The 72,089-nt window shown below is 43.4% G+C and overlaps 1 long non-coding RNA gene across 2 annotated transcripts; it reads right to left on the bottom strand.

Moving 5' to 3' along the window:
• Positions 1-12,378: 12,378 nt before the first annotated feature.
• On the bottom strand, positions 12,379-55,651 carry LOC134357018 (uncharacterized). Of its 2 annotated transcripts, none has more exons than XR_010020485.1 (4): positions 55,621-55,651; positions 25,307-25,486; positions 22,387-22,554; positions 12,379-18,616 (listed from the first exon to the last, which is right to left on the bottom strand). It is a non-coding gene; the product is annotated as an uncharacterized LOC134357018 (long non-coding RNA). The 2 variants fall into 2 exon arrangements; XR_010020484.1 differs by lacking the exon at positions 55,621-55,651 and adding an exon at positions 46,887-46,939.
• Positions 55,652-72,089: the final 16,438 nt, after the last annotated feature.

Below are 72,089 nucleotides of genomic sequence, written 5' to 3'. Positions count from 1 at the left end.
GTAGAAGATTGAGGGGGGACTTGATAGAGATATTTAAAATTATGAGGGGGATAGATAGAGTTGATGTGGATAGGCTTTTTTCATTGAAAGTGGGGAAGATTCAAACAAGAGGACATGAGTTGCAAGTTAAAGGGCAAAAGTTTAGGGGTATCTTGAGGGCCAACTTCTTTACTCAGAGAGTGGTAGCGGTGTGGAACGAGCTTCCAGCAGAAGTGGTTGAGGCAGGTTCGATTTGTCATTTAAAGTTAAATTGGACAGCTACATGGACAGGAAAGGAATGTAGGGTTATGGGCTGAGTGCAGGTTGGTGCAACTAAGTGTGAGTAAGAGTTTGACATGGTCTAGAAGGGCCGAAATGGCCTGTTTCCATGCTGTAATTGTTATATGGTTACATTCAGGGGATATTTGTGTGGAGTTCTGTATAGGTACGTTCCAATGAGACAGGGAAGTTATGGTAGGGTACAGGAACCATGGTGTACAAAGGCTGTAATAAATCTATCAAGAAGGAAAGCTTACAAAAGGTCCAGGGAGCTAGGTAATGTTACAGATCTAGAAGATTATAAGGCCAATAGAAAGGAGCTTAAGATGGAAATTAGGTGAGCCAGGAGGAGCCATGAGAAGGCCCTGGCAGGCAGGATTAAGGAAAACCCCAAGGCATTCTACAAGTATGTGAAGAGCAAGAGGAAAAGACGTGAAAGAATAGAAACATAGAAACATAGAAACATAGAAAATAGGTGCAAGAGTAGGCCATTCGGACCATCGAGCCTGCACCGCCATTTATTATGATCATGGCTGATCATCCAACTCAGAACCCCGCCCCAGCCTTCCCTCCATACCCACTGACCCCCGTAGCCACAAGGGCCATATCTAACTCCCTCTTAAACATAGCCAATGAACTGGCCTCAACAGTTTGCTGTGGCAGAGAATTCCACAGATTCACCACTCTCTGTGTGAAGAAGTTTTTCCTAATCCCGGTCCTAAAAGGCTTCCCCTCTATCCTCAAACTGTGAACCCTCGTTCTGGACTTCCCCAACATCGGGAACAATCTTCCTGCATCTAGCCTGTCCAATCCCTTTAGGATCTTATACGTTTCAATCAGATCCCCCCTCAATCTTCTAAATTCCAACGAGTACAAGCCCAGTTCATCCAGTCTTTCTTCATATGAAAGTCCTGCCATCCCAGGAATCAATCTGGTGAACCTTCTTTGCACTCCCTCTATGGCAAAGATGTCTTTCCTCAGATTAGGGGACCAAAACTGCACACAATACTCCAGGTGTGGTCTCACCAAGGCCTTGTACAACTGCAGTAGTACCTCCCTGCTCCTGTACTCGAATCCTCTCGCTATAAATGCCAGCATACCATTCGCCTTTTTCACTGCCTGCTGTACCTGCATGCCCACTTTCAATGACTGGTGTATAATGATACCCAGGTCTCGTTGCACCTCCCCTTTTCCTAATCGGCCACCATTCAGATAATAATCTGTTTTCCTATTTTTGCCACCAAAGTGGATAACTTCACATTTATCCACATTAAATTGCATCTGCCATGAGTTTGCCCACTCACCCAACCTATCCAAGTCACCTTGCATCCTCTTAGCATCCTCCTCACTGCTAACACTGCCACCCAGCTTCGTGTCATCCGCAAACTTGGAGATGCTGCATTTAATTCCCTCATCCAAGTCATTAATATATATTGTAAACAACTGGGGTCCCAGCACTGAGCCTTGCGGTACCCCACTAGTCACCGCCTGCCATTCTGAAAAGGTCCCGTTTATTCCCACTCTTTGCTTCCTGTCTGCTAACCAATTCTCCACCCACACCAATACCTTACCCCCAATACCGTGTGCTTTAAGTTTGCACACTAATCTCTTGTGTGGGACCTTGTCAAAAGCCTTTTGAAAATCCAAATATACCACATCCACTGGTTCTCCCCTATCCACTCTACTAGTTACATCCTCAAAAAATTCTATGAGATTCGTCAGACATGATTTTCCTTTCACAAATCCATGCTGACTTTGTCCGATCATTTCACCGCTTTCCAAATGTGCTGTTATCACATCCTTGATAACTGACTCCAGCAGTTTCCCCACCACCGACGTTAGGCTAACCGGTCTATAATTCCCCGGTTTCTCTCTCCCTCCTTTTTTAAAAAGTGGGGTTACATTAGCCACCCTCCAATCCTCAGGAACTAGTCCAGAATCTAACGAGTTTTGAAAAATTATCACTAATGCATCCACTATTTCTTGGGCTACTTCCTTAAGCACTCTGGGATGCAGACCATCTGGCCCTGAGGATTTATCTGCCTTCAATCCCTTCAATTTACCTAACACCACTTCCCTACTAACATGTATTTCACTCAGTTCCTCCATCTCACTGGACCCTCTGTCCCTTACTATTTCTGGAAGATTATTTATGTCCTCCTTAGTGAAGACAGAACCAAAGTAATTATTCAATTGGTCTGCCATGACCTTGCTCCCCATAATCAATTCACCTGTTACTGTCTGCAGGGGACCTACATTTGTCTTTACCAGTCTTTTCCTTTTTACATATCTATAAAAGCTTTTACAGTCCGTTTTTATGTTCTCTGCCAGTTTTCTCTCATAATCTTTTTTCCCCTTCCTAATTAAGCCCTTTGTCCTCCTCTGCTGAACTCTGAATTTCTCCCAGTCCTCAGGTGAGCCACTTTCTCTGGCTAATTTGTATGCTACTTCTTTGGAATTGATACTATCCCTAATTTCTCTTGTCAGCCACGGGTGCACTACCTTCCTTGATTTATTCTTTTGCCAAACTGGGATGAACAATTGTTGTAGTTCATCCATGCAACCTTTAAATGCTTGCCATTGCATATCCACCATCAATCCTTTAAGTGTCATTTGCCAGTCTATCTTAGCTAATTCACGTCTCATACCTTCAAAGTTACCCCTCTTTAAGTTCAGAACCTTTGTTTCTGAATTAACTATGTCACTCTCCATATTAATGAAGAATTCCACCATATTATGGTCACTCTTACCCAAGGGGCCTCTCACGACAAGATCGCTAATTAACCCTTCCTCATTGCTCAAAACCCAGTCCAGAATAGCCTGCTCTCTAGTTGGTTCCTCGACATGTTAGTTCAAAAAACCATCCCGCATACATTCCAAGAAATCCTCTTCCTTAGCACCTTTACCAATTTGGTTCACCCAGTCTACATGTAGATTGAAGTCACCCATTATAATTGCTGTTCCTTTATTGCACACATTTCTAATTTCCTGTTTAATACCATCTCCGACCTCACTACTACTGATAGGTGGCCTGTACACAACTCCCACCAGCGTCTTCTGCCCCTTAGTGTTACGCAGCTCTACCCATATCGATTCCACATCTTCCCGGCTTATGTCCTTCCTTTCTATTGCGTTAATCTCTTCTTTAACCAGCAACGCCACCCCACCTCCCCTTCCTTCATGTCTATCCCTCCTGAATATTGAATATCCCTGAACGTTGAGCTCCCATCCCTGGTCACCCTGGAGCCATGTCTCTGTGATCCCAACTATATCATAATCATTAATAACAAGCTGTACTTTCAATTCATCCACCTTATTACGAATGCTCCTTGCATTGACACATAAAGCCTTCAGGCGCTCTTTTACAACTCTCTTAGCCCTTGTACAATTATGTTGAAAAGTGGCCCTTTTTAATGCTTGCCCTGGATTTGTCGGCCTGCCACTTTTACTTATCTCCTTTGTACTTTTTGCTTCTACGCTCACTTTACACCCCTCTGTCTCTCTGCACTGGTTCCCATCCCTCTGTTGTGAACTAACCTCCTCACGCCTAGCCTCTTTAATTTGATTCCCACCCCCCAACCATTCTAGTTTAAAGTCACCTCAGTAGCCCCCGCTAATCTCCCTGCCAGGATATAGGACTTATTAAGTGTGACAGTGGGAAAATGTGTATGGAACCGAAGGAAATAACAGAGGTACTTAATGAATACTTCAGTATTCACTATGGAAAAGCATCTTGGTGATTGTAGTGATGACATTCAGCAGACTGAAAAGCTTGAGCATGTAGATATTAAGAAAGACGATGTGCTGGAGCTTTTGGAAAGCATCAAGTTTGGTAAGTTGCTGGGACTGGATGAGATGTACCCCAGGCAACTGTGGGAGGTGAGGGAAGAGATTGCTGAGCCTCTGGCAATGATCTTTGCATCATCAATGGGGACAGGAGAGGTTCCGGAGGATTGGAGGGTTGCGGATGTTTTCCCTTATTCAAGAAAGAGAGTAGAGATCGCCCAGGAAGTTATAGACCAGTCTTACTTCAGTGGTTGGTAAGCTGATGGAGAAGATCCTGAGAGGCAGGATTTATGAACATTTGGAGAGGTATAATATGATTAGGAGTAGTCAGAATGGCTTTGTCAAGGGCAGGTCGTGCCTTACGAGCCTGATTCTATTTTTTGAGGATGTGACGAAACACAATGATGAAGGAAGAGCAGCAGACGTAATGTATATGGATTTCAGCAAGGCATTTGATAATGTACCCCAAGCAAGGCTTATTGAGAAAGTAAAGAGGCATGGGATCCAAGGGGACATTGCTTTGTGGATCCAGAACTGGCTTACCCACAGAAGACAAAGAGTGGATGTAGACGGGTCATATTCTACATGGAGGTCAGTCACCAATGGGGTGCCTCAGGGATCTGTTCTGGGACCCTTACTTTTCGTGATTTTTATAAATGACCTGGATAATGAAGTGGAGGGATGGGTTAGTAAGTTTGCTGACGACACAAAGGCTGGAGGTGTTGTGGATAGTGTGGAGGGCTGTTAGAGGTTACAGAGGGACATTGATAGGATGCAAAACTGGGCTGAGTAGTGGCAGATGGAGTTCAACCCCGGTGAGTGTGAAGTGGTTCATTTTGGCAGGTCAAATATGATGGCAGAATATAGTATTAATGGTAAGACTCTTGGCAGTGTGGAGGATCAGAGGGATCTTGGGGTCCGAGTCCATAGGACACTCAAAGCAGCTGTGCAGGTTGACTCTGTGGTTAAGAAGGCTACAGTGTATTGGCCTTCACCAATTGTGGAATTGAATTTAGGAGCCGAGAGGTAATGTTGCAGCTATATAGGACCATGGTCAGACCCCAGTTGGAGTACTGTGCTCAGTTCTGGTCAACTAACTACAGGAAGGATGTGGAAGCAATAGAAAGGGTGCAGAGCAGATTTACAAGGATGTTGCCTGGATTGGGGAGCATGCCTTGTGAGAGTAGGTTGAGTGAACTCGGCGTTTTCTCCTTGGAGTGACGGAGGATGAGAGGTGACCTGATAAAGGTGTACAAGATGATGAGAGGCATTGATCGTGTGGATAGTCAGAGGCTCTTTCCCAGGGCTGAAATAATGGTTGCCACAGGACAACACAGGTTTAAGGTGCTGGGTAGTAGGTACAGAGGAGATGTCAGGGGTAAGTTTTTACTCAGAGAGTGGTGAGTGCATGGAATGGGCTGCTGGCAACGGTGCTGGAGGCGGATACAATAGGGTCTTTTAAGAGACTTTTAGATAGGTACATGGAGATTAGTAAAATTGAGGGCTATCGGTGTGCCTAGTAATTTCTAAGGTAGGGACATGTTCAGCACAAATTTGTGGGCCAAAGGGCCTGTATTGTGCTGTAAGTTTTCTATGTTTCTATGTTAATGGACTCCAACATCTTCCCACCTACTGAGGTCAGACTAACTGTCCTATAATTTCCTTTCTTATGCCTCCCTCCCCTCTTAAAGAATGGAGTGGCATTTGCAACTTTCTAGTACACCATAACCATTCCCAAATCTAGTGATTCTTGAAAGATCATTCCTCATTCTTTAAGAGAAAAATGAGGGGGAAATTCTTCACCCAGAGGCGGTGAGACTGTGGTATGGGCTGTCAGACCAAGTGGCAGGTTCAATTTCAAAATTTCAGAGAAGTTTGGATGGGTTCATGGATCCGAGGGATATGGGTATATGGTCCCGGTGGAGTTTGCTGGAAGTCGGCAGAGTAATGGGTTGGGACAGACTAGTTTTGGCAGAATGGCATTATTCTGTGCTGTAGCGCTCTATGTCTCCAATATCTGCACAAACTCTTCAGCTACCTCTTACTGAACCCTGTGGTGTACACCATCTGACTGGGAGTCTTATCTACCTTCAAAACCCGTAATTTCCAAACTACATTCTCTCCTTAGTAATAGCATCTATATTCACTTCTGCCTCAATACTCCTGAAGTATTCTTTGATTCGAAGAAGGACGTCTGAGAGTCGGAGCGGGAGTGCGAAGAAAGACATTTTTGAAATTTTCGGGTTTTTTTCTCCAACGGCGTTCAGAGAGGCGGGACTGCGCAGGCGTGTGACGTCGGGCAGTGCAGTGCGGCAGATTTAAAAGGGCAGAACTCCTGCTTCGGGTTTGATTCGAAGAAGGAAGTCTGAGAGTCGGAGCGGGAGTGCGGAGAAAGACATTTTTGAAATTTTCGTTTTTTTCTCTCCAACGGCGTTCAGAGAGGCGGGACTGCGCAGGCGTGTAAAAGGAACAGATCCTCATAGAGCGGGCAGCGTAGTTTGCGGGCGGCGGAGTGAGCTGGAAGCAGAGTGAAGGCTTAAGGGCTTCGGCTCAACGGGTTTAGGCAGAAACGGGCGAGGCGAGGAAGGTTTGGCATTCATTTTCTGTTGCTATTTGAGGAGAGGGGCAGTATGAGTGTGAGGGCAGTTTGTTGTTCTCGGTGTCGGATGTGGGAGGCCCTGGAGTCTCCAAGCCTCCCAGACGTCTACATCTGCGCCAAGTGCATCGAGATGCAGCTCCTAAGGGACCGCGTTACGGAACTGGAGCTGCAGCTCGATGACCTTCGTCTGGTCAGGGAGAGTGAGGAGTTCATAGGAGTTACAGGCAGGTGGTCACACCGGGGCCACGGGAGGCAGACAAGTGGGTCACGGTTAGGAGGGGGAAAGGGAAGAGTCAGGTAATAGAGAGTACCCCGGTGGCTGTGCCTCTTGACAATAGGTACTCCTGTTTGAGTACTGTTGGGGGGGACAGCTTACCCGAGGGAAGCGACAGTGGCCATTCCTACGGCACAGAGTCCGGCCCTGTAGCTCAGAAGGGTAGGGAAAGGAAGAGGAGGGCAGTTGTGATAGGGGACTCGATAGTAAGGGGGTCAGATAGGCGATTCTGTGGACGCAGTCCAGAGACCCGGATGGTAGTTTGCCTCCCTGGTGCCAGGGTCCGGGATATTTCTAATCGTGTTCAAGATATCCTGAAATGGGAGGGTGAGGAGCCAGAGGTCGTGGTACATATAGGTACCAATGACATAGGTAGGAAAAGGGAAGAGGTCCTGAAAGGAGAATATAGGGAGCTTGGAAGGGAGTTGAGAAAAAGGACTGCAAAGGTAGTAATCTCGGGATTACTGCCTGTGCCATGCAACAGTGAGAGTAGGAATGTGATGAGGTGGAGGATAAATGCGTGGCTGAGGGATTGGAGCAGGAGGCAGGGATTCAAGTTTTTGGATCATTGGGACCTCTTTTGGCGCAGGCGTGACCTGTACAAAAAGAACGGGTTACACTTGAATCCTAGGGGGACCAATATCCTGGCAGGGAGATTAGCGAGGGCTACTGAGGTGACTTTAAACTAGAATGGTTGGGGGGTGGGAATCAAATTAAAGAGGCTAGGCGAGAGGAGGCTAGTTCACAACAGGGGGGTGGGAACCAGAGCAGAGAGACAGAGGGGTGTAAAGTGAGGGTAGAAGCAAGAAGTAGTAAGGAGAAAAGTAAAAGTGGCAGGCCGACAAATCCAGGGCAAGCATCAAAAAGGGCCACTTTTCAACATAATTGTATAAGGGCTAAGAGAGTTGTAAAAGAGCGCCTGAAGACTTTGTGTGTCAATGCAAGGAGCATTCGTAATAAGGTGGATGAATTGAAAGTGCAGATTGTTATTAATGATTATGACATAGTTGGGATCACAGAGACATGATCCAGGGTGACCAAGGATGGGAGCTCAACGTTCAGGGATATTTAATATTCAGGAGGGATAGACATGAAAGAAAAGAAGATGGGGTGGCGTTGCTGGTTAAAGATGAGATTAACGCAATAGAAAGGAAGGACATAAGCCGGGAAGATGTGGAATCGATATGGGTAGAGCTGCATAACACTAAGGGGCAGAAAACGCTGGTGGGAGTTGTGTACAGGCCACCTAACAGTAGTCGTGAGGTCGGAGATGGTATTAAACAGGAAATTAGAAATGTGTGCAATAAAGGAACAGCAGTTATAATGGGTGACTTCAATCTACATGTAGATTGGGTGAACCAAATTGGTAAAGGTGCTGAGGAAGAGGATTTCTTGGAATGTATGCGGGATGGTTTTTTGAACCAACATGTCGAGGAACCAACTAAAGAGCAGGCTATTCTGGACTGGGTTTTGAGCAATGAGGAAGGGTTAATTAGCAATCTTGTCGTCAGAGGCCTCTTGGGTAAGAGTGACCATAATATCGTGGAATTCTTCATTAAGATGCAGAGTGACATAGTTAATTCAGAAACAAAGGTTCTGAACTTAAGGAGGGGTAACTTTGAAGGTATGAGACATGAATTAGCTAAGATAGACTGGCAAATGACACTTAAAGGATTGACGGTGGATATGCAATGGCAAGAATTTAAAGGTTGCATGGATGAACTACAACAATTGTTCATCCCAGTTTGGCAAAAGAATAAATCAAGGAAGGTAGTGCACCCGTGGCTGACAAGAGAAATTAGGGATAGTATCAATTCCAAAGAAGAAGCATACAAATTAGCCAGAAAAAGTGGCTCACTTGAAGACTGGGAGAAATTCAGAGTTCAGCAGAGGAGGATAAAGGGCTTAATTAGGAAGGGGAAAAAAGATTATGAGAAAACTGACAGGGAACATAAAAACTGACTGTAAAAGCTTTTATAGATATGTAAAAAGGAAAAGACTGGTAAAGACAAATGTAGGTCCCCTACAGACAGAAACAGGTGAATTGATTATGGGGAGCAAGGTCATGGCAGACCAATTGAATAATTACTTTGGTTTTGTCTTCACTAAGGAGGACATAAATAATCTTGCAGAAATAGTAGGGGACAGAGGGTCCAGTGAGATGGAGGAACTGAGTGAAATACATGTTAGTAGGGAAGTGGTGTTGGGTAAATTGAAGGGATTAAAGGCAGATAAATCCCCAGGGCCAGATGGTCTGCATCCCAGAGTGCTTAAGGAAGTAGCCCAAGAAATAGTGGATGCATTAGTGATAATTTTTCAAAACTCGTTAGATTCTGGACTAGTTCCTGAGGATTGGAGGGTGGCTAATGTAACCCCACTTTTTAAAAAAGGAGGGAGAGAGAAACCGGGGAATTATAGACCGGTTAGCCTAACGTCGGTGGTGGGGAAACTGCTGGAGTCAGTTATCAAAGATGTGATAACAGCACATTTGGAATGCGGTGAAATCATCGGACAAAGTCAGCATGGGTTTGTGAAAGGAAAATCATGTCTGACGAATCTCATAGAATTTTTTTGAGGATGTAACTAGTAGAGTGCATAGGGGAGAACCAGTGGATGTGGTATATTTGGATTTTCAAAAGGCTTTTGACAAGGTCCCACACAGGAGATTAGTGTGCAAACTTAAAGCACACGGTACTGGGGATAAGGTATTGATGTGGACAGAGAATTGGTTAGCAGACAGGAAGCAAACAGTGGAAATAAACGGGACCTTTTCAGAATGGCAGGCAGTGACTAGTGGGGTACTGCAAGACTCAGTGCTGGGACCCCAGTTGTTTACAATATATATTAATGTCTTGGATGAGGGAATTAAATGCAGCATCTCCAAGTTTGCGGATGACACGAAGCTGGAAGGCAGTGTTAGCTGTGAGGAGGATGCTAAGAGGATGCAGGGTGACTTGGATAGGTTGGGTGAGTGGGCAAATTCATGGCAGATGCAATTTAATTTGGATAAATGTGAAGTTATCCACTTTGGTGGCAAAAATAGGAAAACAGATTATTATCTGAATGGTGGTCGATTAGGAAAAGGGGAGGTGAAACGAGACCTGGGTGTCATTATACAGCAGTCATTGAAAGTGGGCATGCAGGTACAGCTGGTGGTGAAAAAGGTGAATGGTATGCTGGCATTTATAGCAAGAGGATTCGAGTACAGGAGCAGGGAGGTACTACTGCAGTTGTACAAGGCCTTGTGAGACCACAGCTGGAGTATTATGTGCAGTTTTGGTCCCCTAATCTGAGGAAAAACATCCTTGCCATAGAGGGAGTACAAAGAAGGTTCACCAGATTGATTCCTGGGATGGCAGGACTTTCATATGAAGAAAGACTGGATGAACTGGGCTTGTACTCATTGGAATTTAGAAGATTGAGGGGGGATCTGATTGAAACGTATAAAATCCTAAAGGGATTGGACAGGCTGGATGCAAGAAGATTGTTCCCGATGTTGGTAAGGTCCAGAACGAGGGGTCACAGTTTGAGGATAAAGGGGAAGCCTTTTAGGACTGAGATTAGGAAAAAACTTCTTCACACAGAGAGTGGTGAATCTGTGAAATTCTCTGCCACAGGAAACAGTTGAGGCCAGTTCATTGGCTATATTTAAGAGGGAGTTAGATATGGCCCTCGTGGCTACGGGGATCAGGGGGTATGGACGAAAGGCTGGTGCAGGGTTCTGAGTTGGATGATCAGCCATGATCATAATAAATGTCGGTGCAGGCTCAAAAGGCCGAATGGCCTACTCCTGCACCTATTTTCTATGTTTCTAAGTATTGGCATTTTTTGGGAGAAAAAAAGACTGAAGTCAGGGTAAGAAATGTTGAGGGGACGGGGAGGAAGAATTACAAGGTGGGATGTCATGGGTGAAACTGGAGATGGGGAGGGGTGAAGTAAAATATCTCCTAAGAATATATTTTTCCTTAACGAAACCAGGATTCAGCACTCCGTGCCGACATGTGTAAAACTAATAAGAAGTATACACCACTGAAATTAAGTGAAAGCACGATCCAAAAAAATGAAGAAATGGTCACTTTGGAAGATCAAGTTAACCACTCATGTCCTCCATAGAGACATCCCGATCTGAGCAGACAAGTTCCTCGCAAACTGAGAAATGATTATGCCTTGCGATGCCTGCACCTCAAGTTTTACCAGCTGGAGCTGAGAAACAATGATTATTATAGGTTGACTAACTCTCTAGAGACGGACGATCACTGGACATAATGTCTTGGCCTCCAGAACTGCCCGTGGCAACAAATTCCACAGATTCACCACCCTCTGTCTAATCTCACCTTCGTTCCAAAAGGACCCTCTGCTCCTTGCCCCTATGGGTTCTTTTACCTTAAGTGCTCTAATTCACTCAGGTTCATTGCACCACATCAAATCAAGAATAGCTGATCCCCATCTGAGCTCAACCAGGAGCTGCTCTAAAAGGCCATCTTGTGGGGATTTGAGGGATTCTCCGTCTTGGGATGCAGCACCAACCTGATTTTCCCAATATAACTGAATGACCATCTTCCATGACTATTGTTGCAAAGTAGAGTCTACCTGACTCTGCTTTGGACACTTTTAACTTGCACTGGACACTTATAACTTGATTTTAACATGTGGCTGTTGTGTTTTACTATTCATTGTTATGTTTATTATTTAGTGTTGCGTTTGTTATGTTATGATTGCACTGCTCCTGGGAAACGCTGTCTCATTCTGCTCTGCAGAGCTGATGTACGGTTAGAATGACAATAAAGTTTTTTGAATCTTGAATTGCCCTTTCGGCCAGCATTTTCTATCTCCTGTTGTAATTTGTGGACGATATACATACTACTGTTTGGGGTCTCTAGATAACTCCTATCAGAGTCCTTTCACCCTTGCTGTTCCTTAGTTCTTCCCACAATGACTCAACACCTTCCAACCCTATATCACCTTTCTGATGATTTGATTTTATTTTTACCAACAGAGCCACAGCATCCTCTCTGCCTACCTGCATGTCCTTTCCAGAAACATACAAGTCTATGGGACACAAGAGATACTGCAGATGCTGGAAATCTAGAACAATATGGAGGAGCTCAGCAGGTCAGACAGCATCCATCGGTGGCAATCAACGTTTTGGCCCAGGTATCTGGAATATTGACAGGCAAAGAAAATAGAAAAGCAAAGATGAAAAAAAGTTAAGACAAAATTTACTTCAGGGCTCAATAAGATTTGCCAAGCAGATCTCATGGTATAGCAAATACAACAAAGGCAATAAACACCTTTGTTATACCCATATTAGTGTATCCTTTCAGCAAAATATCCTGGTCCCATTCCGATCTGGAAACATCACAATGAAAAATAAGAAATGAAATGACAAATTTAGAAAACATGATTTACCACTTAGATTAAAACCAACGAGGACAGAAGGAGGAAAAGCTATAACAGACATTTTTTTAAAAAATCACCCAACAGTCTGATAAGATTTCTAAAGTATATATTTTCATACGAAATAAACAGGATTCGAAACACTAGGCAGGTATATGCAATTCTGATAATAAATACAGGCCAGAAAACTTAAATGAGAGACCAACTCAGAAAAAATGAATCATCACTATGGAAGAAAACGTTAACCAGTGGAATGAGTATGACTCGGTATGGGAGACATCCCAATGATCTGAGCAAACTAGATGTTGTCAAGGAAGCATCAAACTCAGAGAAACAGAGGTTCCTTGCAGAAATACAGGACAGGGTTAACATTAAAAAATATCAAAATTACATAAAAGGCAAACTAGCAGATGATAAATGCAGAAAATGCCGAGAAACCAGACACAATCCAACACATTCCAAGATCCTGAAGCAGTTTAACTCAATACGATTACTTACAAAGGTACAATCAAGTTGCAAATATCATTCACCAAAATCTTGCTTTTAAATACAAACTCATGAATGACCACCGTAACTTCATTAAAGCACCATAAATTCAAGCCTGATCCAGTTATAGTCAATATCTTACGAATTATATGATAATCATATTATTACAGATAGGACGATCCATAATAACCATCCGGATATAATATTACAGGATAAACATGCAGGAACAACTCACTCAATAGATTCCCAACACACACCCGTTCCTCGACCAATGGAGCACCTCACAACAGGCATTGTTTGTGTCGTCAGTCAGACAACTTAAGTATTTTCTCTGTCAATCAGCTTCCAAATGTTGCTACTTTGTCATTTGTTGCCACGTCCCGCTGCTGATTCCATTCTCATCATACGTTCTTACCCCGACCATCGTCCAGAGCCCCAAACTCTGCCCTGTGCAGACCCGCCTCTGGTTTCTGACCCTCCTCTGTTGAACATCCAACTGATGGTTTCCCATTCTTTCAGTCTTTAGAGGACAGTGGTGTTTTCTAATACCCGTTAGAAGCAGGGAAAATGACCCACAATGCGGAAATGAGTCGTGATTCAGGAGGTTAACTACCAATGTCATTCTTCCTCAGCCCAGAGATTAGAGGGGCGAAGAACATCTCAGACAGAACTGCAGTCAGCTCAACTTCAGTCTGCAGAAAATTCAAGGGAAACCTCTTCACCCACAGAGTGGTGACTATTTGGAACCCATCACCACTGGGAGAGCAAGAGGTGAACAACAGGGGAGGACTCAAAAAGACTGTCGTGGAACAGAATCACTGGCAGGGTCCAGCCGGCCTTAGTTGACTCTCTATTGCACAGTACAGGAGACAGAGTTTAAAATAGAACTGATTTATTTGTCGCAGACCCAGAATATTAAACTCCAGTCCCATTAAGGTGAATATGCAGCAGAAAAAACTCCTCCCATGCCCAGTGACCAGGGTGCAGAACTGGGTGTGGTGAGCAGCAGCAATAATTGCAGAGTTCAGCACCGACAGTCACTCTCAAAATTGCATTCAGTACGGTGATGGACAATTATCCAGCTTGCAGCTTATTGACACTTTCTCCCCAGTGTGAACCCGGTAGTGTGTCACAAGGTTAGATTACTGAGTGAATCCTTCCCACATCCCTCCCCAGTGTGAACTCAATGATGCACATTTGGTGGAGATGACTGAGAGAATTTCTTCACAATCTCTGAGCAGGTGATCAGCTTCTCCCCAGTGTGAACTGACTGGTATGCCAGCAGATCAGATGACGGAGTGAATCCCTTCCCACATTCACAGCAGGTGAACGCCCTCTCCCCAGTGTGAACTGACTGGTGTGTCAATCGGTGAGATGCCTGAGTGAATCCCTTCCCACAGACTGACCAGGTGAATTGCCTCTCCCCAGTGCGAATTGATGGTGTCTCTGTAGGTTGGATGACTGAGTGAATCCATTCCCGCAGTCCGAGCAGGTGAATGGCCGCTCACCGGTGTGAACTCGCTGGTGAGCCATTAGGTCAGATGACCAAGTGAATCTTTCCCCACAAATTCAGCAGATCACCAGCCTCTGCCCAATGTGAACTGACTGGTGCATCCACAGGTGGGAAGACCGACTGAATCCCTTCTCATCCACAGAACAGGTGAATGGCTTTGTCCCAGTGTGAACTTATATAACCATATAACAATTACAGCACGGAAACAGGCCATTTCGGCCCTTTTAGTCCATGCCGAACTCTTACTCTCACCTCGTCCCACTGACCTGCACTCAGCCCATAACCCTCCATTCCTTTCCTGTCCATATACCTATCCAATTTAACTTTAAACGACAACATCGAACCTGCCTCAACCACTTCTGCTGGAAGCTCGTTCCACACAGCTACCACTCTCTGAGCAAAGAAGTTCCCCCTCATGTTACCCCTAAACTTTTGCCCTTTAACTCTCAACTCATGTCCTCTTGTTTGAATCTCCCCCTCTCTCAATGGAAAAAGCCTATCCACATCAACTCTATCTGTCCCCCTCATAATTTTAAATATCTCTATCAAGTCCCCCTCAGCCTTCTACGTTCCAAAGAATACAGACCCAACTTGTTCAACCTTTCTATGTAACTTAGGAGATGAAACCCAGGTAATATTCTAGTAAATCTTCTCTGTACTCTCTCTATTTTGTTGACATCTTTCCTATAATTCGGTGACCAAAACTGTACACAATACTCCAAATTTGGCCTCACCAATGCCTTGTACAATTTCAACATTACATCCCAACTCCTATACTCAATGCACTGATTTATAAAGGCCAGCATACTAAAAGCTTTCTTCACCACCCTATCCACATGAGATTCCACTTTCAGGGAACGATGCACCATTATTCCTGGATCCCTCTGTTCTACTGCATTCTTCAATGCCCTACCATTTACCCTGTATGTCCTATTTTGATTAGTCCTACCAAAATGTAGCACCTCACATTTATCAGCATTAAACTCCATCTATCATCTTTCAGCCCACTCTTCTAACTGGCCTAAATCTCTCTGCAAGCTTTGAAAACCTATTTCATTATCCACAATTCCACCTATCTTAATATCATCTGCATACTTACCCAATTTACCACCCCATCTTCCAGATCATTAATGTATATGACAAACAACATTGGACCCAGTACAGATCCCTGGGGCACACCACTAGTCACCAGCCTCCAATCTGACAAACAGTTATCCACCACCATTTCTGGCATCTCCCACCCAGCCACTGCTGAATCCATTTTATTACTTCAATATTAATACCTAACGACTGAACCTTCCTAACCAACTTTCCGTGTGGAACCTTGTCAAAGGCCTCAAGTCCACATAGACAACATCCACTGCTTTACCCTCATCAACTTTCCTAGTAACCTCTTCAAAAAATTCAAGAAGATTTGTCAAACATGACCTTCCACGCACAAAGCCATGTTGACTGCTCCTAATCAGACCCCGTCTATCCAGATAATTATATATACCATCTCTAAGAATACTTTCCATCAATTTACCCACCACTGACGTCAAACTCACAGGCCGATAATTGTTAGGTTTACTCTTAGAACCCTTTTTTAAACAATGGAACAACATGAGCAATACGCCAATCCTCCAGCACCATCCCCGTTTCTAATGACATTTGAAATATTTCTGTCAGAGCCCCTGATATTTCCACACTAACTTCCTTCAAGGTCACTAATAGCTACCACATCATACTTCCAGGTATCAATCCATGCTTTAGGCTCATCCAATCTTTCTTAAAATCTCCTAGCATTAAAATAAATGCATTTAAGAGATTTTCCACCTGTTACTCTCTGTTTATCACTAACGGTGCAAACAACTTTACTATTTTCTTTTTCTTCCTTCTCCCCCACATCTGTTCCTACACTCTGGTTCCCCTCCCCCCTTGTACCTAGTTTATCCACCGGAGCCTCCCTAGCAAACCTACCTGCAAGAATATTTGTCCCTCTCCAGTTCAGATGTAAACTGTCCCACCAGAACAGGTCCCACCTTCCCTGGAAAACTGCCCAATTATCTATAAATCTGAAGCCCTCCCTCCTGCACCATGTCTTCAGCCACGTGTTGATCTGCGCTATCTTATTATTTCTAAACCCGCCTGCACATGGCAGTGGTAGCAATCCTGAGGTTGCTATCCTGGAGGTCCTGTCCTTTAACTTGGCGCCTAACTCCCTAAACTCACCTTTCAGGACCTCCTCACTCTTCCTACCCACGTCATTGGCCCCTACATGGACCAAGACATCCAGCTGCTCACCCTCCCTCTTGAGAATACCGAGATATCGCAGACCTTGGCACCAGGGAGGCAACAGACCATCCAGAATTCTCGATCTCTTCCACAGAACCTCTTATCTGTCCCCCTATCGAATCCCATATCACTACTGCTCTCCTCTTGCTGATGTAAAGTTGAAGTCAGAAGTTTACATACACCTTAGCCAAATACATTTAAACTCAGTTTTTCACAATTTCTGACATTTAATCCTACAAAACATTCCCTGTCTTAGGTCAGTTAGGATCACTATTTTAAGAATGTGAAATGTCAGAATAATAGTAGAGAGAATGATGCATTTCAGCATTTATTTCTTTCATCGCATTCCCAGTGGGTTAGAAGTTTACATACACTTTGTTAGTATTTGGTAGCATTGCCTTTAAAATGTTTAACTTGAGTCAAACGTTTAGGGTAGCCTTCCACAAGCTTCTCACAATAAGTTGCTGGAATTTTGCTCCTTTCCTCCAGACAGAACTGATGTAACTGAGTCAGGTTTGTAGACTCCTTGCTCGCATACACTTTTTCAGTTCTGACCACAAATTATCTATCGGATTGAGGTCAGGGCTTTGTGACAGCCACTCCAATACCTTGACTTTGTTGTCCTTAAGCAATTTTGCCACAACTTTGAAGGTACGCTTGGGGTCATTGTCCATTTGGAAGACCCATTTGCAACCGAGCTTTAACTTCTTGGCTGATGTCTTGAGATGTTGCTTCAATATATCCACATAATTTTCCTTCCTCATGATGCCATCTATTTTGTGAAGTGCACCAGTCCCTCCTGCAGCAAAGCACCCCCACAACATGATGCTGCCACCCCCCATGCTTCACAGTTGGGATGGTGTTCTTCGGCTTGCAAGCTTCACCCTTTTTCCTTCAAACATAACGATGGTCATTATGGCCAAACAGTTCAATTTTTGTTTCATCAGGCCAGAGGACATTTCTCCAGAAAGTAAGATTTTTGTCCCCATGTACACTTGCAAATGTAGTCAGGCTTTTTTATGGCAGTTTTGGAGCAGTGGCTTCTTCTTTGCTGAGCAGCCTTTCAGGTTATGTCGATATAGGACTCGTTTTACTGTGGATATAGATACTTGTCTACCTTTTTCATCCAGCATCTTCACAAGGTCCTTTGCTGTTGTTCTGGGATTGATTTGCACTTTTCGTGCTAAAGTACGTTCATCTCGAGGAGACAGAATGCATCTCCTTCCTGAGCGGTATGACGGCTGTGTGGTCCCATGGTGTTTATACTTGCGTACTATTGTTTGTACAGATGAACGTGGTACCTTCAGGCATTTGGAAATTGCTCCCAAGGATGAACCAGACTTATGGAGGTCCACAATTCTTTTTCTGAGGTCTTGGCTGATTTCTTTTGATTTTCCCATGATGTCAAGCAAAGAGGCACTGAGTTTGAAGGTAGGCCTTAAACTACATCCACAGGTACACTTCCACTTGAATCAGAAGCTAATTGGCTAATTGCCTAAAGGCTTGACATCATTTCTGGAATTTTCCAAGCTAGTTAAAGTCACAGTTAACTTAGTGTTTGTAAACTTCTGACCCACTGGAATTGTGATATAGTCAATTAAAAGTGAAATAATCTGTCTGTAAACAATTGCGGAAAAATTACTTGTGTCATGCACAAAGCACATGTCCTCAACGTCTTCCCAAACTATAGTTTGCTAAAATGAAATCTGTGGAGTAGTTAAACAAGGAGTTTTAATGACTTCAATCTAAGTGTATGTAAACTTCCAACTTCAGCTTCAGCTTCCAACTTCAGTTGAGATGACTGAGTGAATCCATTCCCACTGGCTGAGCAGATGAATGGGTTCCCCCCTGTGTAAAATGACGGGCGTGCCAGTCGGTCAGATAATCGAGTGAATTCCTCCCCACAGTCTGAGTAGGACGGATGATCGAGTGAATCCCTTACTCCTCTTTTTAAATATCTGGACAGAAACAGCAAAACTGGCTTGTTGTGTTCGAGATTCCCGTAGACAAATTCCTTGTCATTTTTAACCTGTCAAAAGATTTACAAAATCCATCAGTGGGTTTAGGACAACATTTCAGATGAGATCACTTGAGTTGTCAAGGTGTGATCTAGCATCACACTGTTACAGTGAAGTTCAACCCAAGTTGGAGAGAAAAATCATCTTCTAACTGGGCACAGTGCTGGTATCTGGGATGACCATCAAATTCTCTGATGCTCTTCCTGTCTCGATAAGAATGGGGCATTTCTGCCATCTCCAATCTGCGACCTGGCTCAGTTTGACTCTCTCCATTGGTATTATTCCCTGTTCCCACTGAGCTGCATGGGTTCCTGGCCCCAGTAACTGAAACACTCTCACACAAATAGCCGGCAGTGTATTCCACACACCCACCACTCTCAGTGTAAAAAACTTACCCGTGATATCCCCTCAGTATCTATTTCCAAGCACCTTAACACTATGCCCCTCGTGTTAGCCATTTCAGCCCTGGAAAAGCACCTCTGGTTATCCACACCATCAATGTCCCTCATCATCTTATACACCTAAAAAAGGCTCTGAACATAAACAAGGAAATTATACATTGCTTTGAGGATTTGTTAGAAGTATACAAAATTATGAGGGTATAGATAGAGTAAATGCAAGCAGCTTTTTCCACTGAGGTTGTGTGGGACATCAACCAGAGGTCATGGGTAAGTGGGGAAGGTGAAAATTTAATGGGAACTTGTGGAAAAGCTCTTTACTGAAATGGTCATGGCAGTGTGGAATGAGATACCAGCACAAGTGGTGAATATGAGCTCAGTTTCACCATTTAAAAGAAGTTTGGTTTTCAACCTTTTTATTAAGTTTCAGATTAATATACATTACAATATTAATGATACAAAAAGAGATCAGTATAACATTGATAATGGTTAACATATACAAGCATAATCCTAGTAAAAGATATGATTCAAGCCTCCCAATCTCTCGGTAACTGAATATGGAAAAAGAATTTTATAAAGGATCCCCTAAACTTAAAACAAAACAAAACTGGTTTGTCCTATTCCTTTGGATAAGAACACTATTTGTCATTAACTCCACTCCTCCATAGATAAACAAAAGATTATTTAAAAAGGAAAAAGGTTCTGAAGGAGTCAACTTACATCATATGAAAATGTTGAATAAACGGTCTCCAGGTTTCTTCAGCCCATTTTTCTTGGCGGTTGATCGGGACAGGACTGCACAAGAGCGTGTAAGTCGGTTTGTGAGGCAGAGGGAGTATTTAAAAGAGAGCAGTTTGACGGAGCATGCGACAGAGTAGAGGGAGACAGAGTAGGAAGGCTCTGTCTCGAGAGGCTTCAGCGAGCAGAGGCTGAGGACAAACTTCACTCCAACTGAGGTAAGGCTGGGAAAGTTCCTTTAAAAGGAGAACGGTCTGCAGTGGTATTTTATTTGAAGCAAGGAAGGCGGCGAGGCTGTAGCGTACTGGGTAGGTCATGGCAGCTGAGATCGGCCCCGTGGTTTGTTCCTCCTGCAGCATGTGGGAAATCAGGGATACTTCCAGTCTCCCTGATGACTGTGTATGCAGGAAATGTGTCCAGCTGCAGCTCCTGGCAGACCGCATTGAGCAGCTGGAGCTGCGATTGGATTCATACTGGAGCATCCGCAATGCTGAGGTCGTCGTGAATAGCACGGTCAGTGAGTTGGCCACACCGCAGGTAAAGGCTGCAAAGGCAGAAAGGGAATGGGTGGCCACTAAACAGTGTAGCAGTAGGCAGGTAGTGCAGGAGTCCCCTGAGGTCATCTCCCTCCTAAACAGATATACTGTTTGGGATACTGTTGGGGGAGATGTCTCATCAGGGGAAGGCAGCAGCAGCCGAGTTCATGGCACCATGGGTGGCTCTGTGACACAGGAGGGAAGGAAAAGGACTAGGAGAGGTATAGTGATAGGGGATTCGATTGTAAGGGGAATAGATAGGTGTTTCTGCGGCCGCAAACGAGACTCCAGGAGGGTATGTTGCCTCCCTGGTGCAAGGGTCAAGGATGTCTCTGAGCGGCTGCACGACATTCTGGAGTGGGAGGGTGAACAGCCAGTGGTCGAGGTGCACATAGGTACCAACGACATAGGTAAAAAAATGGGATGAGGTCCTACAAGGTGAATTTAGGGAGTTAGGAGATAAACTAAAAATTAGGACCACAAAGGTAATAATCTTTGGATTACTACCAGTGCCACGTGCCAGTCAGAGTACAAATAGGAGGATATTTCAGATGAATACGTGGCTTGAAAAATGGTGCAAGGGGGAGGGATTCAAATTTCTGGGGCATTGGAACCAGTTCTGGAGGAGATGGGACCGGTACAAACAGGACGGTTTGCACCTGGGCTGGGCTGGAACCAATGTCCTAGGGGAAGCATTTGCTACTGTTGTTCAGGAAGATTTAAACTAATGTGGCAAGGGGATGGGAACAAGTGCAGAGAGACAGAGGGGTGTAAAATGAAGGTAGAAGCAAAAAGTAGTAAGGTGAAAAGTAAAAGTGGCAGGCCGGCAAATCCAGGGCAAAAATCAAAAAGGGCCACTTTTCAACATAATTGTATAAGGGCCAAGAGTGTTGTAAAAGCAAGCGTGAAGGCTTTGTGTGTTAATGCAAGGAGCATTCGTAACAAAGTGGATGAATTGAATGTGCAGATAGTTATTAATGAATATTATATAGTTGGGATCAGAGAGACATGGCTCCAGGGTGACCAAGGATGGGAGCTCAACATTCAGGGATATTTAATATTCAGGCGGGATAGACATGAAAGAAAAGGAGGTGGGGTGGCATTGCTGGTTAGAGAGGAGATTAACACAATAGAAAGGAAGGACATTAGCCGGGAGGATGTGGAATCGATATGAGTAGAGCTGCATAACACTAAGGGGCAGAAAACTCTGGTGGGAGTTGTGTACAGGCCACCTAGCAGTAGTAATGAGGTTGAAATAGTGGTCTTCGAAGGCCTGTTCAGTAATATGTGGGGCATGATATTGCATTATGGCCTAATAGTTGTACATATCATTGTTATAATTACTGTTGTACGCTGTTTTTACCCACTGATAAGTCAATGCTGTACTTGGTTGGTTTTTCTGTAAAAAATTACTGTTTTGTTGATCATGTAATGATCAAAAGGAGAGAATGAAAAAGTTTGCAAAAGGGTTAACACTTTGCTAAACAATAGCAGCCTGTTTTTCTGAAAGAAACTGCTGATGATCAACAGATGGGCTAAGCCATGCTGAGCCGTATTTCTTCTTGAGGGTAGCTAGCTAGGGTTTCAGGATGCTTATCTCCTTGTGCACTCATGTGTAGAGATAGGACAGCTTCAGTCTGTTGTGTGTGTGTAAGCCACTATGACTATTTTGTAATTTTCTTTAGGGGCTGTCATGTAGTAAATAACTTTGGCTCCAGCCATTCTTGTGTGGGGGGTATCTGGACAGATATATCTGTGGTGCAAGGGGAATTGTTAGTCAGTTAGTGGAATGGGCGGGAAAGGTCATAGACCGTTCCTGTTTGAGGGACTAACTACGTAAGCCCTGGGTGCTTGGAATAAAGAGTTTGTACTTATACGGTCTCTAAGTGACTTTATCCAGATTCGACTTCCGCAGAATGGGAGTGGTTTTAAAGGGCTGGGTTGCTGGAAGCACATTACCAGACCTGGAGTGATTGCAACTGGGTCTGACAAAGGCATAACTGGTTCTTCTGGGCACATTCAGTCTCACTCCAACTATTTCCTACCTTCCTTTGTGCAGGTATGTAATACTGTATCTAAAGGACCAGTGTTTGAGTAAATGAGACTCACCAAACTTTCTCCTGACTGAATCACTGGATTCCCCGAGTCAGATGGGTCCTCTCCAGTTGATGCTCTCAATCCTTGAGCTGGTTCACTTGCTGTTGTTCCCCCGTCTTCAGAAGTGGTTTGCTTCCAGTTGGGGTTTTTCTTCCAATAAATCTCTCACTGCAGATCTAACTTTAACCAGAGAGATAATGAAGCACATTAACAATAAAATGGAGAACCAAACAATTCTGCTCCATGTTTCTAAGAAGAAAACTCACTGAAATTTAAACATTGAAAGTAAATATCATGATCTCAGTGAACAACCTTTTATTGTCCCTCACACATCACAAAACGATATGGGATAAGAAGGAGCCATCATTCAGTCATGGTAAGACATAAGACACAGGAACAGAATTAGGTGATTCGATCCATCTGGTCTGCCCCACCATTCAACCATGGCTGAGTTTTATTCCAACACCATATTCCTGCCTTCCTCCTGTAACCCTGAAGCTACTTAGCAATCATGTATATATTAATCTCTGTCATAAATATACCTAAATGGCAGCCTCAACCAACCTCTGCAGCAACAAATTCCACAGATCAGACATCCTTAGGCCAAAAAAAATTTCTCATCTCCGTTTTAAAGGGAAGCATCTTTATTCTGAGACTGTGCTGTCAGATCACAGACTCTCCGTCTAATGGAAACATCCTCTCCATGTCCACAGTATCCAGGCCTTTCAGCATTCGGTAGGTTTATTTAACCATACATCCCTCCACCACCCCCACTGTCCCTCTGAACTCCATTGAGCACAGGTCCAGAACCATCAAATGCTCCTCATACATAAAGCCGATCATTCCTGAGATTATTCTTGTAAACCTCTAGAGCAACAACTGTACTGAACACATTTCAGGAATAACAGACAAAATGGTACCAGGATAATTTACTGGGAAAATTTGTGGTTTCTTTACTGTTCTACTATCACAGAACGAGCCATTTCCATTCCCAGGTTAAAACAGGTCCATTTCAGGAAATTTAAACCATTCCAGGGTGAATGTAATAAAAAGAAACTGGAATTACCAAAAACGCTCAGCAGGTAAGGAACAGCTGTGGGGAGAGGAACAAACTTTACAATTCAAGTTAATAACGTTTTGTCAGAGTGACTTCAAACATTTTCAGTTTTTAGTACAGATTTCCAGCAACTTGAGATTCTGCCTGATTCCACCAAGTGACAGACAGGTGGAAGTGAGGGGGGTGGGATTTCCAAACACAGTTTGAACACCAAACTCACGGGTCTATTTCTACTGTTGTAAACATGGAACAGCCCATTTACTCCAAGCTTCTCCTTGTGAGGGATGGAACACAAACTTATTCTCTCCGCAGGTTGAAAGCCATTGCTTCCAAAGGAACTCCAGAAACAAAGAACTGATCCCAGACCAGGAATATTCGTTCAACCTGTGCAGCTTGATCCCCGAGTCCATAGTACTTGGATTTAAAACTGTGATATCCCAGGACCCAACCTCACAGAGTCCACACTGCTGAGTCTGCCACTCACCAACCCTGAGAGACTCACAAATCACCCCCACATCTCACACTGGGTAGTGCAATCCGGGATTTTCCCACAACCAATGTCCAGCTGCTCGAAATTTCTGCTTCACTGCAGAAGGACGACTATCCAGCCCCATCTGTAGAAGCACTAACCAAGGTCAAAGCCAAAACACAAACAGTTCCATATCTGGAATGCCGATCACAGGATTATAGCCCAAGCACCAACTCTCCCAGGACTCTCTGCTGCCAGTAAAATGCTGTAGTGTGTCAGCCAGTCACAGTTTAAAAACTAGCACCTCCACACCAATGCACAACAGAACTGCTACCTGATGACCCTATGGCATTCAAGCTAAAAAAAAACGATTCTGGAAAATAACTCAGCGAGGCCAAAAGTGCAAAAGAACACTTCACAATGAAGACAAGGGTTTGAAGAAAAATTGCTGATATATAACACTGAGGTGGTTAGATACAGGGTGTACCAGGGTTGAACCAGATGGTTGATGTACATCACTGAAGCGGGGGGGCGGGGGGAGGTGGGGTTGGGAGACTGGACAGAGGTTGAACAAGATGGGCAGCAATGAGCAGATGAAACCAGGTGGGAGAAGGGATCAAGGACCATCACTGATGGTCCTCCAGCGATACCCAGATAATGAATGAATAGTACATACTACTGTATAGAAGATTCTAAAATGACAAAAGTTAGAACAAACAATAAGAACTTTGCCATATATACTTTGACCCTCACCAAATTTTTATCAACACACCATAGAAAGTTTCCCATCCGGACACTTCACGCCATTGCATGGTAACTGCTCTGCCCATAACTGCGAGGAACTGCAGAGACCTTTGGATACAGATCAGCACATCACAGAAACCATTCTCTCTTCTAGACTTCCCAGTCCCTCGGTAAAGGAGGCAATGAAATCAAAGATCCCCACAACCTGGGACGTTCTCCTTTCTCACCCACCCCAATTGGGGAGAAGATACAACAGCCATAAAGCTCAAGGACAAATGCGAGAAGCCTTAGGAAGCGAAGCAAGTTAAGGGAAGTTAACGCAACTCAGTGGCCAACATCAGATTTCCCAACACAATGTGGAGGAAGCATCACCACCCATCCGGAGACTTTACACACACACCACGTGATCTTGCATCACAAAGCAGAGGGCAGGGCAGATCTGCGGTAAACAGCCTCACGTGACCTGTTGGCGGGACTCCCACTTCAATTCTGCGGAAATAGACAGCCTGGGCTCCTGGGTTGGATCATTCAATGCAGATTAAGTGAAGTCGACATATTTTTGACAAGCCCAGATAACTGGAAATAGATGAGTAATTGGCCCTCAGTTCGGAGCTCATGGCCAACATCAGATCTCCCCGCTCGGGATCGGTTTCAATACTCACCAACGGGAAAGTGATATCTTCAGCCCGCAGACAGTGATCCCAACCCCCAGCTCCCTGACCCAGGAGGCGAGGAACATTTCCCGATCCTGCAGACGATCCACTTCAGCACTGAGCAGAAAGGAAAACACCGCCCACCCCAAGACTGTGAGCATGCGCGAAGTGATCGTTACTCCGGCACCTCTGTAAAAAAAAAATCAAAATAAACAACGGGTAATTTAACAGCGGCCGCATATTAAATAGAGGGAATTTTACCGAAGCGCGGTTTGGGGAGAGGGGGTGCTGGCTGTTGGGGAAAATACCAGTAATAACATTGGGATATTTGACCATTTTTTTGTGAAATCCTGGAGCTGTGACTATTTTTTATTTAGGTATTTGTGAAATTCCTCCTCACTCGACCCGTTGTCCTAGGAAGCTGGGAAATACCTGTACACAAGTGTGAGCATTTTTCCGCTCTTTCCAATGGGTACCATTGGATTCCAGGTAGAGCTAGATTAAGCAAGGGATGAACATCGAAACCTAAGGTTAAAAGTCAAAAATAATGAAAGAAAAATTTACTGCTCGCTTATCTTACGGCCTGATTTTGATGAAATATTCAAGGTAATCATCCAAAATCATCTTCTACACCTGGATAAATTTAGTTGTTTTTTACAAGCCAAATGGAAAATAACATTTCTCGGCTATAAGCTAGTTTTACATTATTTCAACTATCATTAATAGCTTGGCTTAGCTCCACCAACTACAGTTGATTGGAAAGAGGCTCGTTTTCTCTTTGAGTTGATAGGAAAAAGAGTAATTTAGTGAGGCAATGAACAAGATGAAATGCTTTTCTAAACCTCCCAAATGGTAGCTCTCCTCCCCGTTAACATTTGTCACTTCCAAAATACGATATTTTTTATTCATATAGATACGATAATAATTTATGTAAAGATTCAAGCTTCTTTAACTTTTTATATATTTAAAGACTAAACAGGATCTGTATAGGTCTAACCATGTAATACCTGACGTGTGAGGATATTGTGCGTATCGACACTCACAGATACACTTCCTGTCCAACCATTTCTGCGAGAGAAACAGTACGAGGCAGAGCTGCCAACCTACCACTTTTGATACTAACATTCAGCAATATTCGTGGCTTTAGCAAAAGTTCATTAGACGGTCTTTTTTCATACTTGATTACTTGGTTCCAATTTAGGTAGCTTAAAGTGTAAGAAGCTTATTTGCTTTACTTCTGTTATTCTTTTCCTGTTTAGGAACACTGCTAAGTGCTGCAGGTCCTGCTGTCTGCTCTGACTCAGTCATATTAGTAAAGCTACATCTATGGTGGTCCGTGGATTATTCGCTAATAGAAGAGTAAATTTTTCCCACTAACAACCCTATGGCTTCTAAGCAAACAAAGTTAATTTCTTTCTTTCGTAAACAAGCTGAGTGTAACAAGAGTAGCGTACAAGAGATTAATAACGGTAAGAGAGACAAAAGCTGTGTTTTGCCTGCTTCTAGTTCAAATTTTCTAACCGGGTCCAAATGCAGTTCTGAAAGTAATGGTCCTTCGAAGTCAGGCTTGTATCCCTGTTCAGGTGTTTGGACTGAAGAAATGTGGAAGAAAAAGAAGGAAACTTATCCCTGGTTAGACTTGAAGGATGATAAACTTGAATGAAATCTTTGTGCAAACAAAAGCAATCTGACACTTTTCACTTCTAAGGGTTTGAGGCTGTCAAATGAATGGCGGATGTACCAAGTATCCTATTATGGAGCCGATCCAAGTACACGCTTGAAGTCTCTCAGAAAACAAAATTGTTGATCACAGACTATCAAAAGCTCACACTGCTGTTCTAAGTGTTGAAAATACAGCTAGTGAAGATGCTCTTGAAAAATTCTGTGGCACTATGAATTTTTCGCAGCTAAAGGCAACTTGTTTAATTTTTCGTTCTGCATATTATTTAGCTCAGAATGACAGATCATACTTTGATCACTTTGGCTTATTGGAACTTCAAACAAAAAATGGTACTGACATTGGAATTGGACTGCATTCCCACACTAGTGCTACAGAGATAATTAATCACATAGCCATTAATATGAAAAAGAAAATCTGCCAGCCTATCAAGCAGATAAATAGCAAATTTTGTGTTCTCATTGATGAATCAACAAGCCTGAGAATTAAGACCACCCTAATAATTTATTTGAAATGTGAAAGTGATAAGAAAGGGGACCCCCATTTTCTGTTTTTAGATCTAATTGAACTGCCTGATCAGAAAGCTGCAACTATTGCTAAGCATCTACTGAACTGTCTCAATAACCATGGGTTTGATGACTGTTACTTGAAACAGAACCTTGTAGCATTTGCTAGTGATGGGGCGAGCATAATGCTTGGTGTCAAATCTGGTGTTGCTACAATTCTCAAAAGGAACATTACCCTGATGTGATAATTTGGCACTGCCTTAATCACAGATTAGAACTTGCAGTAGGTGATTCAGTGAGAGAAGTTCATGGAATAAATCATTTTCAATCATTTATGGACAAATTGTACTCTGTTTACAGTAGATCGCCTCTCTATCAAAAGGAAATGTCTGAATGTGCCTCTCAACTAGAACAACAAATTTGCAAAATAGGCCCTGTTCTTGGCAACAGGTGGGTAGCTAGCTCATTTTGAACAGTTTAGCAGTGTGACAAAATTATGAAGCACTGTGTTTTCATTTTGAAAAAGCAATGAAGGATGAAACAAGATCTGGGAGCGACAGAAAAACCTATGAAAGTCTGTTGAAAAGACTCTCTTCAGAACAGTTTCTATTGGACCTAGCTCTAATGTATGACACGGTATGACTTGGTTTACTGTCAGAGTATTTACAGAAGCGCACTACTACAATTGTTTATGCAGACAAACTGAGCATAAGATCACTGCATGGAATGAAAGAGCAATCTGGTACAAAAACTCTAGAAGCTCAAGGCAGTTGAAAAGGGGAAGTTTGGAGAAATTACCTTAACAAGCAACAACAAAATTGTCTCCATTAATTTTCTTCAGTTTCTTACTAGTCTTATAAACAATTTGCAGCACGATATGTTCACGGCAACATCCTTGAAAGGTTCTCAAACTTCTAAACCTCAAAGTATGTATACATCCCCGCTAAATGAAATGTGTGTCCTTGATAAAGAACACATGCTGAAATACCGCCCAGTTATAGAGAAGCTGCAATATCATCTCTGTCTAAGAGGTTTAAGCTTTCTTCTTCCTCTGTAATAAATGCCTTCAGAGATTATGTGGAGGATCGTGGATGCCGCATTCCCCAAGATTTACGCCAATTACTGAGCCGTTCACAAGTTATTGCTATTAGTACTGCTGAGTGTGAGACAGGATTCAGTCAGATGAACTTGATAATAATAACAACAACACGCTCAAGGATTCTCATAGATCATGTATCAGCACTTATGTTTGTTAAGCTACACGGACCTCCTCCAGTTCAGTGGAATCCTGAGCCGTGTGCCACATCACGGCTGTGATACCACAGATCAGCAGATGACACCAGGACAATAGTTGATTCAGACCGCCAAACACATATTACGTCTGACCCTTTGTGGAAATTATTGTGAAACCTCTCATTGGTGGCATTTAGTAAGTAGGTAATTACTTTCAAATTGGTAAAATACATGATTACTGTCTTTTTCTTTACTTGCTTGATAATTATATTTTATAATTAATGAGTGCAAACATGTAATACTTTGTCATATTATTAAATTAAGTATTATATGTTTAATTGTACCAGTTATACACTGAAATATACTGATAGGCTATACTCTTGTTAATGTCTTAACTACAGGTGTCCCCTGCTTTTCGAACGTTCTCTTTACGAAACCTCACTGTTACGAAAGACCTACATTAGTTACCTGTTTTCACTAACAGAAGGTGTTTTCACTGTTACGAAAAAAAGGCAGCGTGCGCCTCGAGCAGTCGCTCCTCCCCCGGATTCGGAACTGCACTCTAGCCGGCATTGCTTAAACACGTGCCTGTGAGCAGCCGTTAGCAAGATGAGTTCTAAGGTATTGGAAAAGCCTAAAAGAGCTTGTAAAGGTGTTACACTTAGCGTAAAACTAGACATAATTAAGTGTTTCGATCGTGGTGAACGAAGCAAGGACAAAGTGAGTTTGGCTTGTGGAAGTTGACGAAGATGATGTTGAAGAGGTTTTGGCATCCCATGACCAAGAACTGATAGATGAAGAGCTGATGCAATTGGAAGAGGAAAGGATAACAATTGAAACCAAATGCAGTAGTGAAAGTGAAGTCGTCCAGGAACTGAATGTGAAGCAACTGCATGAGATTTTCGCTGCAATCGACAACAACGATTGCAGAAAAGTATGACTTTAATTTTGAAAGGGTACGTAGGTTTAGTGCATATTTGCAAGATGGTTTGCGTGCTTACAAAGAACTGTATGACAGAAAAATGCGCGAGGCTAATCAAGGATGCCTTCCACATCGGCCACAGCAGACGATGAACCTCAACCTTCGACATCAAAGCAGGCAGACATAGAAGAAGATGACCTGCCTGCCCTGATGGAAACAGAGGACGATGAGATGACACCCCAGTGTCCCACCACCCCAACCCCCGGCCGCGGACCAATACATTGCCGTGGAGAATGCAGCGGTAGCCGGGACGCACCCAGCACATCTTTAAGAAAAAAGCCGAAATAAACAAGCTAATTAATTAGGTGCTGCCCGGCGACTCGCCTCTGATCTGGGCCGACATTTACATGCCAGGTGGCACCTAATTAAATAGCTTATTTCGGCTTTTTTCTTAAAGATGTGCTGGGTGCGTCCCAGCTACCGCTGTACCCCTGCATGCTTCGCAGCATTGTATCGGTCGGCAGCCTGGAGGGTGGGGACCATTGCACCACCCCAGCCTCCGACAACTCAGCCTAACACACCATCATCAGTGTTCTCGGCGCTGTCTTTCCAACTCCGGTAACTGATACTACACTGTACATACATTATTTCTACTTTATATAAGCTGTGCATTTTTTGGTATGATTTGGCAGCTTCATAGCTTATAGGTTACTGGAGAGAGTGTTTCTGCGGAGAGAGCTTGCGTGAGATTTTCGCTACAGAGAACAGCTCATCAATGATTCTAAGGAAGTATTTCTACTTTATATATGGTGTGTATTTATCATATCATTCCTGCTTTTACTATATGTTACTGTTATTTTAGGTTTTATGTGTTATTTGGCATGATTTGGTAGGTTATTTTTGGGTCTGCGAACGCTCACAAATTTTTCCCATATAAATAAATGGTAATCGCTTCTTCGCTTTACGACATTCCTGCTTACGAACGCTCTACCTTCGGATGGCGGGAGAAACCTGTATCACTATACTTCTGTGGAGTTCTGGAATTCATATATTTCCTTCATCTTAGTTTAGTGCTTGACATTAGAAGAAGCCCTATTCATTCATATAATATATATCACACCCAATTTGTGTACCTGCTCATTACATGAATAGGGCAAGGAAGTTGCCCAATACATGAAAAGAGCAGGTACACAAATTGGGTGTGACATATGAGCAGTGACTGATAAGTTTGTGGCCTAAGGTGGAAGGAGTCAATTTTACAAAACCTAGCAATTTTCAATTGTCTGAAACAGAAATACCACAAAAGTTATTAACTTCAAACTTTCTGCATAATCACTCAAACAGTTGAACTGCATATGCATGTAACGAGAGCTGTATAACCTCAGGCCACAAACTTATTAATCACCCCTAGTACAGCTCTGGCACCTAAAACATTGGCACTGCACACCTGTGAGAAGTGGCAGATGGAGTTCAACCCAGATAACTGTGAGGTGGTTCATTTTGGTAGGTCAAATATGACGGCAGAATATAGTATTAATGGTATTTACAGAAGCGCACTACTACAATTGTTTATGCAGACAAACTGAGCATAAGATCACTGCATGGAATGAAAGAGCAATCTGGTACAAAAACTCTAGAAGCTCAAGGCAGTTGAAAAGGGGAAGTTTGGAGAAATTACCTTAACAAGCAACAACAAAATTGTCTCCATTAATTTTCTGCAGTTTCTTACTAGTCTTATAAACAATTTGCAGCACGATATGTTCACGGCAACATCCTTGAAAGGTTCTCAAACTTCTAAACCTCAAAGTATGTATACATCCCCGCTAAATGAAATGTGTGTCCTTGATAAAGAACACATGCTGAAATACCGCCCAGTTATAGAGAAGCTGCAATATCATCTCTGTCTAAGAGGTTTAAGCTTTCTTCTTCCTCTGTAATAAATGCCTTCAGAGATTATGTGGAGGATCGTGGATGCCGCATTCCCCAAGATTTACGCCAATTACTGAGCCGTTCACAAGTTATTGCTATTAGTACTGCTGAGTGTGAGACAGGATTCAGTCAGATGAACTTGATAATAATAACAACAACACGCTCAAGGATTCTCATAGATCATGTATCAGCACTTATGTTTGTTAAGCTACACGGACCTCCTCCAGTTCAGTGGAATCCTGAGCCGTGTGCCACATCACGGCTGTGATACCACAGATCAGCAGATGACACCAGGACAATAGTTGATTCAGACCGCCAAACACATATTACGTCTGACCCTTTGTGGAAATTATTGTGAAACCTCTCATTGGTGGCATTTAGTAAGTAGGTAATTACTTTCAAATTGGTAAAATACATGATTACTGTCTTTTTCTTTACTTGCTTGATAATTATATTTTATAATTAATGAGTGCAAACATGTAATACTTTGTCATATTATTAAATTAAGTATTATATGTTTAATTGTACCAGTTATACACTGAAATATACTGATAGGCTATACTCTTGTTAATGTCTTAACTACAGGTGTCCCCTGCTTTTCGAACGTTCTCTTTACGAAACCTCACTGTTACGAAAGACCTACATTAGTTACCTGTTTTCACTAACAGAAGGTGTTTTCACTGTTACGAAAAAAAGGCAGCGTGCGCCTCGAGCAGTCGCTCCTCCCCCGGATTCGGAACTGCACTCTAGCCGGCATTGCTTAAACACGTGCCTGTGAGCAGCCGTTAGCAAGATGAGTTCTAAGGTATTGGAAAAGCCTAAAAGAGCTTGTAAAGGTGTTACACTTAGCGTAAAACTAGACATAATTAAGTGTTTCGATCGTGGTGAACGAAGCAAGGACAAAGTGAGTTTGGCTTGTGGAAGTTGACGAAGATGATGTTGAAGAGGTTTTGGCATCCCATGACCAAGAACTGATAGATGAAGAGCTGATGCAATTGGAAGAGGAAAGGATAACAATTGAAACCAAATGCAGTAGTGAAAGTGAAGTCGTCCAGGAACTGAATGTGAAGCAACTGCATGAGATTTTCGCTGCAATCGACAACAACGATTGCAGAAAAGTATGACTTTAATTTTGAAAGGGTACGTAGGTTTAGTGCATATTTGCAAGATGGTTTGCGTGCTTACAAAGAACTGTATGACAGAAAAATGCGCGAGGCTAATCAAGGATGCCTTCCACATCGGCCACAGCAGACGATGAACCTCAACCTTCGACATCAAAGCAGGCAGACATAGAAGAAGATGACCTGCCTGCCCTGATGGAAACAGAGGACGATGAGATGACACCCCAGTGTCCCACCACCCCAACCCCCGGCCGCGGACCAATACATTGCCGTGGAGAATGCAGCGGTAGCCGGGACGCACCCAGCACATCTTTAAGAAAAAAGCCGAAATAAACAAGCTAATTAATTAGGTGCTGCCCGGCGACTCGCCTCTGATCTGGGCCGACATTTACATGCCAGGTGGCACCTAATTAAATAGCTTATTTCGGCTTTTTTCTTAAAGATGTGCTGGGTGCGTCCCAGCTACCGCTGTACCCCTGCATGCTTCGCAGCATTGTATCGGTCGGCAGCCTGGAGGGTGGGGACCATTGCACCACCCCAGCCTCCGACAACTCAGCCTAACACACCATCATCAGTGTTCTCGGCGCTGTCTTTCCAACTCCGGTAACTGATACTACACTGTACATACATTATTTCTACTTTATATAAGCTGTGCATTTTTTGGTATGATTTGGCAGCTTCATAGCTTATAGGTTACTGGAGAGAGTGTTTCTGCGGAGAGAGCTTGCGTGAGATTTTCGCTACAGAGAACAGCTCATCAATGATTCTAAGGAAGTATTTCTACTTTATATATGGTGTGTATTTATCATATCATTCCTGCTTTTACTATATGTTACTGTTATTTTAGGTTTTATGTGTTATTTGGCATGATTTGGTAGGTTATTTTTGGGTCTGCGAACGCTCACAAATTTTTCCCATATAAATAAATGGTAATCGCTTCTTCGCTTTACGACATTCCTGCTTACGAACGCTCTACCTTCGGATGGCGGGAGAAACCTGTATCACTATACTTCTGTGGAGTTCTGGAATTCATATATTTCCTTCATCTTAGTTTAGTGCTTGACATTAGAAGAAGCCCTATTCATTCATATAATATATATCACACCCAATTTGTGTACCTGCTCATTACATGAATAGGGCAAGGAAGTTGCCCAATACATGAAAAGAGCAGGTACACAAATTGGGTGTGACATATGAGCAGTGACTGATAAGTTTGTGGCCTAAGGTGGAAGGAGTCAATTTTACAAAACCTAGCAATTTTCAATTGTCTGAAACAGAAATACCACAAAAGTTATTAACTTCAAACTTTCTGCATAATCACTCAAACAGTTGAACTGCATATGCATGTAACGAGAGCTGTATAACCTCAGGCCACAAACTTATTAATCACCCCTAGTACAGCTCTGGCACCTAAAACATTGGCACTGCACACCTGTGAGAAGTGGCAGATGGAGTTCAACCCAGATAACTGTGAGGTGGTTCATTTTGGTAGGTCAAATATGACGGCAGAATATAGTATTAATGGTAAGACTCTTGGCAGCGTGGAGAATCAGAGGGACCTTGGGGTCCGAGTCCATAGGACACTCAAAGCTGCTACGCAGGTTGACTCTGTGGTTAAGAAAGCATATGATGTATTGGCCTTCATCAATCGTGGAACTGAATTTAGGAGCCGAGAGGTAGTGTTGTAGCTGTATAGGACCCTGGTCAGACCATACTTGGAGTACTGTGCTCAGTTCTGGTTGCTTCGCTTCAGGAAAGATATGGAAACCACAGAAAGGGTGCAGAGGAGATTAGATTAGATTATGAGGACACGCAGTCCTCGTTTATTGTCATTTAGTAATGCATGCATTAAGAAATGATACAATGTTCCTCCAGTAGATATCACAGAAACACAAGACGGACCAAGACTAAAAAGCTGACAAAAACCACATAATTATAACATGTAGTTACAACAGTGCAAAACAATATTGTAATTTGATAAAGAACAGACCACGGGTACGGTTAAAAAAAAAGTCTCAAAGTCTCAAAAATCCCATCATCTCACGCAGACGTTAGAAGTAGGAAGAAACTCTCCCTGCCATGAACCTCCAGCGCCGCAAACTTGCCGATGCAGCACCCTGGAAGCACCCGACTCTTGAGTCTGTCCGAAAACTTCGAGCCTCCGACACCGAGCACCATCTCCGCCAAGCGCTTCAACCCCGGCCCCGGCCGCCAGCAACAGGCAAGACCAAGGATTCGGGGCCTTCCCCTCCGGAGATTTCGGATCACACAGTAGCAGCGGCAGCAAAACAGGCATTTCAGAAGTTTCTCCAGACGTTCCTCCGTGCTTCTCACGTCTGTCTCCATCAAATCAGGATTGTGCACGGCATCCTACTTGACAGATACCGATATCATTCACTGGAGAGGCCGCGCGCGCTGCGTTGCGTCGCCATCTTCTCCTCCTTTCAAAAGAAAGTTTGAAGATTTACAAGGATGTTGCCTGGATTGAGAAGCATGCCTTATGAAAGCAGGTTGAGTGAACTCGGCTTTTTCTCCTTGGCGCGATGGAGGACGAGTGGTGTCCTGATAGAGATGTTTAAGATGATGACAGGCATTGATCGTGTGGATAGTCAGAGGCTTTTTCCCAGGGCAGAAATGGCTGTCACAAGAGGACACAGGCTTAAGTTGCTTGGGAGTAGGTACAGAGGAGATGTCAGGGGTAAGTTTTTCTTTTAAGCAGGGAGTGGTGAGTGCGTGGAATGGGCTGCCGGCGAAGGTGGTGGAGGCGGCTACGATAGGGTCTTTTAAGAGACTTTTGGATATGTACATGGAGCTTGAAAAAAATAGAGGGCTATGGGTATCCCTAGTAATTTCTAAGGTAGGGACATTTTCGGCACAACTTTGTGGGCTGAAGGGCATGTATTGTGCTGCAGGTTTTCTATGTTTCTCTGTTTCTATATTATGTATTGGATTGAACTGCTGCCGCAAAGTTAACAAATTTCATGACACATGCTGGTGATGATAAACTTGATTCTGATTTGGATTGTTTTTTGATCTGGGAGAGGAAAGCCAATGGGATGATAGAGTTGGCTAGAGTTGGGAACAAAAGAGGTCACGTGATGTCCTGCCATTGATCGGGCGCTTCCCTGAATAACTCCTACAAAAACTTCTTTGCAACCTGTTTATAAGGCTCTCATACAACCTTAATAAAAGCAATGGTTAAAAGGAAAAATCGTGGAAATCCTACTGGCGCTATCGGTCAGTTTTGCACCCCCGGAAGCGTCTGGAGTTGAGGGACGCGGGAGCAATGGTGATGAGGCCTGCTCGTCAGATAGTTCCTCTGAGCCTGCGGAGGGTCCGAGGACGATGGCAGCGCGACACGGTGATGGCTCGGGTAGTGACCTCGCGGCCGCGATTCATGAGTTGGCCGATGCAGTCTGGACTTTAACCAGCAGGATGGACAAATTCGAGAGTCATTTAGACCTTATCATGCAAGAATCTAAGGAAATGAAGCAGACTTTGGAATCTTTAAATTGGCGAACCCAGGATTTAGAAAATAATAGGAAGGATGTTGTGAATAGATTACAAAGCCTGGAAAAAGAAAAAGATTCCTGAAGGACTGAGAAAGTAAAAATAATGGATAAACTGGACTCCCTTGAAAACTATAGCAGAAGAAATAATTTCAAAATAGTGGGTTTAAAGAGGGATTGGAAGGAAGAGACGCAGTAACTTTATTTCAAGAATGGATCCCCAAAATCCTGGAGAAAAAGCATTTTGACAAAGAATTAATAGAGCCCACAGGACTTTAATCCCCCAACCACCTCCACAGCAAAGGACGCGCTCTATACTTATACGCTTTTTGAAGTATCAAGATATAAAGGTCTTCAATATTCTTTATTATATCCAGCAAAGCTGAGAATTACTCTGTCAGATGGAGGGAGGAAATTTTTTACTAACCCTCAGGAGGCGATAAACTTTATTCAAAAAAATATTTGAGACATCGTGATTCAGAATATTCTTCTGGAACAAGAGGCCTAGAAATATGTATCTTGGACAAACTGTAAGAAAATTATTTGATTTTCTTTATTAATATAGATCAATTTTAACAACATTATAATCTTGAACTTTGAATCTATATGATTATGGATGAAGACTATTATGATTTAAAATATTGATCATGGATGGTCTTTTTGAATTGCACTTTTTTTTTAAGGCTTCCATTAGTCTTGCAAGACCATGGATCTGCGCCTGGAAAGTCTTCACTCTCCAGGGCGCAGGCTTGGGCAAGGTTGTATGGAAGATCAGCAGTTGCCCATGCTGCAAGTCTCCCCTCTCCATGACACCGATGTTGTCCAAGGGAAGGGCATTAGGACCCATACAGCTCGGCACCAGTATCATCGCAGAGCAATGTGTGATTAAGTGCCTTGCTCAAAGACACAACATGTTCCCTCGGCTGGGGCTCGAACTCACGACCTTCAGGTAGCTAGTCCAATGCCTTAACCACTTGGCCACGTGCCCACGTGAATTATACTACTTAGGAACTATATAGCTCATCTAATTTTGTTATAACTAGTATGAATAGCTTTGATTATATAGATGTCATCTTTTGATATAGAAACATAGAAAATAGGTGCAGGAGTAGGCCATTCGGTCCCTTCGAGACTGCACCGCCATTTATTATGATCATGGCTGATCATCCAACTCAGAACCCTGCCCCAGCCTTCCCTCCATACCCCCTGATCCCCGTAGCCACAAGGGCCATATCTAACTCCCTCTTAAATATAGACAATGAACTGGCCTCAACTGTTTCCTGTGGCAGAGAATTCCACAGATTCACCACTCTCTGTGTGAAGAAGTTTTTCCTAATCTCAGTCCTAAAAGGCTTCCCCTTTATCCTCAAACTGTGACCCCTCGTTCTGGACTTCCCCAACATCGGGAACAATCTTCCTGCATCGAGCCTGTCCAATCCCTTTAGGATTTTATACGTTTCAATCAGATCCCCCCTCAATCTTCTAAATTCCAACGAGTACAAGCCCAGTTCATCCAGTCTTTCTTCGTATGAAAGTCCTGCCATCCCAGGAATCAATCTGGTGAACCTTCTTTGTACTCCCTCTATGGCAAAGATGTCTTTCCTCAGATTAGGGGACCAAAACTGCACACAATACTCCAGGTGTGGTCTCACCAAGGCCTTGTACAACTGCAGTAGTACCTCCCTGCTCCTGTACTCGAATCCTCTTGCTATAAATGCCAGCATACCATTTGCCTTTTTCACCACCTGCTGTACCTGCATGCCCACTTTCAATGACTGGTCTATAATGACACCCAGGTCTCGTTGCACCTCCCCTTTTCCTAATCGGCCACCATTCAGATAATCTGTTTTCCTATTTTTGCCACCAAAGTGGATAACTTCACATTTATCCACATTAAATTGCATCTGCCATGAATTTGCCCACTCACCCAACCTATCCAAGTCACCCTGCATCCTCTTAGCATCCTCCTCACAGCTAACACTGCCACCCAGCTTCGTGTCATCCGCAGACTTGGAGATGTTGCATTTAATTCCCTCATCCAAGTCATTAATATATATTGTAAACAACTGGGGTCCCAGCACTGAGCCTTGCGGTACCCCACTAGTCACCGCCTGCCATTCTGAAAAGGTCCCGTTTATTCCCACTCTTTGCTTCCTGTCTGCTAACCAATTCTCTATCCACATCAATACCTTACACCCAATACCGTGTGCTTTAAGTTTGCACACTAATCTCCTGTGTGAGACCTTGTCAAAAGCCTTTTGAAAATCCAAATATACCACATTCACTGGTTCTCCCCTTTCCACTCTACTAGTTACATCCTCAAAAAATTCTATGAGATTCGTCAGACATGATTTTCCTTTCACAAATCCATGCTGACTTTGTCCGATGATTTCACCGCTTTCCAAATGTGCTGTTATCACATCTTTGATAACTGACTCCAGCAGTTTCCCCACCACCGACGTTAGGCTAACCGGTCTATAATTCCCCGGTTTCTCTCTCCCTCCTTTTTTAAAAAGTGAGATTACATTAGCCACCCTCTAATCCTCAGAATCTAATGAGTTTTGAAAAATTATCACGAATGCATCCACTATTTCTTGGGCTACTTCCTTAAGCACTCTGGGATGCAGACCATCTGGCCCTGGGGATTTATCTGCCTTCAATCCATTCAATTTACCTAACACCACTTCCCTACTAACATGTATTTTGCTCAGTTCCTTCATCTTACTGGACCCTCTGTCCCCTAATATTTCTGGAAGATTATTTATGTCCTCCTTAGTGAAGACAGAACCAAAGTAATTAATCAATTGGTCTGCCATGTCCTTGCTCCCCATAATCAATTCACCTGTTTCTGTCTGTAGGGGACCTACATTTGTCTTTACCAGTCTTTTCCTTTTTACATATCTATAAAAGCTTTTACAGTCAGTTTTTATGTTCCCTGCCAGTTTTCTCTCATAATCTTTTTTCCCCTTCCTAATTAAGGCCTTTGTCCTCCTCTGCTGAACTCTGAATTCCTCCCAGTCCTCAGGTGAGCCACTTTTTCTGGCCAATTTGTATGCTTCTTCTTTGGAATTGATACTATCCCTAATTTCTCTTGTCAGCCACGGGTGCACTACCTTCCTTGATTTATTCTTTTGCCAAACTGGGATGAACAATTGTTGTAGTTCATCCATGCAACCTTTAAATGCTTGCCATTGCATATCCACCGTCAATCCTTTAAGTGTCATTTGCCAGTCTATCTTAGCTAATTCACGTCTCATACCTTCAAAGTTACCCCTCTTTTAGTTCAGAACCTTTGTTTCTGAATTAACTATGTCACTCTCCATCTTAATGAAGAATTCCACCATATTATGGTCACTCTTACCCAAAGGGCCTCTCATGACAAGATTGCTAATTAACCCTTCCTCATTGCTCAAAACCCAGTCCAGAATAGCCTGCTCTCTAGTTGGTTCCTCGACATGTTGGTTCAAAAAACCACCCCGCATACATTCCAAGAAATCCTCTTCCTTAGCACCTTTACCAATTTGGTTCACCCAATCTACATGTAGATTGAAGTCACCCATTATAACTGCTGTTCCTTTATTGCACACATTTCTAATTTCCTGTTTAATACCATCTCCGACCTCACTACTACTGATAGGTGGCCTGTACACAACTCCCACCAGCGTTTTCTGCCCTTTAGTGTTACGCAGCTCTACCCATATCGATTCCACATCTTCCCGGCTTATGTCCTTCCTTTCTATTGCGTTAATCTCCTCTTTAACCAGCAACGCCACCCCATGTTTAATTTATGTTTAAATTATGTTTAATTTTTGGTATGCTGGATATGTATTAAGTTACAATATTTAGGGTTATATTTAGTGTGTCTTTGAATTCTCTTCTTTATTTGGATATATTGCTATACTAATGATATTTACTTTCAAAATTATAGATTATGTCAGATATTTACTAATAATGGTGTGGAATATAATTTTTTACAGATGTTTAATTAAGGAGTTATGTGGGAGTTGATAATTTTTTCATCTCTTTTTTTAAAAAAAAGATTAATTATGTTATATGTTAAAGAATGTCCATCTTTAGCGCCATGTTTATCGGACCCCACAGTAAGAGGGGTTAAGGCGCCGTGGCCTTGGAGCGCCAGTTGGGAGGGTTTTTCTCCCTTTCTTTTTCTTATTTTTTTTCTTTTATTTTATTTCCTCTTTGGTTTCCTTTCTATTTTCTATACTCTATTGAGAATGGAACCAAATATCTCAAAGTCACTCAAAGAAGTGGGATTAATTTATACTTTTTTGTGGGCAGGATTTATCAACAAATAAAATCTGATAACTATGAATACAGCAATTAAATTTTTAAGTCTTAATGTTAAGGGGATTAATGGACCGATAAAAAGGAAAAAGGTCCTGGCATATCTTAAAAAAAATCATATTGATATTACCTTTCTTCAAGAAACTCATCTTACAGTGACAGAACATAACAATTTAAAGAGAGGATGGGTTGGTCAAGTAATAGTGTCCTCCTTTAATTCTAAAGCCAGAGGAGCGGCAGTGTTGATAGGGAAGAATTTGCCAGTGAAGATGGGGGGTACTATCATAGATCCGGCCGGGAGATTTGTTATGGTCAATTGTCAAGTATATTCAGAGTCCTGGACACTCTTGAATTTATATGCCCCCAGCTATGACGACGAAAAATTTATCCAAAATATTTTTTTGAAAGTTGTTCACAGATATGAAAATATCTTAATTGGAGGTGATTTCAATTTTTGTCTGGCTCCAATTCTAGATGGATCAGTTAAAAATGTCGCGAAGGTCAGGGCAGCAAAAACCACCCTGGCCTTCATGAAGGACTTGAATAGATGCTTGGAGATGGCAGCACCCAAGGGAAAGAGACGACTCTTTCTATTCAAAACAATATGATTCCTACTCTAGAATTGACTTAATTCTAACATCAGCTAAATTAGAAAGTAGGATCATTCAAACAGAATATGCCGCTAGACTACTATCCGACCATTCACCTTTAATTTTTATCAATTGAAATGCCTGATAAACAAAAAACATTATAGATGGCATTTTAATTCTTTGCTGTTGAAAAGACCAGAGTTTTGCAGTTTTATTAGAGTTCAAATAGAATTGTTCTGTGAGACGAACTCACCCTCTTCTGCCAATAATATTGGGACACATCTAAAGCATACTTAAGAGGACAGATAATTGGATATGTTAAGGGTATAAAAAATAAATATGTAACAGAATTAAATCAATTGGAGAAAGAAATAACACAATTAGAAAAAGATTGTCAGAATTTAACAACAGAGGAAAATTATAAAAAAAATAAATAACAAATTAGCATAAAATACAAAACAAACCTATAGAATAGAAGAAATGATACTAAAACCAAAACATCAATATTATGAATTAGGAGAGAGAACCCATAAAGTACTATCTTGGCAATTGAGGGTGGAACAAACTTCCGGAACAATAAATGCGATTCAAACAGGGGAAGGTAAGATTTCATAGAAGTCAAAAGAAATAAATGATACTTTTAAGCAGTTCTATTCAGAATGATATAGATCAGAATCAGTGAGTTACTCACTGAAAATTGATGATTTCTTGTCTAATTTACAACTTCCCAAATTGAGTCAACAAGATCAGGAAGAATTGAATGTCCCTTTTTCTAGGGATGAAATTGAAGGAGCCCTGGACTTATTACAGGCTAATAAATCGCCGGGAGATGATGGTTTTCCCCCTGAATTTTATAGAGAATTTAAGGATCAATTAATGCCCCTTTTTATGAGGGTTGTGACTCAGGGTGAGGAGACCCCTACTCTACCGGAATCCTTTTCAACAGCAATTATTATGTTAATTCTTAAGAAGGATAAGGATCCGCTAAAACCAGTATCTTATAGGCCTATCTCACTTTTAAATGCGGACTATAAAATTATAGCAAAGGCATTGGCTAATAGATTAGCTCGATATCTGCCAAAATTGATTAAATCCGATCAAACAGATTTATTAAAAATAGACAATTATCTGATAATATTGGCAGACTATTGACTATATTACATTTAGCTAGGATGAAGGTGGACCCAACTGTAGCAGTGGCTTCAGATGCTGAAAAGGCCTTTGATAGGCTTGAATGGGATTTCTTAAATTTAAAACAATGGAAAAATTTGGTCTAGGCCAAATATTCATAAATTGGATAAGAGCACTTTACCATCAGTCTAAGGCCAAAATAATTATGAACAGGCAGATTTCATCGGTTTTCTCTCTATATAGATCTAGTAGACAAGGTTGTCCACTATCTCCAGCTCTATTTGTTCTGGCAATAGAGCCATTGGCTGAGGCTGTTAGACAGGATCCAGACATAAAGGGGTTTAAAGTGGCTCAGGAAGAATATAAAATTAATTTATTTGCTGATGACATTTTAGTATATTTGGCTGACCCGGCCGTCTCTTTGGTAAGACTTAGGGCCTTGCTGGACAATTATGGTATAGTCTCAGGATAGAAGTTAAATTTTACCTTTAGGTAGAGGAGACTATGCCCAATATCAATATGGCACTCAGTTTTTTACTGACTCTCACAGCTATCTGGACTATTCCTCTTCTCACCCTGTCTCTTGCAAAAACGCCATCCCCTTCTCGCAATTCCTCCGTCTCCGCCGCATCTGCTCTCAGGATGAGGCTTTTCATTCTAGGACGAGGGAGATGTCTTCATTTTTTAAAGAAAGGGGCTTCCCTTCCTCCACTATCAACTCTGCTCTTAAACGCATCTCCCCCATTTCACGTACATCTGCTCTCACTCCATCCTCCCACCACACCACTAGGAATAGGGTTCCCCTGGTCCTCACCTACCACCCCACCAGCCTCCGGGTCCAACATATTATTCTCCGTAACTTCCGCCACCTCCAACGGGATCCCACCACTAAGCACATCTTTCCCTCCCCCCCTCTCTCTGCATTCCGCAGGGATCGCTCCCTACACAACTCCCTTGTCCATTCGTCCCCCCCATCCCTCCCCACTGATCTCCCTCCTGGCACTTATCCGTGTAAGCGGAACAAGTGCTACACATGCCCTTACACTTCCTCCCTTACCACCATTCAGGGCCCCAAACAGTCCTTCCAGGTGAGGCATCACTTCACCTGTGAGTCGACTGGGGTGATATACTGCGTCCGGTGCTCCCGATGTGGCCTTTTATATATTGGTGAGACCCGACGCAGACTGGGAGACCGCTTTGCTGAACATCTACGCTCTGTCCGCCAGAGAAAGCAGGATCTCCCAGTGGCCACACATTTTAATTCCACATCCCATTCCCATTCTGACATGTCTATCCACGGCCTCCTCTACTGTAAAGATGAAGCCACACTCAGGTTGGAGGAACAACACCTTATATTCCGTCTGGGTAGCCTCCAACCTGATGGCATGAACATTGACTTCTCTAACTTCCGCTAAGGCCCCACCTCCCCCTCATACCCCATCTGTTACTCATTTTTATGCACACATTCTTTCTTTCACTCTCCTTTTTCTCCCTCTGTCCCTCTGAGTATACCTCTTGCCCATCCTCTGGGTCACCCCCCCCCTTGTCTTTCTTCCCGGACCTCCTGTCCCATGATCCTCTCGTATCCCCTTTTGCCTATCATCTGTCCAGCTCTCGGCTCTATCCCTCCCCCTCCTGTCTTCTCCTATCATTTTGCATCTCCCCCTCCAGCTTTCAAATCCCTTACTCACTCTTCCTTCAGTTAGTCCTAACGAAGGGTCTCGGCCTGAAACGTTGACTGCACCTCTTCCTATAGATGCTGCTTGGCCTGCTGCGTTCACCAGCAACTTTGATGTGTGTTGCTGGCACTCAGTTTAGATGGGTTAAATTCAACATGAAATATCTGGGTATAAGTTTAATGGTAATTTGGATGACCTTTATAAACTTAATTATTTCCCCTTGCTGCAGAATGTCGAGGTCCACCTACATAGGTGGATAAACCTTCCCATCACACTGCTGGGCAGGGTAATCTGTATAAAAATTAAGATAATGTCAAGACTTCAGTATTTTTTTCAGTCTTCACCTATCAAATTATCCAATAATTTTTTTTAAGATTCTCAATGGACATATTTGTCTATTTTTATGGTCGGGTAAAATATCTAGAATCCCCATGGAAAAATTAACCTGGGACTATAAATTGGGAGGGTTAAAATTACCAGATTTTAAAAAATATTATTTAGCTGCACAAGCATGTTTTATTGCTTTTTTTTTTGATGAGACAACTATTCCTTCTTGGGTTACAATTGGCTTACATATGGTAGGAGAAGAAATGGCAGAAGTATTTATATATAAATGGGACTCCAAATTAATTAAAAAGAAAACAAACAATCCTCTACTGAGACACGTAATTTATAGCTGGGAAAAAATTAAACAATTTATGGGTCTAAAAAAGGGAATATCCTCAAAGATGCCTCTGTATCAGAACAGATTAATACGCATGAGTCTGGGTAATAAATTTCTAGTCACCTGGTATCAACACGGTATCAGGCGCATTGAAGATTCTTATAATCAGCAGAAGCAATTTATGTCTTTTGAGGGGCTTAAAAATAAATATAATTTATCTGATAACACATTCTTCTGCTATCTCCAAATACGATCTTTTTTGAGGGACTGTTTGGGTCCATCACTGGCCCTACCAAGGTGCTCAGACGTGGAGATTCTAATTCAAAAGGGGAATATAACTAAATTTATTTCTAATATGTATTCTTTATTCCAAGACCAATACCCAGAGCTTGGTATATATACAGATCGAGGGAGAGATGGGAGTCGGATTTGGGCATTGTAATTGATTATCAATGCTGGTCACATTTATGTTTGGATAGTGTTATCACTCTTATCAACTCCAGATACAGAATGATACATTTTAATTTTTTACATCAGTTGTATCTCACACCTGAAAAAATACATAAAAATAAACCACAAAATTTCTGACAAGTGTTTCAGGTGTGGCATTGATGTTGGTACCTTTTTGCTTTCCACCTGGCTATGCACGAAACTGAGATCTTTTTGGATCGATCTGGGGAAAGTACTGGGAAAGATTCTGGGGATGGATTTCCCTCTAGACCCAGAATTGTTTCTTCTGGGGAATTTAGCAATTTTGAAAGTTAACCTCCCCAGCAATAAATCCAAATTTATTAAAATTGCGTTGTCTGTGGCCAGGAAATGCATAGCGGTAACATGGAAATCCGATTCCCTTGTACATATTGATCGTTGGAATAAAGAAATGCAAAGTTGTATGCCCCTTGAAAAGATTATTTATACCCTTAGGAATGGATAGACTATGTTCATTGAGATTTGGCAACCATATCTGGATTACTTAAATGCCCAGATTGTTTAATCTATTTATTTAAATTTTTTAAAGTTAATATATCTCTTATTATAAGCTAGTTTCTTTAGTTTGTATTTTAAACTGACTCTGAGAGCCAGGTGCCTACTCTTTTTCTTTCTCTTTTCTTCTCTACTTTCTTTCCTGTCTTTTATGGGTTTTTTTCTCCCTCTTTTCTAAATGCGGGGAGATGGTGTTGGGATAGGTGTTCTTTTTTCTCTCGGACTTATTAATGTATTTGAATTAATATTTTTTCAATATGTATTAATTATTGTATTAATGGAGTCCTTATATTTCTTCTTTAAAAAATTAAATAAAATAAAAAAAAGATTTGGGAACAAAACCTCTGTAGATGTGAACTTACCACTATCCAGGACATTTACAAAGACAGGTGTGTAAAAAGAGTCGGAAGGATCATTGGACACCTGAGTCACCCCAACCACAAACTGTTCCAGCTGCTACCATCTGGGAAGCGGTACCACAGTGTAAAAGCCAGGACCAACAGGCTCCAGGACAGGTTCTTCCACCAGGCCATCAGACTGATTAATTCATGCCGATAGTGGCACTCGCAAGCCTTACCACTAGGATATTAGTCCCCTTCTAATTCTGTTCCCCTAATGAATGAATCACGTATCACCCCTTTGACTTTCCACTGCCAGATAATACCCCCCCCCCACCACCAAGTTTCTAAAGTGGACTACCTGTTGTTGTGGGAGATGGCCACAAGAGTACACTGTGATGGCTATTTAACCTCATTCCCCTTCCTGACTCTCACCCAGTTTCCTGTGTCCTGCACCTTGGGTGTAATTCACCTCTCTTCGTCATATCTATCATCCCCCGCCCCCTACAACTCCCGGATGATCCGGAATTCATCCACTTCCAGCTCCAGCTCCTTAAAGTGAAGGGTTACAAGCTGCAGCTGGGCACATCTTGTCGGTCAGGGACACTGGAGGTCTTCCCACCTTCCCAACAATGTACCCTCTAATTTGTAATGACCAGTGTGCACATAAATCTTGTATTGTGCATTTTTTTTAACCCAGTGACAACATGTGCACCGTGAATGTTATATAGAGTGGTAGTCATTTTAACAGCTAGCAAATCACTATCAATAAGAACTTTTATCTCCTCTGGGTTCGATGAAATTCATCTGCACTCTCACACAGCCTATGCAGCAGGCCTGCAGTGGATTATGAAGGATTTTCTCGCCAGAGATTTTGCACAGCATCCATATGTGACTTGCTTGCTAAATGGTGCTTTAAAAAGTCAGATTTCCAAATATCACTCCACTTCTTCCCACTTGCAAATTCTCCCCCCAACTTTCAGACCCGACGACGCGCTCTTACCTGCTTCTGCTGCTGCTGAGGATTTTGTGTGCTGCGCGCATGCGTGATGTTCGGTGACCTCACAACCCTGACGCCTGCGCATTTGCAGCACCGGCGAAACATTTAAGGCAGGGCTTTATAGTCATACTTTATTGATCCCGGGGGAAATTGGTTTTCTTTACAGTTGCACCATAAATAATAAATAGTAATAAAACCATAAACAGTTAAATAGTAATATGTAAATTATGCCAGTAAATTATGAAATAAGTCCAGGACAAGCCTATTGGCTCAGGGTGTCTGACCCTCCAAGGGAGGAGTTGTAAAGTTTGATGGCCACAGGCAGGAATGACTTCCTATGACGCTCTGTGTTGCATCTCGGTGGAATGAGTCTCTGGCTGAATGTACTCCTGTGCCCACCCAGTACATTATATAGTGGATGGGAGACATTGTCCAAGATGGCATGCAACTTACACAGCATCCTCTTTTCAGACACCACCGTCAGAGAGTCCAGTTCCATCCCCACAACATCACTGGCCTTACTAATGAGTTTGTTAATTCTGCTGGTGTCTGCTACCCTCAGCCTGCTGCCCCAGCACATGACAGCAAACATGATCGCACTGGCCACCACAGACTCGTAGAACATCCTCAGCATCGTCCGGCAGATGTTAAAGGACCTCAGTCTCCTTAGGAAATAGAGATGGGTAAGCACAGTGCTATTACAACCTTTTGCAAACACCAGTTCCAAGTCCATACCTTAGTGTTTTTGTGTGTATAGAAAATTCAGCAGCTGTTTTAACGCAGAAAGCGTCTCCCATAAACAATATACTCAATATCAACAGGTATTCCGTGTATCTAATGCCAAAGTGCAATCCTCTTACAAACGCAGATATGAAACACAAGAGATTCTGCAGTTGCTGGTGTCACGCACCTCGTGGGTATCTTGTGACTGTCTTATGACATGATGTAGTTGAGTATCTTGTGAGCATGATGTAATGGTCTTGTGATGGTGGGGTGATGTAATTTTCCTCCAGTGAGAGGTCACATGATGACATGTTCCCAACAAGTATATGACAGGAAACCCCTGTTGTTACGCAGTTGATTCGTTGTTTAATTCCTCAGTTAGTCAGTTATGTTGCATATTCGTCTTATGACACAGTTTTGTTTTAAAGTGGAGTTTTACTTTCTATTGTAAGGTAAAATTGTTGTGCTGGCAGTTTCACCAATTGCTGCAGTTTTCTTTGGGGTACCGTTGATTTACCTTTACAGTCTAGTACCAGAGAGTGAAGACCTTACTAAAGTACGGAAAGCCGAAGGATTGAGTAAAGTTGGTGTCGCTCAGCGGTTTTATAAAGGATCGACATGATTGAATCTTCATTCAGAAATAGTGACCTGCATGTGAGATAACCCCTGTAAGATCAGGAAGGCTTCTGCAGTGTTCATTCGCCAGGAAAAGGTCAGTTCCTTTAAGCCGTTTTATTTCCTTCATCATGAATGCTTTGGAGAATCATCAGTAACGTCACGTCTTCGAAGAAATCAGTTTCCAGAGAAGTCTGTCCTTATTGACTGTGTAAATCACATGGACTTTCAAATTTACCATTCTAAGACTGTGTTCGAAGTTACCACTTTAAGAACTGTTCCAGAGTTGCCATATAGCAGTTAACTTCTGGTTAAGTTAATCGTTTGAATACTTTTTGCTATTGTTGAGCAGTTTATGTTTGTTTATAAAACTTGACTCAATCCTACATTCATTGTTGCTGGTCACATGACACTGGAAATACAGAGACACACACACACAAAATGCTGGAGGAACTCTGCAGTTCAGGCAGCAACTAAACTTGTCTATTTATTCCTCTCCACACTTGCTGCTTGATCTGCTGATTTACTCCAGTATTTTGTAGAAATTAACCACATTTTTTTCAATCAACCAGTTTCGAAATGCTTCTGCTATTTCATTGGTAGCCATATACTGCTGGTCAGATTTCTCCTCCTCATCATAAACTCTGGACCCCATCTCTTTCTGGAGCCACAAAGCCCTGGCTCATGCTGACAACTCTTTGGTTTCTGACTCTGCTCCATTGAAGATTCACTCGCTAGTTTGCTGTCAAACTTTAGAAGCACATTGCAACAACCCAGCTGTCTGAGGCACAGTCCTTTGAAATTAGTGAAATGATCCAAAAAGTGAAAACAAGTGGGGAAGAAGGAATTTAACCATCTTAGTTCAGAGCCCTGAAGAACGTTAAAACCACAGTGAGCTCATCATCTTATTCAGCCTGGAGAAAATGATGCAGGAAATTCATGCAGATGTAGAAGATCAGAGGGATCGGTCCTGTGAATAGCCACAGGCTTTTCTCCATGATTGAAACGGCTAACACGAGGAAGCATAGTTTTAAGCTGCTTGGAAGTAGTTGCAAAGGAGATATCAGAGATAAGTATTTTTACACAAAGAGTGGTGGGTGTGCAGAATGCACTGCCTGACAATGGTAGAGGTGGATACCATAGGGTCTTTTAAGAGATTCTTAGGGAGGTACATGGAGCTTAGAAAAATACAGGGCTCTGCAGTAGGGTCATTCTAGGCGTTTTCTAGACTAGGTTACATGCTTGCACAACATTGTGGGCCGAAGGGCCTGTTATGTGCTGTAAGTTTCTATGATTCTATGAAATTCAAGGGAAATCTCTTCTCCCACGGAGTGGTGTCTAGTTGCAACCTGTCATCAGAAGGTAGAGAGAGAGGTGAACAGCAGGGATAGAGTTTAAAATACTGATATGGAACAGAAGCATGGGCAAGGACCAGGTAGACTGAGTGACCTCTCTACTGTACACTGTGAGTTTGGCAGTGACAGTAAGTACCTGAGATACGGGATTTGATACAGAACTGATTGACTTTTCACAGATCGACAATATTAAACACCAGACTAGTTTAATGCAAACATCAGCAAAACAGACTCCTCCAATGCTCAGTGACCAGGGTTCAGTCCTGGGTGCGATAAGCAGCCGCAAGAACTGCAGAATCTGACAGTAACGGTCCCTCATGAACCTGAAGCTGCCTTCCGTCACCATGATGGTTAAACATTTAACACTGAGCTTATTTGAACTTCCTCCCTGATATGGTGATGCTGGTGTTGCCGCAGCTGGGATAATTGAGTAAAACTCTTTGCTTACTCTGGACAGAACTGTGGCCTCTATTTATTGTGAACTCACCGGAGCATCACAAGTTGGGTTGACTGAATGAGTCTCTTCGCACACATGGAGCAGGTGAACGGCCGTTTCCCAGTGCGAAGGATGAGAGGGGATCTGATTGAAACATATAAGATTACTAAGGGATTGGACACGCTGGAGGCAGGATGCATGTTCCCGCTGATGGGTGAGTCCAGAACCAGAGGCCACAGTTTAAGAATAAGGGGTAGGCCATTTAGAACGGAGTTGAGGAAAAACTTTTTCATCCAGAGAGTGGTGGATATGTGCAATGCTCTGCCCCAGAAGGCAGTGGAGTCCAAGTCTCTGGATGTTTTTAAGAAAGAGATGGATAGAGCTCTTCAAGATAGCGGAATCAAAGGTTATGGGGATAAAGCAGGAACTGGATACTGATTGTGGATGATCAGCCATGATCACAGTGAATGGTGGTGCTGGTTTGAAGGGCCGAAAGGCCTACTCCTGCACCTATTTTCTATTGAAGCTGTTGGTGTATCTGCGATGGCCAATTGAATCCCTTCCAAAATGAGAGCCGGTGAATGACATCTCACTTATCAACGCCATGGCAATGTATCCAATCAGATTATGGACATGGAACATGTTCGGGCTCTCCTTGTAGCGAGTGGGGTGCAGTCTTCTCCAGCACCTCCACCTCCACATTCAAAGGTTGGCAACACTGAAGTGCTGGTGAACACAGAGATACAGCGGAACTAACATGCTGTTGTGTTTGTGATTCCCATACACAAATTCTTTACCTTTTCTACACTGTTAAAAGTTTAGAAAGCACGTCAGTGGGTGAAGGACAACATTTCAACTCAGATAATTTTAGTCTCCATGGTGCCTTCTGATAAAAACACTGTCACAACCCAAAACAATTTGCAGGAACAAGACTTCATCTTCTAACTGGCTACAGTTCTGGCATCAGGCACAATATCAAGCTCTCTGCTTCCCTCTCTGTATCAGAATGAATCATTCCTACCCTTCATCAGTCTGTGACTTGGCTCGGTTCGTCTGTCTCCTTCGCATTCTGAGCATGCGCCACACACCTACGAAGATCACGTTTTATTTACACGGCTGCGACTGGAGACTTTCTGATTATTATGTCCCTTCTGGCATTTGACGGTTGTAAACTCAGAGTCAGCAATGGTATTGAACCTCAGGAGTAGGTGATCAGGCTTTTTCGTTGGAGATTGATAAACTGCCGGTGGTGTGTGGCTGGATGTGTGGGTCGTTATCAGACTGGAAGGAGGTAGTGTTTGGATTTCCCCAGAGATCAGTCCCTGACCACAGTTGTTCACAGTTTAATGGCCTGGCGGAGGCAGCGAGATGTGAGATGTCCCAGTCTGCTGATGACGCAGAGTGGAGTTGAGTTCGGGGAGGAGAGGCAATTCACATGCAATTTCGTAGCTTTGCAATCAGTACATAGTGCACTGTGGGGCTGCAGTGGCGGGATCCATTGCTGAGATCAGTCTGCAGTCACTGTGGGCTATGAGGATTACGTGAATAAAGTGCCATTCTCCAATTAAGAATCTCAAACCGCGGAGCAAGCCTATCGTTCGTATATTTACATTATATTTATGGCATTGTGATAACCAGATACTATAGCCCTCCACGACCTCTCTATCCACCCCTTTCAATATTCAACCATTCGTAAATTTGGCCTCAGGGCCATCAATACTGTCATGCGATGCATTGACATGGAACGTAAACAGAAACTTTGCCAACACAGACCCCTGTGGACCTCGGGGGTAGTAATCTCAGGATTGCTGCCTGCGCCATGTGCTAGCGATGAAAGAATAGCATGATAGGTTACAGCTGAACCCAAAGGAGTCCAATATCCTAGCGGGCACATTTAATAAAGCTGTTAATGAGGGTTTAAACTAATTTGGCAGGGGGATGGGAACCGGAGTGATTGGGCTGAGGAAGGGGAAAACAGAAATGTCAAATATAGCATGCGACAGAGATAATAGAAAGAAGAGGCAAGAGATAAAGCTTAATCAAAGCCAGTAGCACGAGTTATAGGGCAGTGGAGGTGTGGTGCAATTAATACAGAAAGCCACAAATACTGGACTGAGAGTGTTGTATTTGCGAGCTGAACATCCAAAGATCAGAAAGATTGGTTAGCAGGCAGAAGGGGCGGTGTGACCCTGTGTACAAGAAATAATACTAAATCATTGGAAAGAAATGACATAGGATTGTAAGGTGTAGAGTCTCTATGGGTCGAATTAAGAAATGGCAAGGATAAAAGGACCCGAATGACAGTTGTATACAGGCCTCCAAACAGCAGCCGGGATGTGGATTGAAAATTTAGCAAGAGATAGAAATGCCTGTCAGAAAAACAATGTCATGATAATCATTGGGGATTTTAACAGGAAAGTGGATTGGGAAAACCAGGTCAGTACTGGACCCTAAGGGAGGGAATTTGTTGAATGTTTAAAGGATGGTTTTTTAGAATAGCTTGTTGTTGAGCCCACTAGGAGACTGGGTGTTGTGCAATGATCTGCAGGTGATAAGAGAGCTGAAGGATAAGGAACCCTTGAGGAACGGTGATGAAAATATGATCGAGTTCACATTGAAATTTGAGAGGGAAAAATAAAATCCAATGTGTCAGTATTTCAGTGGAATAAAGAAAATTACGATGGTATAAGAGGGGAGCTGGCTGAAGTTGACTGGAAAGGGACATTCGCAGGAAGGACAGCAGTGTGGTAATGGCTGCAGTTTCTGCGAAAAATGAGAGAAGTGCAAGACAGATCTTTTTCCAAATAAGAAGAAGGACACTACCATGGCTGACAAGTGAAGTCAGAGCCGAAGTAAAAGCAAAAGAGAGGACATACAAGGAAGCCGCAGCTAGTGGGAATATAGAGGATTGGGGAAATTTAAGAACTTGCAGAAGAAATCTAGGAAAGTCATTCGGAAGGAAAAGATGAATTATGAGAAGAGGCTGGCGACCAATATCAAAGAAGATATTAAAAGCTTGTTTAAGTATATAAAGAGTAAAAGAGAGTCAAGTGTAGATATAGGTAATACAAAATAATGCTGGAGATATTGTAACGAGAGATGCAGAGATGGCAGTGGAACTGAATAAGTGGAAGACGTCTGCAGTATACTGGATATTCAAGAGTGTAAAGGAAGTGAAGTTTGTGCAATGAAAATTATGACTAAGAAGGTGCTCAGGAAGCTTAATGGTCTGAGGCTGGATAAATCTCCTGGACCTTATGGAATGCATCCTTGGGTTCTGAAGGAATTAGCTGGAGAGATTGTGGAGGTATTAACAATGATCTTTCAAGAATTAATAGATTCTGGCATTGTACCGGATGACTGGAAAATTGGAAATGTTACCCCGCTATTTAAGAAGGGTGGGCGGCAGCAGAAAGGAAACTATAGACCTGTTAGCCTGACGTCATTGGTTTGGGAAGTTGTTGGAATCAATTATTAGGGATCAGATTACGGAGTACCTGAGACACATGACAAGATATGCCAAAGCCAGCATGGTTTCCTGAAAGGGAAATCCTGCCTGAATAACCTGCCTGACTGCAAATCTTTGAGGAAATTATCAGGGGGTACGCAAAGGAGATGCGGTAGACGTGGTGTACTTGGATTTTCAGAAGGCCTTTGACAAGGTGCCACATATGAGGCTGCTTAGCAAGGTAAGAGCCCATGGAATTACAGGGAATTTACTAGCATGGGTGGAGCATTGGCTGGTCGGCAGAAAACAGAGAGTGGGAATAAAGGGATCCTACTCTGGCTGGCTGCCGGTTACCAATAAAGTTCCACAGGGGTCGGTGTTCGGCCCGCTGCTTTTTATGATGTATGTCAATGATTTGGACTACGGTATTAATGGATTTGTGACGAAGTTTGCCATTGTTACAAAGATAGGTGGAGGAGCAGGTAGTGTTGAGGAAACAGAGACCCAGCAGACAGACTTAGATAGTTTAGGGGAATGGGCAAAGGAGTGGCAAATGAAATACCAAGTTGGAAAGTGTATGGTCATGCACTTTGGTGGAAGAATTAAACGGGCAGACTATTATTTAGATTGAGAGAGAATTCAAAATGCAGAGATGCAAGTAGACTTTGGAGACTTTGTGCAGGATACCCTAAAGGTTAACTTCCAGGTTGAGTCGGTGATGAAGAAGGTGAATGCAATGTTGCCATTCATTTCTAGAGGTATAGAATATAAGAGCAGGGATGCGATGGTGAGGCTCTTTCAGGCACCTGGGAGACCACACGGAGTATTGTGTGCAGTTTTGGGCTTATTTTAGAAACGATATACTGACATAGGAGAGGGTTCAGAGAAGATTCACGAGAATGAGAGGGTTACTGTATGAGGAATATCTGGCAGCTTTTGGGCTGTATTCCCTGGAGTTCAGGAGAATGAGGGGGGATCTCATAGAAACGTTCAGAATTGAAGGATGTCCATTTAGAACTGAGATGAGGAGAAATTACTTCAGACAGAGGGCATCAAAGGGTATGATGTGAAAGCAAGGGAGCAGGGATAACTGGAAGAATTGGATCAGCCCATGATTGAATGGTGGAGCAGATTCGATGGGACGAACGGCCTACTTCTGCTCCTATATTTGATGGACTTATGGATTCACTCATCCGTACGTATCCATCCATTTCAAAGTTTCAAAAAGTATGTACATTTCAATATCTTAAACACGTGATTTTCTGCAGATGCTGGAAGTCCAAAGAAACACACACAAAATGCTGGAGGAACTCAGCAGGTCGGACAACGTTTATGAAAATGGATCAACAGTCGACATATTGGGCCGAGACCTTTCTTTGGTTCTGGAAAGTTAGGGGGAAGATGCCAGAATAAAATGTCAAGGGGAGGGGAAAAGTGATAGATGAAGCCAGGTGTGTATGAAAGGTAAGGGGCTGGAGAGGAAGCAATCTGCTAAGAGGGGGCAGTGGAGCACAGGGAAAACCGAAGCAGGTTGAGACACCGTGTGAGGTGATAAGCGGGTGAGATTAGGCCTGGGGCCAGAGTGGTGAATGAAAGAAAAAGGGAAGGTGATGGATTTTTTTTGCTGATGTTCATAACATCAGGTTGGAGGCTACCTAGACGGAAAATAAGTTGTAGCTCCTCCAACTTGAGTGTAGCTTCACCGTGGCACAAGAGGAATAAATGGACCGAAAATATCAGAATGGGATTGGGAATCAGAATTAAAATGTTTGGACACCGGAAAGCTTCGCTTGTCACGGATGGAGCGGTGGTGCTCAGTGAAATCAACCCCAATTCACCACTGGTCTCACCAATGTAGAGAAGTCTACATCAGCCACACGGGACACAATAGACGACCACAGCAGTTTCGCAGCTGAAGTGGTGCCTCACCTGGGAGAAATGACTGGGGCCCTGATTAGTGCTGAGGGAGGAGCTGAATGGACAGGTGTCGTACTTTGGCCACTTGCAGGGAAAAGTGCCGGCAGGAAGATCAGTGGTGAGGGACGGATGAAAAAGGGAATCACGGAGGGAGCGATCCCTGTGGAGTGACGAGTATGGGAGGTACTGATATGTTTGTTTGTAGCATCCCTTTTAAAATGGATACAACCCATCCGCGCTCACCTAATCTTCCTGCCGCCGGAATAGCGATAGAGTTCCTCTTGTCCTGACCTACCACACAATGACACTCCGCAATCAACATGTTCCGCTCATGCAAGCGGGCAGTTAGCTCCACCTTGTCCATGGAGTTTCACAGCATCGATGTGTGTAGTGAGGTCTACGATATCCACGCCGATCTCTTTAATTCTCTCATGTTACAGCAATAAATTCTCCTGCGATGGGGAAATATCTCTGTCTGCCTGTGCTTCTCTCCTCTGTTTTTCTATCTTCCATCTATTTTCGTGCATTTCTCCCTCACAAAAACACGCACGTTCACAGGATAATGCAGACGCGCGCGCGCGCGCGCACACACACACACTCAAACACATACACACACACACACACTCAAACACATACACACACACACACACACACACATATACACACACACACACACACACACACACACACACACACACACAAACACCCCACGGAATTTTAATTTATTTGACCCAGTGGAACTTCATTTTTTTCGGTCTTTTCACTTTTTCATATATTCTGCGCTTATCTTTTCACTGCTCACTGCACTTAAGGTATTCGGGAGTATTTATTGAAATTTATGCTGAAGCGCCAACTGCATTTTAGTTAGAATTTTGATAACGTTGCCCAAATTAGGCCAGATCCAGGGGGACTTGGCTTTGTGGATACCGAAATGACTTGACCACAGAAGGCAGAGGGTGGTGGTAGAGTGAGCCTATTCTCTCTGGAAGTCGGTACCCAGGAGTGTTCTTAACTGATCTGTTCAGACAACCCTGTTCGTTGTGATTTTTACTTCACTCAGAAGGTGATGCGAATGTTGATGCAGGTTCAATTACAGCATTTAAGAGATGTTTGTTCAGGTAATTGGATGAGGGAGATATTGCCATCTGTAGTCTGGGTGCACGTGGATGGGTCCAGGCAGAAAATGGCACAGACTAGATGGACCGAAAGTCCTGTTTCTGTGCTGTAGGAAAATGAATTACATTGTGCGTTCGACACAAGTCCATTTCCCAGGAGACTTAAATCATTCCAACGAAATGTTCTAAAAAATTGCAAATACAAGAAATACTCAACGGATAAAGAATATCTGTGGAGAGGAACAAAGTTAATGCTTACGCTCCAACACTCTGTGTCGGAATGGCTTCAAACAATTTCTGATTTGATTTCTGGTCTCCAGCATTTTGAGTGTTTCTTTAATTTCCAGCTGCTCATGGACAAACGACAGTGAATGGGAATTTCCAAACACGGTGAGGATACTGAACCCGAGGTAGATAATCAACGATGCAAACACTGAACAGCTCATTCCAGGTACTCACTACCTCTGTGTATTGAGATTACCTCGCAGGTCTATGCGATCCCTCTGCTTTTTTCTATCTGTGGCCATTCAGCCCCTCTAACCATCAACAAGATGGCGGCTGCTCTCCCATCTCAGCCACATGTTTCTGCCAGATCCTTATTCCCTCAATCCCTCCTGTCTCCACACATCTGTCGGCCTCTGTTTTATGTGAGGACGATCTTCACCACCCTCTGTGGTGGGGATTTACAGACATTCACCACCCTCGGAGTGGAGACATTTCCCCTCATCTCAGTCCCAGACAGTCCACCCCCTTTTTCAGAGACTGAGATCCCTGGTTCAACCGGTAATGATGTTGTGCATTTCAATGTGTTCACCTCTCAGTCCTCAATTCTCTAAATGTAAGGGTTATCACATTTGATTTTTCTTCATATGATGATCCCACCACTCCAGGGATCAGTCTGGTGAATCTTCATTGCGCTCTCTATAAAAAATATACTCTATCCTCTTGGTTAATCCTTTATGGAATTAAATTCCATCTTCTTCAGCCCCGTGTTGCCCTGAATGGTGGCAAGAGAGGAGGTGTAGGGATAGGCGTAGCACTTACGCTAACAGGGGGTGGGACGTGTGGATAAGCGAGTCGCAGAGGGACTGATCCCTGTGGAAAGCGGAGACGGGTGGAGAGGGAAAGAAGTGCTCAGTGTTGGGGTCCTGTTGAAGCTGGCGGAAGTTGCGGAGGATAATGTGCTGGATCCGGAGGCTGGTGGGGTGGTAGGTGAGGACAAGGGGAACTCTGTCCCTGTTGTGGTGGCGGGATCAATGATGTCCTCACCCGCATCTCCTCCATTTCCCGCACTTCGCCCCTCACTCTATCCTCCCACCCGGCACTTATCCCTGTAAGCGTAAGTGCTACACCTGTCCCTACACCTCCTCTCTTGCCACCATTCAGGGCCCCAGATAGTCCTTCCAAGTGAGGCAACACCTCACTTGTGAGTCTGTTGGGGTCATCTATTGCACCCGGTGCTCCCGGTGCGGCCTCCTCTACATCGGTGAAACCCGATGCAGATTAGGGGACTGCTTCGTCGAGCACCTCTGCTCCGTCCGCCACAACAGACAGGATTTCCCGGTAGCCACCCACTTCAACTCTGCTTCCCATTCCCATTCACATATGTCCATACATGGCCTCCTCTACTGCCATGATGAGGCTCAACGCAGGTTGGAGGAGCAACACCTCGTACACCGCCTAGGTAGTCTCCAGCCCCTTGGTATGAACATAGAATTCTCCAACTTCCGGTAATTCCCTCCCCCTCCCTTTCCCTATCCCTATTTCACTCTGCCCCCTCCCCCAGCTGCCTATCACCTCCCTCATGGTCCCGCCTCCTCTACTACCCATTGTTTTCCTGCCTATCACCTCCCTGCTTTCCCTCCCCCACCCCTTTGTCTTTCAAATTACCGGTTTTTCAACTGAACCTACCAGCCTTCTCCTTCCCACCTTCCCCCCACCTTCCTTATAGGGCCTCTGCCCCTTCCCACTACAGTCCTGACGGAGGGTTCCGGCCCGAAACGTTGACTGATCGTTTCCACGGATGCTGCCCGACCTGCGTGTAGTGAGTCTGGCAATCAATTCAATTCCTCTGTTGTGGGGGTGGGGCGTTGGCTAGTGCTTAGTAGCTCAGACGTTAAACGGAAAAAGCTCCAGCACAGCAGCGCGTGCGTGACGTAAGGAACGGTGCTCGTGACAGCAGATGCAGATACGGGAAGAACATGGGAGACGTTAGGCGTGTGACGTCACGTGAGGGGGCGAGCTTCTATTTTAAAGCACCTTTTGTTTCGCACGATTTGGAAAAACAAAATTAAATGAGGGTTTTTTGGCTGAATCTGGTGTTGTGTGATGTAAGGTCATGTGTCCGGCTGTGTTGTTGGTGGAGTGGGCCACGTGGTGCTCGTCTCGAGTTCGGTCACAAAACCACAGTGTTTCTGGGCAATAGACACAAAATGCAGTCCGGCCAGTATCCTGCCGAAGGGTCTCCGCCCGAAACGTCCGTAGATGCTGGCTGGCATCTTGGCATTTCTTGGATTTCAGCATCTGCAGATTTTCTCCTGTTTATGAAATGTTTCAGGGGAGGACTTTCCAGACGGATATGGTTTGGCATGGCTTCAGTCAATGTCGTATCTTGTTGCTTTTTTTTCCATAAACAACGATTTTTAAATAATGCGAACCAGAATTGCCAATGAGGTGTATACACAGTGTATTAGTCAACAGAAGTCCTCTATTCCCTGCAGTCTTTGTCTCCGGGTAAACGCAACACCCTGACAGTCCGGACCACAGATACCCCTTCCTCTCAAAGTCAAGGAATCATTCAGATAGCTGATCGCTGAGAGGAATCACGTTTGTTGGTTAGTAAATTCACTCGGAGTCGGCGGGATGGAGTTGATATGGAGTTCGGGTTGTCCCAGTGAAAGAGCCGGACGCTGCTCTTCTAGGGTGCATCACAACCTGGTATGGAAGTTGTCCCGTCCAAGACGCGAAGAAGCTGCAGAAGATCGTGAACACGGCCCAGCACATCACACAAACCAATCTTCCGTCCGTGGACTCACTTTACACCGCACGCTGTCGGAGCAGTGCTGCCAGGATAATCAAGGACAAGACCCACCCAGCCAACACACTTTTCGTCCCTCTTCCCTCCGGGAGAAGGCTCAGGAGCTTGAAGACTCGTACGGCCAGATTTGGGAACAGCTTCTTTCCAACTGTGATAAGACTGCTGAACGGATCCTGACCCGGATCTGGGCCGTATCCTCCAAATATCCGGACCTGCCTCTCGGTTTTTTTTTGCATTACCTTACTTTCCATTTTTCTCTTTTCTATTTATGATTTATAATTTAAATTTTTAATATTTACTAATTTTTACTATTTTTAATATTTAATATTTGTAATCCAGGGAATGGGAAGCGCAGAATCAAATATCGCTGTGATGATTGTATGTTCTAGTACCAATTGTTTGGCGACAATAAAGTATAAAGTATATCTGGAGTTTGCAAAGGGGCAGAGAGAGTTTTAACCAGGGACTCACGGTCAGGGGTGGAGGGATACGGGAGCTGTCTGATAGATGGTTTTAATTGCTTTTTTATGATCTCCCAGATAGTGACTGAGGAAGAAGCTTGTTGAGGGAGGATACCCAGAGGTGAGCAGGTCAAACACAGTATCAGGAGAGTGACAGTGATGTGACTTCCCGTGTCACGGATATAGACAGTCATCTCAAGTGAGGAGTTTGTGTGGAGATGCAGCTTCCCTGGAGGTGGAGGCAAGAGGAGACACCAACAGGTGGACCCAGCTGTGGGAAGACATGGTTTGTCAGGCCTGACGATGAGCTGAATGTATTATAACGTTCAGAATGAATCAGAAAACCATTCTGAGGGTGTTTGAAATGTGAGAAGCAGCGGAGATGTGATCGCATGTGCAGAGGGCAGGGGTGGTGTCTCCATCAGACTCTCAGTGAGATGGTTCAAGTTACAATGTGCAGGGATGAAAGCACAGTGTTTGGGACAGGATTTAATCTCTGACTCTGACACAGTGAGAGGGTTAGTTTTGCCATAAGGAGGCAACATTAATGGAAGAAGAGACAGGAACTTCATCAATTGCCAGTTGTTTAGCAGAAGTGACCAGTCTGTATGTCACCTTGACTGAAACAGATAGTGACAAAGGGGTGCAGTCTGCTTTACTTCACATTGGAGAGGGGTGTGGAGTTTTGAAATCAATTCCTTGTGGTGCCACCATCATTAATTTGTCATGTCTGGAAGAGTGGATCACACAGCACGGAAACAGGCCTTTGGCCGGCCATACCTGTTCTGACCATCCACTCGCTGTCTACACTGCCCATTTATCAGCATTTGGTTCATAGCTGACTGTATCTCGGCAGTTTCAATGTTGTGAAGGGACCTGCCTCCACCACCACCCCGGTGTGTTCTAGATTTTAATTACCCTCTGAGTGAAAAATTTCTTCCTCAGATCCCTCCAAAATTCTGTTTAAATCTATGCCCTCTGATCTGTGACACCTGTGTCCTACGATCGTGGTCTATATGGACATCAGTGAGGCCTTTGGTAAATTGCTGTGGAAGGTTAGATCACTGTAATGGTCCTGTCTGGCAATTCCCCACCTTGCTACTACCTCAGTAATTGGGCCTCAATGCTCTTGTCTAACTTCCAATCATTCCCAGTTCCACTAATTACACACACCTGCCTTCCATCAGTAAATGCAGGATAAAAACCCTGTAATCACAAGGAGCTGCCAGTTCGTTTGGTCGACTCTTGTATAAGTAACCTCGTTTCATGGTTCTTTAGGACTATCAGTTCTATATTCCACATTATTTTCCTGGATTTTCTACGTGAACCTTGTCTCCGTGTCAAGACTCTACTGAATACTTATTCCATGCTCGCGACTGTGCTAACGCCTCTCGATCCCGCCTCCGTGCCTGTGTCCAGCACTTGGGTTCCCCCCAGCCACGTCCTTGCAACAGAACGAACTGGCCAAGAATGAACCCAGCGGACATGGACCCCGTGCAACAGGCCCTCGCCTGCCGGGGCTACTTACTGAACGCCCACGAATAACTGCTCAGGGAGGTCACGGAAAACCTTCGTACGCTCTCCACGAATGTGAGAAAGGTCAGTGAACAAGTGGACCGGATATCCGCTTCCCTTACTCCGTCCCCCCCCCAAGAACCCCGACTGCCCAAACCGCAGAGTCAGGGATGGCTACGCTCCTGGGATCGGCAACCCAATCCCCTCGAGAGCCGTACATACCCGAACCGGAACCCTACGCTGGGGACCTAGGGAGGTGCCGGGCTTTCTTATTACAATGCTCTTTGGTCTTTGAGCTACAGCCAAGTACGTACACTTCGGATAGATCAAATATTGCATACATCATGGGTCTGTTACAAGGGGATGCCTTGGTATAGGCCACCGCGATCTGGGACAACCGACCAGAGGTCTGTTCCTCCTTCCCCTCCTTCGTCTCTGAAATGAGGAAGGTCTTCAAACAGCCCATTCGCAGTAAGGACACCGCAAGGCACTTGCTGACTTTGTCAGGGTTCGTGTAGCGAAGTACTCCATCGAGTTTCGAACCTTAGCGGCCGACTCAGGGTGGAATGACGAGGCCCTACGGGAGGTGTTCCAACAGGGCCTCTCAGATAAGATAAAAGATGAACTGGCAGCGAAGGATGATACTGACAGCCTGGACACTCTGATCTCTCTAGCCACCAGGCTCGATAATAGACTTCGAGAGCGTCTGAGAGGAAGAAAAACAGTCCTCGGGTCAGCCCACGTCCCACCTTCCCATCTTCTATCAGCACTAACCTCTCTCTCCCCTCTGGTACTCGCAGAGCTCCTGTTCCTACTGTTCTGGTGAGTCAGCGCCTCTTCCCCAGGGCACCACTGCTCAATACAAGAGGACATGGCTTTAAGGTAAGGGGTGGAAAATTCAAGGGGGATATTAGAGGAAGGTTTTTCACTCAGTGGTTGGTGCGTGGAATGCACTGCCTGAGTCAGTGGTGGAGGGAGATACATTAGTGAAGTTTAAGAGACTACTAGACAGGTATATGGAGGAATTTAAGTTGGGGGCTTATATGGGAGGCAGGGTTTGAGGGTCGGCACAACATTGCGGGCCGCAGGGCCTGTACTGTGCTGTACTATTCTATGTTCTTAAGTTTTCTGGTCTGTATTTTTTATCACGATTGCATATACAGACAAGGAATGCTGAATCCTGTTCATTTTTGATGAAAATATATACTTGGAAGTTTTTATCTGACTGTTGTGTGTGGTTTTTTCATATGTTATTTTAAATTTTACTGATAGAAATTGGACCAAGATATTAGATTAGATTATGAGGACACTCAGTTCTCGTTTATTGTCATTTAGAAATGCATGAATTAAGAAATGATACAATGTTCCTCCAGAGTTATATAACAAAAACAACAAGACAAATCAAAGATTAACGCTGACAAGACCACATAATTATAACATAGTTACAGCAGTGCAAAGCAATGCCATAATTTGACAAAGGGCAGCCCATGGGAACAGTTTAAAAAAAAAAGTAGTCTCAAAGTTCCGATCGACTCCCGGTAGTCCCCAATAGCAGGCGGCCGAAGGGAGAAACACTATCTGCCATAAACCTCCAGGCACCGATAACTGTCGATGCATTGGAAGCACCCGACCACAGCCGACTCTGAGTCCGTCTGAAATCTTCGAGCCTCCGACCAGCCCTTTGACACTGAGCACCATCCCAGCCGAACACTTCGACCCCATCTCGGCTAAGGATTTGGGGCCTTCCCCTCCGGAGATTTTTGATCTCACAGTAACAGCGGCAGCGAAAAAGGCATATCAGAAGTTTCTCCAGATTTTCCTCCATCCTCTCACGTCTGTCTCCATCAAATCAGGATTGTGCACGCCACCCTACTTGACAGATTACAGATATCATTCACCGGAGTGGCCGCGCAAGCTGCAACGCGCCGCCGCCTTCTCCTACAATTTTTCATTTAAAAAAAAGTCAATGTCAGCATTGATGGAAGTGTTTATTGGCTTTGTTGTATATGTTAATCATTGAGCTCTGTTTGGCAGGGTTTTTTTCATGAGTGAACTAAATTTTATCAAAGATTTTCCCTATTTCGCACTACTTCCTATTTTCTTTGCTTGTTGATATTCCAGATACGTGGGTATCCAGAGTCCCGATGAAGGGTCTTGGCCTGAAATGTTGATTCCCATCCCGAGATGCTGCCTGACATGTTGAGCTCTCCAGCACTTTGTGCGTAGTTCTGTAGATTTCTAGTATCTGCAGGTCCTCTTGTTTGCCAGATATTTATGTTTCTTGAAAGAACAAGCCAAAAACAAGCTGGATTGTGTGGCTCTGCTGGTAAAATATTAAATAAAATCATTAGAAAAAGGTGGCATAGGTTTGGAAGATGTAGAATCTGTGGGTAGAATTAAGGAAACGTTTATTTAAAAAAAAACCGTTTATGAACGTTTAAGGAAACAAACGTTTATATAAAAAAAAAAAATCCCTGATGGGAATTGCATAGAGACCTCCAAACAGTAGTGAGTGTGTGGTCCACAAATTACATTTGAAGACAGAAAATGCGTGTCAAAAGATCAATGTTACAGTAGTCATGGGGGATTGTCATGCAGGTGATTGGGAAAATTAGGATGGTGTTCTCAAGAGGAGGAATTCCCAGAATGCCTACAAGATGCTTTTTTAGAGCAGCTCGTGGTTCAGCCAACTTGGTGATCAGTTATTCTGCATTGGGTGTCCTAATGAACCAGAATTAATTAGGTCACTTAAGTTCAAAGAACTCTTGGGGGCAAGTGATCTTAATATGATCAAGTTCACCCTGGCATTAGAGAAGGAGAAGCTAAAGTCAGATATGGAATAAAGATAATTTGAGAGCAAGAGAGAAGAATTGGTCAAAATTGATTTGAAAAGAACACGGCAGGGATGAAAACAGAGCAGCGACGGCTGAAATTTCTGGAAGAAATTCGGAAGGCACAGGATGTACACATCACATAGAGGAAGTAGTATTCTGAAGGTAAAGTGACAAAACCGTGGCTGATAAGAGAAATCAAAGACAACATAAAAACCAAAGATAGCATAGAGCAAAAATTACCAGCAAGTTAGAGGATTGGGAAGCTTTTAAAAACCAACAGAATGCAACTAAAATAATTAAGGAAAAGATGGAATATATTGGTGAGCTGGCCAGTAATATTAAAGAGGATACCAAATTTTTCTTCAGGTACATATAGTGTAAAAGAGAGTCGGAAGTGGATATCGGACCACTGAAAAATGGAGAGGTAGTAATGGGGTGGGGGTGCAAGGTGATGGCAGATGAACTGTATAAGTATTGTACATCACTCTTGTATGTCGAAGACACTGGCAGGAATATATAAATCCCAGATATAAGTGGTCAAAATGTGTAAAGTTACGTTACTCGGGAGAAGGTTCTTGGGAAACAGATGGTCTGAAGGTAAGTAGGTCACCTGGACGAGATGGTGTACACCCCAGAGATCTGAAAGAGGTGGCTGAAGAGATGTAGTGGCATCAGCAATGATCTTTCAAGAATCGTTAAGAAAATTATATCCTGAAAGTTTTTTCCTTCACTCCCAGTTTCACCTATCACCTACAACTTCTTTCACCCCCACACTTCTTCCTCTGATGTCTCATATTTTTCCCCAGTCCTGATGAAGGGTCTCGGCCCGAGATGTCGCCTGTTTACTATTTCCCATATATGCTGCCTGGCCTCCTAGGTTCCTCCAGCATTTTGTGTATGTGTTGCTTGGATTTCCAGCATCCACAGATTTTCTCCTGTTTTGATAAAAGTAAAAGCGGGACATATAGCAAGAAAATAGTGGGCAGTTAGTGGATTGGAAAGCTTTTACATAACCAACAGGAGACAACTAAAAAAAGCACAGGAGAGACAAGATAAAAAATTAAGGCAAGTTAGACAAAAATATCAAGTATCAAAAGTTTTTCAGATATATAAAGAGTAAAACAGAGGGAAAAGTTGATATTGTACCTCTGGAAGATGATGCTGGAGTTAGTAATAGAGCAAAGAAATAGCGGTGGAATGTAATAAGTATTTTGTGTCAGTCTTCACTGTTACACACTAGCAGTATAAGACCATAAGACATAGGAACAGAATTAGGCCATTCAGCCCATCGAGTCTGCTCCGCCGTTCTATCATGGCTGATCCCGGTTGTCACTGAACCCCATGTACCTGCCGCCTCGGTGTATATATATGCTGTAATGCCCTGACTGATCAGCAAACTCTTAACTTCTGCCATAAATGTACCCACAGACTTGGCCCCCACCGCCGTCTGTGTCAGAATTCCACAGATTCACTGCTCTCTGACTAAATAAAATCCTCCTTAACTACTCTAAAAGGTCGCTCCTCAGTGTTGAGGCTGTGCCCTCTGTTATGGCTACCCCCACCATATGAAAAGTCCTCTCCTCATCCACCCTATCGAGACCTTTCCACATTCGGTGGGTTTCAGTGAGATTTACCCCCCACCACCCACATTTATTAAACATAGGTCAGTGCAGGAGTACAGACCCAAGGCTGGCAAACGCTCCTCGTATCTTAACCCCTTCATTCCCGGAACCATCTTCTTGAATATCCTCTGAACTCTCTCCAATGACAACACACCTTTTCTGAGATATGGGTCCCAAATACTCTAAGTGCGGCTAAGTAGTGTCTTATAAAGTATCAGCATTATCTCCTTGCTTATATATTCTGCTTCACTTTAAATAAATGCCAGCATTGCATTTGCCTTCTTTACCACAGGCTCAACCTGTAAATTAACCTTCTGGGAGTCTTCCCCAAGGACTCACATTTCCTTCTGTACTTCTGTTTGAACCTTCTCCCCAGTCAGATAATAGTTCACTATTGTTCCTTTTGCCAAAATACATTATCGTACATTTCCCAGTATTGTATTCCATCTGCCACTTTTTTCCCCATTCTTCAAATTTGTCTGTGTCCTGCTGCAATCGCATTGCTTCCTCAGCACTACCAACGCCTCCACCTGTCTTTGTATCATCCACAAAGCCATCAATTCCATTTTCCAAATCATTGACCAACAATGTGAAAATTAGCGGACCAAATACTGACCCCTGAAGACTACTAGTCACTGCTAGCCAACCAGAAAAGGCTCCTTTTATTCCCACTCACTGCCTCTTGGCTGTCAGAAATTCCTCTATCCATGCCAGTATTTCTTCTGATTTTTATCCTGTTAAGCCATCTCATGTGTAACACCTTATCAGATGCCTTCTGAAAACCCAAGTAAATGATATCCACTGCCTCGTTTCTCCATCCTGCTTATGACTTCCTTGACAAACTCTAACAGATTTGTCAAGCAAGATTTCCCTATACAGTAGCTATGCTGGCTTTGACTTATTTTATCATTAGTCTCCTAGTACCCCAACACCTCATCTGTTATAATAGACTCCAGCACTTTCCCAGCCACTGAGGTTAGGCTAACTGGACTATAATTTGCTTTCTTTTGCCTTCCTCCCTTCTCAAAGAGCGGATTCACATTTGCAAACTACCTGTCCTCCGGGACCATGCCAGAATCAATTGATTCTTGACAGGTCATGACCAGTGCATCTGTTATCTCTTCAGCAACCTCTCTCAGGACTCTGGGATGTAATCCATCTGGTCCAGGTGGCTTAACCACTTTAACAACCTGAGTTTGCCTATCACGTTTGCCTTTGTAATACAAATGGCACTCACTCCTGCTCCCTGACACTCAGATATCTGGCACACTGCTAGTGTCTTCCACAGAGAAGATGGTTGCAAAGTACCTATCAAGTTCACCTACCATCTCTTCCCCATTCTACCTCATGAGCATCATTTTCCAGTGGTCCAATATCAACTCTCGCCTGCCTTTCACATTTTTTATAACTCGTTTATATTATTATTTTATATTACTGATTATTGTCTGTTTGCCCTCATATTTCACCTTTCCCCTTGTAGCCTTTTTTTAGTTGCCTGTTGGATTATAAAAGCTACCCAATTCTCTAACTTCCTACTCACTTTTGCTACCTTATATACACTTTCCTTTGCTTTTGTATGGTCCTTAACTTCCTTTGTCAGCCACGGTAGCCTCGCCCCACCGTTTGAGAACTACTTCTGCGGAACATATCTATCCTGTACATTATGAACTATTCCCAGAAATATCAGCCATTTCTGCTCTGGCAACTTCCGCACCAGTATCCTTCTCCAATCCAGCTGGGGAATCACCTCTCTCATGCCTCTGTAATCCCCTTTATTTCATTGCAAGACCACACGTGACCTATGCTTCTCCCTCACAAATTCCAGTCGGAATTCGATCATATTATGATCACTGCCTTCTAATGGTTCCTTTACATTAAAGTCTTTAATAAGATCTGGGTTATCACACGACACTCAATCTAAGATAACAGTTCCCCGAGTAGGCTCAACCGTCAGCTGCTCGAAAAAGCCATTTCATCAGCATTCAAAACATTCCCTCTCTTGTGATCTGACACCAATCTCACTTTCCCAATTCTCCTGCAGACTGAAGTCACCCACTGCAATTGTCATTGAATTTATTACATAAGTGCCAAACATTCAGGAGTATCTGGGACAGAAGTGAGGATACATGCTTTTACCAAGGAGAGAAGGTGTTTTGGAAGCTGAAAGGCCCAAAGGTAGATAAGACTCCTGGACCAGAAGGTGAACACCACAGGGTTTAGAAAGAGATAGCTGAAGAGATTGTGAAGGCATTACATAGAACACCACAACACTGGAAAGTGGCATTCGGCCAGTCTAGTCTGTGCCAAAGCATCAATCTGCCGAGTTTCAACAACTTCCACCTGGACTACAGCCCTCCATATCCTTCTCACCAAACTTCTCTTAAGGATTGAAATTGTCCCTGCCCCTTGCTTTGACAGCTGGTTGCACACTCTCCCTGCCTCTGAATGAAGAGGTTCCCCCAGAGTTTTCTCTTAAAGTAATGAGTAATGACTTATCACATATCACTAGATTTGGGAAAGGTTCTGGAGGACTAGAAAGTTGCAAATGTCACTCCACACTTTAAGAAGAGAGGGAGGCAGAAGAAAGGAAATGATAGGACAGTTAGTCTGATCTCAGTGGTGATGAAGAGGTTAGAGTGTATTAAGGGTGAGTTTTTTGGGGACTGTAATTGGGGACGCATGATGAAGTAGGCCAAAGTCAGCAGGATTCCTTTAGAGGAAATTGTGTCTGACAAATCACTTGGAATTCTTTGAGGAAATAACAGGCAAGATAGAAAAAGCAGAGACAGTGGATGTTGTTTGTTTGGATTTTCAGGTGACCTTTAACAAGGTAGCCCATGCAAGGCTTATTGAGAAAGTAAGGAAGCATTGGTTCCAAGGGGACATCGCTTTGTGGATCCAGAACTGGCTTGCCTGCAGAAGGCAAAGAGCGGTTGTAGATGGGCCATATTCTGCATGGAGGCCGGTGACCAGTGGTGTGCCTCAGGGATCTTTTCTGGGACCCCTACTCTGTGATTTTTTTATAAGTAACCTGGATGAGGAAGTGGAGGGATGGGTTAGTAAATTTGCTGATGACACAAAGGTTGGGGGTGTTGTGGAAAGTGTGGACGGCTGTCAGAGGTTACAACGGGACATTGATAAGATGCAAAACTGGACTGAGAAGTGGCAATTGGAGTTCAACCCAGATAAGTGTGAGGAGGTTCATTTTCTGAGGTCAAATATGATGGCAGAATATAGGATTAATGGTTAGACTCTTGGCAGAGTGGAGGATCACTCAAAGTTGCTATGCAGGTTGACTCTGTGGTTAAGAAGGCATACGGTGCATTGGCCTTAATCAACCGTGGGATTGAGCTTGAAAGCCGAGAGGTAATGTTGCAGCTATATAGGACCCTCGTCAGACCCCATTTGGAGTACTGTGCTCAGTTCTGGTCACCTCACTACAAGAAGAACGTGGGAACCATAGAAAGCATGCAGAGGAGATTGACAAGGATGTTGCCTGGATTGGGGAAGATGCCTTATGAGAATAGGTTGAGTAAGCTCGGCCTTTTCTCCTTGGAGTGACGGAGGATGAGAGGTGACCTGATAGAGGTGGACAAGAAAATGAAAGGCATTGATCGTATGGATAGCCAGAGGCTTTTCCCCAGGGCTGAAATTGCTAGCATGAGAGAGTATAGTTTTACGGTGCCTGGAAGTAGGTACAGAGGAGATGTCAGGGGTAAATGTTTTACTCAGTGGTGAGTGCGTGGAATGGGCTGCCAACAGCGGTCGATGCGGAAACAATAGGGTCTTTTAAGAGACTCCTGGATAGGTACATGGAGCATAGAAAAATAGAGGGCTATGGGTAACCATAAAAACCATAGAAACCATAACTACAGCACAGAAACAGGCCTTTTGGCCCTTCTTGGCTGTGCCGATCCATTTTCTGCCTAGTCCCACTGACCTGCACACGGACCATATCCCTCCATACACCTCCCATCCATGTATATGTCCAAATTATTCTTAAATGTTAAAAAAGAACCCGCATTTACCACCTCGTCTGGCAGCTCATTCCATACTCCCACTACTCTGTGAAGAAGCCCCCCCTAATGTTCCCTTTAAACTTTTCCCCCTTCACCCTTAACCCATGTCCTCTGGTTTTTTTTCTCCCCTTGCCACAGTGGAAAAAGCCTGCTTGCATTCACTCTATCTATACCCACCATAATTTTATATACCTCTATCAAATCTCCCCTCATTCTTCTATGCTCCAGGGAATAAAGTCCTAACCTATTCAACCTTTCTCTGTAACTGAGTTTCTCAAGTCCCGGCAACATCCTTGTAAACCTTCTCTGCACTCTTTCAACCTTATTTGTATCCTTCCTGTAATTTGGTGACCAAAACTGAACACAACACTCCAGATTCAGCCTCACCAATGCCTTGTACAACCTCATCATAACATTCCAGCTCTTATACTCATACTTTGATTAATAAAGGCCAATGTACCAAAAGCTCTCTTTACGACCCTATCTACCTGTGACGCCACTTTTAGGGAATTTTGTATCTGTATTCCCAGATCCCTCTGTTCCACTGCACTCCTCAGTGCCTTACCATTAACCCTGTATGTTCTACCTTGGTTTGTCCTTCCAACGTGCAATACCTCACACTTGTCAGTATTAAACTCCATCTGCCATTTTTTCAGCCCATTTTTCCAGCTGGTCCAAATCACTCTGCAGGCTCTGAAACCCTTCCTCAGTGTCTACTGCACCTCCAATCTTTGTATCATCAGCAAATTTGCTGATCCAGTTTCCCACATTATCATCCAGATCATTGATATAGATGACAAATAACAATGGACCCAGCACTGATCCCTGTGACACACCACTAGTCACAGGCCTCCACTCGGAGAAGCAATTCTCTACTACCACTCTTTGGCTTCTACCATTGAGCCAATGTCTAATGCAATTTACCACCTCTCCATGTATACCTAGCGACTGAATTTTCCTAACTAACCTCCCATGCGGGACCTTGTCAAAGGCCTTACTGAAGTCCATGTAGACAATATCCACTGCCTTCCCTTCATCCACTTTCCTGGTAACCTCCTCGAAAAACTCCAATAGATTGGTCAAACACGACCTACCATGCACAAAGCCATGTTGACTCTCCCTAATAAGTTCCTGTCTATCCAAATGCTTGTAGATTCTGTCTCTTAGTACTCCCTCCAATAATTTACCTACTACCGACGTTAAACTTACCGGCCTCTAATTTCCCGGATTACTTTTTGATCCTTTTTTAAACAACGGAACAACATGAGCCACTCTCCAATCCTCCAGCACCTCATCTGCAGACAGCGACATTTTAAATATTTCTGCCAGGGCCCCCGCAATTTCAACACTAGTCTCCTTCAAGGTCCGAGGGAACACCCTGTCAGGTCCCGGGGATTTATCCACTTTAATTTTCCTCAAGACAGCAAGCACCTCCTCCTTTTCAATCTGTACAGTTTCCATGATCTCACTACTTGTTTCCCTTAATTCCATAGACTTCATGCCAGTTTCCTTAGTAAATACAGAAGCAAAAAACTTAAAGATCTCCCCCATTTCCTTTGGTTCCGCACATAGCTGACCACTCTGATCTTCAAGAGGACCAATTTTATCCCTTACAATCCTTTTGCTCTTAATTTACCTGTAAAAGCTCTTTGGATTATCCTTCACTTTGACTGCCAAGGCAACCTCATGTCTTCTTTTAGCCCTCCTGATTTCTTAAGTATTTTCGTGCACTTCTTATACTCCTCAAGCACCTTATTTACTCCCTGTTTCCTATACATGTCATACAACTCCCTCTTCTTTATCAGAGTTGCAATATCCCTTGAGAATCAAGGTTCCTTATTCCTATTCACTTTGCCTTTAATCCTGACAGGAGCATACAAACTCTGCACTCTCAAAATTTCTCCTTTGAAGGCTTCCCACCTACCGATCACACCTTTGCCAGAGAACAACCTGTCCCAATCCACGCTTTTTAGATCCTTTCTCATTTCTTCAAATTTGGCCTTCTTCCAGTTCAGAACCTCAACCCTAGGACCAGATCTATCCTTGTCCATGATCAAGTTGAAGGTAGGGATGTGTTCGGCACAACTTTGTGGGCTGAAGGGCCTGGAT

The sequence above is a fragment of the Mobula hypostoma genome, chromosome 15 (genome assembly GCF_963921235.1).
Source record: "Mobula hypostoma chromosome 15, sMobHyp1.1, whole genome shotgun sequence".
NCBI lineage: Eukaryota > Metazoa > Chordata > Chondrichthyes > Myliobatiformes > Myliobatidae > Mobula > Mobula hypostoma.
This window is presented reverse-complemented; position numbering and strand designations above follow the sequence as displayed.